At 46.5% G+C, this 51,952-nt stretch overlaps 3 protein-coding genes across 5 annotated transcripts in view; 2 read left to right on the top strand and 1 right to left on the bottom strand.

Moving 5' to 3' along the window:
• Window positions 1-9,990: 9,990 nt before the first annotated feature.
• On the top strand, window positions 9,991-21,185 carry Tmt1b (thiol methyltransferase 1B). Its single transcript, XM_046466669.2, has 3 exons — window positions 9,991-10,126; window positions 18,680-19,671; window positions 20,736-21,185. The coding sequence occupies exons 2-3, from the start codon at window positions 19,174-19,176 to the stop codon at window positions 20,970-20,972; spliced, it is 735 nt and encodes a 244-aa protein (XP_046322625.1). The 5' UTR covers window positions 9,991-10,126; window positions 18,680-19,173; the 3' UTR covers window positions 20,973-21,185.
• A 280-nt stretch (window positions 21,186-21,465) lies between these two features.
• On the bottom strand, window positions 21,466-41,298 carry Itga7 (integrin subunit alpha 7). 3 transcript variants are annotated; one of them, XM_046466665.2, is made up of 26 exons: window positions 40,941-41,298; window positions 36,121-36,248; window positions 35,962-36,041; window positions 34,495-34,750; window positions 33,852-33,983; window positions 33,452-33,571; window positions 32,357-32,564; window positions 32,034-32,227; window positions 31,599-31,687; window positions 31,354-31,481; window positions 31,110-31,205; window positions 30,894-30,955; window positions 30,581-30,750; window positions 29,937-30,086; window positions 29,179-29,294; window positions 28,433-28,625; window positions 28,270-28,350; window positions 28,092-28,171; window positions 27,905-27,979; window positions 27,646-27,748; window positions 27,033-27,209; window positions 26,754-26,885; window positions 24,745-24,858; window positions 24,423-24,521; window positions 24,207-24,332; window positions 21,466-22,150 (listed from the first exon to the last, which is right to left on the bottom strand). In XM_046466665.2, exons 1-26 carry the CDS (start codon window positions 41,144-41,146, stop codon window positions 21,920-21,922), a joined length of 3,546 nt encoding a protein of 1,181 aa, XP_046322621.1. In that variant the 5' UTR covers window positions 41,147-41,298; the 3' UTR covers window positions 21,466-21,919. The 3 variants fall into 3 exon arrangements, with proteins under 3 accessions (XP_046322621.1, XP_046322622.1, XP_046322623.1); XM_046466666.2 differs by lacking the exon at window positions 33,452-33,571 and having other exon boundaries at window positions 40,941-41,297; XM_046466667.2 differs by lacking the exon at window positions 33,852-33,983 and having other exon boundaries at window positions 40,941-41,297.
• A 6,790-nt stretch (window positions 41,299-48,088) lies between these two features.
• Window positions 48,089-51,952, top strand: part of Bloc1s1 (biogenesis of lysosomal organelles complex 1 subunit 1) — a 4,283-nt gene continuing 419 nt past the window's right edge. The window contains exons 1-3 of the mRNA XM_046466735.1: window positions 48,089-48,255; window positions 48,981-49,053; window positions 51,021-51,153. Of these exons, the coding sequence (XP_046322691.1) occupies window positions 48,195-48,255; window positions 48,981-49,053; window positions 51,021-51,153 (267 nt within the window). The 5' untranslated portion in view covers window positions 48,089-48,194. The remainder of the gene's footprint in view (window positions 48,256-48,980; window positions 49,054-51,020; window positions 51,154-51,952) is intronic.

Here is a 51,952-nt window from a genome sequence, read left to right as displayed (position 1 = left end):
TTACATTTTAGTTTTCGGCAGACACAACATCTTTGTTTGTATGTGGTGCTGAGGATCGAACCCGGGCCGCACGCATGCCAGGCGAGCACGCTACCTCTTGAGCCACATCCCCAGCCCCTATAATGGAGATTTACACTGTTCCTTTCCTGTCTGGGTAAGGAATTATTACAGAATAGTTCAGAATAAGACAGTGTGACTTTATCTAAATACTTTATTCCAAGCAATATGGAGATTGCTCAAAAAAATAGGAATAAAACCACCATAGCCTACCTATCCCACTCATCAGTATATATCAAAAGATCTAAAATCAGTATACTATAGGGATGGAGCCACATCAATGTTTATAGCAGTACAATGCACAATAGCCAAGTTTTATGGAACCCCACCTAGGTGCTCAACAACAGACGAATGATAAAAAAAAATGTGGTATATATACTTGGCCACAAAGAAGAATGAAATGATAGCACTTTTCAGCAACTGGATGGAACTGGAGACCATTATGCTAAGTGAAATAAGCCAGACCCAGAAAGTCAAAGGTCGAATGTTTTCTCTGATATGCGAAGTTAGACCAAAATAGAAAAGATTTAAAAAAAAAGTAAGAGGAGGTGGGGAATTCCATGAAAATAGAAGAAAGATCAGTGAGTAGAGGAAGGGGACTGAAGGGGAGGAAGGAAGGACGGGAAATGGAAAGAACAGTGAAATGAATCTCACCAAACTTTCCTACATATATAGGAATGAATCTTACCTTTATGTATAACCACAAGGCACTAATTTTTTAAAAATCTATAAATAAATAGAAGAAAGATCAATAGAAAAAAAAAGATTGATAGACATAATAAAAGAAACAGAGGGAGGAAATGAGAAGTATTGGGGACTGAATTAGAGCAAATTTTATCTATGCCTGTATAATTATATCATAACGAATGCTAATGTTATATATAAGTAAAATGAACTAATAAAAATAAGTTTAATAAACTATTAATAAATAAATAACAGGCACTTGCTAAAAAAATAATTAGTAAATAGCTTATTCCCATCAGCACATAAACAAAAAAAACTCATAGACCTAGGTTTTAAGGGGAAAGCGAGTTTCTTATAGATATTTTCTCTCTCTCAATCTATGTTTAAGCTTCAGATTTGAGCCAAATGATAACAGAAATTTTCTCTAGCCAGATCTCCCCAAATCTTAAATTGGGTAGGAGCTATCTTGGTTCCAGGAATGAAGTAGACATTTCCTGATGTGTCAAATTACCCAAAAAGCAAGCCCACTAGAGCTGGGAATACAGCTCAGTGATACAGCACTTGTCCAGCTCTACAAGGCTTCCAGGTTAATCCCCAGCACCACAAAAAAAAAGAAAGAAAAAGAGAAAAAAAAATACCAAAAACAAGCACACCTCATCATTAGTAAGAATCAGTCCCAGATCAATAAAATCTGGTTTTTGTATTAAGAAATCATATATAGTAATGAGATCCTGTCTCAAAATTTAAAAATAAGTAAATAAAAAGGGCTAGGGATGTAGCCCAGTGGTAGAGTGCCCCTGGGTTCAATCCCTGTACTGCAAAGAGAGAGAGAGAGAGAGAGAGCACATATATTATCCCTAATGCTAAGATTTTCACCCTCTTCCTTGCAAAATGATAAATCTCAGATGACCACAACTAAGGAATCCTTGATTTCATCCTAGCCTGCATTAGCTCTATTAGGTCACTCAACCCCCCCAAGGATTGAGATTCTGATCTAAAACACTCCCAAGGACAGAAAAATAAATAAATAAGAGGTCTTAATTTCCAAACACATACCATAGTTTACATTGTAATTCATATCCGGTGGCTTCAATTATTTTTGCTGTGAAATATGAAAACATATTGGAACACAAGAGAGCAAACATGCAGCAAACAATAAATGTGTATTTTTTAAAAGTGCACGCTGGGGCCCTAGGTGGCACATGATCTTCTGCAGGTTTTCCTAATTCCCTTGGTTAATTGTCCCTATGACCAGAGGAGACCTAAAAGTCTGCTAACTGCAACATAAAGCAGGGCATTTTAAATTCCATTTCTTCAAAATGTGAAAGTATTGTTTTGGATTACAAGAATGGTGTTTGCACTAGACGTTCTAACTTTTACCCCAACACTGAACCTTGCCCCATTCCTGAAGCTCACCCAATCCCTGACCTTCTGAGTTTAGGGCCCAGCCCCAATCCCTGCCCCAACCCCAGAAATTGCCTCATCTAATGTTCTGTCCCTGACCTGTGCTCACTGACCAGGCCTCTTGCCCAACAATTCCATCTATGTCAACTTTCTGCCACACCTATTCTGCCTGATCCTGGCTGGACTCTATTTGGGCTTGTTTAGCCAAGCTCTATCCCAGAGACAGCTCCTATTTGACCCTGCCTGTGAGGTGCAGTCTCGGGCCCATTGGGCACACCCACTAGATTTGAGTGCTGAAGGTCAAGCTCCACCACCTGGTCAGCCAAGCCCACAAAGCTGGGCTTTCTGTGCCACAGAAAGGCACCAAGGATCCTGAGTTCACAGGTTCTTTCACCTTTCCCAGTCAATATTTCCAGAATAGTGCTTCTGAAACTGGAATGCACATATAAATGACCTGGAGGTCTTGTTAAAAACGCAGATTTAGGCTTAACAGATCTGGAATGGAGGCCAATAATCTATATTTCTACAAGTGAAACCAATATTGTTGGTCCAGGGAACATACTTTGAGTAACAAGCTTGTAGAATATTAATTACTGCAGTTTTGTTTTAAAAAGAAAAACAGTTTACAGTAACAACACTCTTAATTTCCACCAAGGGAAGAGGAGAATATATTCCCTCACAGCACACTTAGCCCATGAAACTTGGACTCTGTCCCATACATCTTTTGCACTAATCACATAAGGCATTACTTTGAATTTCACTTAATAATTTCCTATATATGTGCTTTGTTTACTACTCAAACATTTGGTCCATTTACAACATTCATTCATCCTGCAAGCATGATTGATCATTACTCTGTTGGAGCCACAGGAATATGTGAGACAGTCTCTGTGTTCAATAAGCCAATGGGCCATTAAAGGAGACATACATAAATCTTTTCAGACAAGACAGTAAGTACAATAATTGCATCTATATGTGATGTGGAGGGAAAAGAGGCCCATAACCCCTGCAGAATTAGGAAGTCACCAGGAAAGCCATTCTGGGGGGAAAAAGGAAACTGAGCAGAAATTAAGAAAAATATGGAGTGAGTCAAATGAAGAATAAGGAACCCCCAGGCAGAGGAGCAGGCTGGGTGGAAGGAGGGCTGCACAGTTGTGCACCAAGGGAGAAAGCCACCAAGGAGAAGCTACGTGTGGATCAGGGCTCGTCACAGAGCACCTTGTCTGCCATAGACAGGTGCTTGGATATTAATCTTTGTACAGAAAGGAAACCATTATGATTTTTAAATAAGGTCATGGCATGGTCATGTTTGGGTTTTAAGTATATTAAGCCTAATAAATGTACAGAAAATGGAAATGAAAGTGTCAAAGCTGATTTCATGATCCAAATACCAGATGGTGTGGTGGTGAGATAACAAAGAGGGGACACTTAGAAAATATTTGGAAATACATACATGCCAGAATTTAGTGATGGGTTGAATGGGGATGGAGACGAGACAATGGGAGGTTAAAGAATGACTCCCAGGTCCTTGTGACTCTCATGTCCTGTGACTCCCAGGTCCCTAGTTTGCAGACTTTGTCACATCCAACCAAATCAGAGAGGACAGGATGTGTTGCTGGTTTGGTATGAGACCAGATCCTATCTCTACTCTTCTGGGCCTCAAATATTTATCTGCAACTAAAACACTCTTTGAAGTTCCAGACTCCTATATCTAACTGCTCGGTGACATTTCTACCTCAAAGTCAGCATGCCAAAACCAAATTCACTATCTTTTTGGAGTTTTGGGGGTTTTGTTTGTTTTTGTTTTTCAGCACTAGAGATTGAACCTAGGGGTGCTCTATCACTCAGCTACATCCCCAGCCCCTTTTTATTTTATTTTAAAACTGGGTCTCACTAGTTTCCCAAGCAAAGCTCAAACTTCTGATCCTCCTGCCTCAGGCTCCAAGTACCTAGGATTACAGGTATGTACCATTGCACCTGGCTTAAATTCACCACCTTAAAAAATAAATAAATAAATAAATAAATAAATAAATAAATAAATAAACCTCCTTATTCTGGGAACTTGTATCCAGTGACCAGAGTCAGAATCCTCAGAATAATCTGCTAAGAATTATTATCAGTGTTTGATGGTGGCCAGGAACTGATATAAAATTACTGTTTGATGACACAAAGGTTCAGTTTGGGAAGATTAAAAGATTCTGGAGATGTATCATGATGGTTGCAAAACCGTGAATATGTACTTAATACCACTGAACTACTTACACTTAACAGAGTTCAAATGATAACTTGGTTTTGGGGGTCTTTTTGATTTTGTTTTTAGTTTGTTTTTGTTTTTGTTTTGGTGTCAGGGATTGAACCCAGTTTTATTACTAAGCTTTATATATACCCTAGCCCCTTAAATGGTAATTTTATCTTATTTTTTTTTAATTTTTTATTTGTTTTAAATAGTTATACGAGACAGTAGAATGCATTTATGCACTTTGATATATCATACATAGATGGGATATAATTTCTCATTTTTCTGAGTTTATATATTATAGAATCATATTGGTCATGCAGTCACATATATACATAAAGTAATAATGTCTGTTTCATTCTACTATCTTTCCTATCCCCACATCCCCTTCCCTGCCCTCCCATCACTTCTCTGTACCTAATCTAAGGTAACGCTATTCTTTCCTAGTGCCCCCCACCACCGCCTTATTGTGAATTAGCATCTGCATATTACAGAAAAAAATTGGCCTTTGGTTTTTGGGGATTGGCTTATTTTCACTTAGCATTATATTCTCCAACTCCATCCATTTACTGGCAAATTCCATAATTTCATTCTTCTTTAAACCTGAGTAATATTCCATTGAGTGTATATGCCACATTTTCTTTATCCATTCATCTATTGAAGGACAGCTAGGTTGGTTCCATAGTTTAGCTATTGTGAATTGAGCTGCTATAAACATCGACATGGTTGCATTACTGTAGTGTGCTGATTTTAAGTCCTTTGGGTTATGTATATTTTAATAAATTTTTTAAATGAAAAAAAATGCTATTTCTTAACCCATATATATGTATGTATGTATATATGTAACCTATGTATAGAGATACAGATATCTTCCTCTCTGTCCCCAGCACTATTGCTCCATTTTTCATTATCCCTTCCTTGGACCACTGCAAATTATCTCAAATGGTCTCCTAACCTCCAGTCTTTCTTTCCTAAACCAACCATCAGAGAAATGTTTCAAGCAGGCTCACTCTTTCCCAATTCCTGAAGTATAAGAGCCACATTCTTTAGATGGGCATGTTAGGGCCTCAATGATCTAGAAAGAACAGGCAGGGCAGGTGATATAGAAAAAGACTGTGATGTTAGGACAGCCAGGGTTAGAGAATGTTTCAAGAAAGTAGTCATAGCCAACTATTTCTGAAGCTGTTAAAGTGGTCAAATAAGAACAGGGACTATTTGCTGGAGCTGGAAATGTGGAAACCACTGTGATAACAACAGTTCATATTAGAGCCAAAGCTCAGGCCAAGTGCCTTCCCTCCTCCTCCCTCGCCATGACCTTGAAGGAGCCCAAAGCACACCATGCTGTTCACACTGAGCACAGAATCCAAGGAAAGAAGATGTTTGACTTGCTTAAAGCCCAGCAGGGAGAGGAGTCTGATGGAGATCAACCAGAGGTTTCTCTGTGACCAGAAGAAGAGGGATGAAGAGAACCTGCTGGAAAGGCTCACAGCCTTCAAAAACAAGTATGGCACTTGAATTGATATCTTTAAAGAGGATGATGGAGAGGCTTGGTCTTGGGGACCCACCTGGAGATAAAGAAGACCACCTCAAAGATGGCAGTTAGGGTCCGTGACACCATCTCCTACAAGACCTGTGAACATGACACTGGGGAAGCAGTCAGTTGTCCTCAGGTTAGTCATGATGTTAGAAGGAAAAGAAACCCGAGAGCAGCCCCAAGCCAGAGACATTGCCAGCCTCCCCTGAGGTGCTACCTGGACATCCCTGCTCCTACTCCTCCCTCCACGTCACTGCCTTTCTTGTCTCATTGTGACTCATCTTATTTGTTTGCTTGATCATCATGGGTTTTGTTCTTTTGTCTCATCCAGCTCTTTGTAAAGCATAAATTATTTGCCTTAAAGGGGCTCTCCTTTCCTCTTCTTCCCACCTTCCTCCCTTTCTGTACTGAAGAGCTAACATCAAACCAAAAACCAGAGAGGGCAGGGCCCCGGCAGGGAAGCTGGAAGCCTGTGTTCCCCACTCTTGGAGACAGTACTGTATGTGTCTAAGTGTCTGAGCTAAGCCCAGGCTCCCAGGCCTGGCCCTGGTGAGGACCCCAGGCCACCCTCAAAAGACCCTGGAGTAGGAACAATACTGCAGGGCTTCCTTAGGCTGTTCTTGGACATTGCATGTTCCCAGTGCTCCTGGCTGGTCCAGGATGTGGCCACTCAGTGCTCCATTGCCCCAAGTGATCCCCCCTTAGGCCACTTCTTCTCATCCTCAATGACATGACAGGTGAGAAGGAAAGGAGCTTGGTAATTTGAGCCCTTCAAGAAGGAGCCCTCTGGCATTACTCTCTGACCACAACTTTATGGGCAGCTCAGAGGGACAGTGCAACTTGTTAGGGCAGCAAAGAGCAAAGAGCACAGGTGAGACCAAAGGCTTAAGGTCAGCTCATCGCAATCCCACCTCTTAGGAAAGATCTGAGGGCACCAGGATAGGAGAATGAGGAGCAAAATACCCATGGCAAAAGTCAGCACAAGTGTTAAGCCAGGAGCCGAGAGATAGAAGGCTGTCTATTGCATATCCATCTGAAACCCAACTAGACTTCCTTGATTTGTCTTCCTACCCTATTCACAACATTCATTCATTCAATCATTTAATTGACATTTATTGAGCACCTCTTATAAGCTTTAGGTCCCCCACTTTGACCTGACATGTTCTGTGTCCCCTGTCCCTCTAACTCATCTCTCCCTTTCCAAGTTGCTCAAAACCATGGCCTTATGGGTTGGATTGAGGTCACCTATGTACTTTCTAATGAACTCACAGGATTTTAGAACCCCGATTTCCCCCGGTAAGGCAGCCAGGATGGTCCTGTCATTTGACTGTAGTGCCCATGGGATTAAATGCTTTGCCCAAGGTCATCTGGAGATGGAAGAGCCTGGAATGGAGCCCAGGGGGCCAGATACCTGCCTGTACCTCACTCTGGGCTGCCTTAGTCAACGTTGAAAACAGGGATGGGATGGGGCTGGGGTTGTGGCTCAGCGATTGAGCACTTGCCTCGCATGTGTGAGGCCCTGGGTTCAATCCTCAGGACCACATGAAAATAAATAAACAAAATAAAGGACTAGAGTTTGGAAAGGACTTGGGGGCTGGAAAGGACTGAGGGCTGTTAGAGCCATTATGGAATACCTGCGGTTCCGTATAGACCCACAGTCAAAGGGTGCTGTCCTCAAGCAGCTTGAGGGAGTAGATCAGATAGAGTCTACCTGGGGACATGGACAGGTCTGGACTCAACCAGTTCAGGAGCAAGACCATTTGGCTATGACTGGTTGATCTTCAGCCTAAGGAGGTGTTTCAAAGACAGGCCTAGTTGAAGTTTAAACTCCAGCAAACATTCCTGCCTGCAAATATAAAACCACACTCCCACTCACATGGTAGAAAAACTTTGCCAGTACTCTTCCAACAAAAAAGTCAATATCCTGAATATATAAAGAGTTCAAAAACCTTTTTTTTATCTTTTAGTTATAGTTGGATGCAATACTTTATTTTGTTTATTTATAATTATATGGTGCTGAAAATCAAATCCAGGGCCTTGCATATGCTAGGCAAGCACTCTACCACTGAGCCACAACCCCAGCATCGAGCTCAAAAATTTTAACACCAAAGAAACAAACAGCCCCATCAAAAGTGGGCAAATGAACTTCTCAAAAGAAAAAATACAAATGGCCAACAAAAATATGAAAAAATATTCAGCATCTTTAGCCCTCAGGGCAATGAAATCAAAACCACACTAAGAGTTCATTTCATTCCAGTTAGAATAACAATCACCTAGAATACAAATAATAAAAGCTGGGGGTTGGGGGAAAATAAACATATAAACACTGTTGGTGGGATTATAAATTAGATCAAGCACTATGGAGGTCCCCAAGAAGACAAAGAATGAAGCCATCATATAACCCGGTATCCCACTTCTTAGTATTTGTCAAAAAGAATTAAAATCAGCACAGTACAGTGATTCATTCAAACCCATGTTTGTAGCAATGCAATTCACAGTAGTCAAGTTAGAGAAACAGCCTACGTGCCCATCAACAGAAGAATGGATAAAAGAAAATGAGATATATATACTCGATGGAGTTGTATTCAATATAAAAAAACAAAATTATGTCATTTTCAGGAAAATGGTTGGAACTGGAGACTATCATGTTAAATGAAATAAGCCAAATTCAGAAAGTCAAGGGGCATTGTTTTCTCTCATATATGGAAGCTAGGGGGAAAAAAAAAGTGAAAAAGAGGAAGAAGAGATCATGAAAATAGAAGGGAGACCAGGAGAGTACAGAAGTAGAGGAAGGGGACCAGGGAAAGAAAGAGAAGGTACCGGGAAATTAAATTGTTTAAATTACAATATGTGCATGCATGAATATGCTACAATGAATCCCAATGTTACGCATATATATACTGAGCTATACCACAGCCCTTTTTGTTTTGCATTTTGAGACAGGGTCTTGCAAAGTTGTCCAGGCTTGCCTTGAATCTGGGATCCTCCTGCCTCAGCTTCCCAAGCAGCTGTGATTACAGACATGTGCCACCACCCCATCCCACCCCAAAATTATGTATAATTATAATGTACCAATAAAAATGAATTTTAAAAGATTGGTCTCTGAAAAGTGGTGTCTGCATGCATCTCAGGTTATAGCGATTGACTCAAGGACTCTTACTTCTCTGGCTAAGGGCCCAGCCTTTTGGGACTTCTGAAATAAACCACGTCTAATGAATATAACCAGCAATGTGAGGACTGCTAAGGATGGCTTTGTTCCTGTGATGCAAAAGGAACTAAGGTAAATGAAGTCATGTGTGTGCATGTGCATGTAAGTTATTGTGGTGTGGGATATCATCTCTAAAGATGCGAAATAAATCAGCAGACAAACTTTTAAAAAATACAGTGATGGATTGGAGGGGGAAAGGGAGTGAATGGGAGGGAATCAAGATAACATGAACAGAGGACTTGAGAAGCATGACTTTGAAATAGATCTATGTGGGGGGCGGTAGTTACAGTGAGGTGTGGAGTCAAGAGAAGGTCAATTTTATAACCTAAAATACATTTGAGCATATTAATAGGCTGAAAGACTTACAAAGAGTCAGAGATTAATGATTCAGGAGAAAGAACAGATAAAACTAAGAATTCACAGCAGCGTTATTCATAATACCCAAAAAGTAGAAACAACTCAAGAGGTGAATGGGTTGATTTAGTAAGGCATAGCTACACAATGGAACTTAACTTGAGAATAAAAGGATTAAAAGAAAGAGTACTGATACAGGCTGCAACACAGGTGAACCTTGGGAGCACTGTGTGGAATGAAAGAAGCTGGTCACAAAGGCCACATATATTGTGATTCCAATTATGTGAAATATGTAGGATAAGTAAATAAGGGCAGAGACACAAAGTAGCCTGGAAGTTGGTGGGGGTGCTAAAAGGAAAGCAGAGTGACTGCTCTTTTAGGGGCAATAAAAAAATGGTCTAAAATTGATTATAGTAATGATTGCACAACTCTGTGAACATCTGAAAACCACTGAATTGCACAATTTAAATGGGTGGATTTTATTGTAGATGATTTATACCTCAATAAAGCTCTTCAGTAAGATAAAATTTTTTAAATGACAGTAAGGAAACTTAAGGTAACGGGCGATAAAATAGACAAAAACAGATTAACAACAACAGACCCTCTATTGTCACAAGAGGGGATAGGAGAAAATGAAAATAATTTATAGGTAAGTCTTTTTTATTTACTTTTTTATTTGTTCTTTTTAGATATACATAAGAGTAGAATGTATTGTTGACCTACTATACATACATGGAATATAACTTATTCTAATAAGGATTCCATTCTTGTGGTTGTATATGATGTGAAATTTCACTGATAGTGTATTCATATATGAGCATAGGAAAGTTATGTCCAATTCATTCCTCTGTCTTTCCAAATCCCATCCCACCTTCCCTTTATTCTCCTTTGTATAATCCAATGAATTTTTATTCTTCCCCCTCCCTTTTTGTGGGTTAGCACCCACATATAAGAGAGAACATTCGGCTTTTGGTTTTGGGGGATTGGCTTACTTCACTTAGCATGATATTCTCCGACTCCATCCATTTACCTACAAATGCCATAATTTTATTCTCTTTTAATTCTGAGTAATAGTCCATTGTGTATATATACCACATTTCTTTATCCATTCATCTGTTGAAGGGCACCTAGGTTGGTTCCAAAGCTTAGCTATTGTGATATGGCTGCATCACTGTAGTATGCTGTTTTTAAGTCCTTTGGATATAGACCAAGAAGAGGGATGGCTGGGTCAAATGGTGGTTCCATTCCAAGTTTTCTAAGGAATCTCCATACTGCTTTCCAGAGTGGCTGCACCAATTTGCAGTCCCACCAGCAATGGATTTTCCCCCACATACTCACCAACATTTATCATTACTTGTATTCTTGATGATTGCCATTCTGACTGAAGTGAGATGGAATCTCAGTGGAGTTTTAATTTGCTTTTTTTTTAAGTGCTAGGGATGTTGAACATTTTTTCATATATTTGTTGACCATTTGTATTTTTTCTTCTATGAAGTGCCTGTTCAGTTCCGTTGCCCATTTATTGAAGGGTTATCTGTATTTGAGGTTTCTTTTGGTTTGGGAGGGTTTTGGTGGAGTGTAGTTTTCTGTTTGTTTTTGGTTTTGGTGTTAAGGTTTTTGGGTTCTTTGTATATCCTGGAGCTTAATGCTCTATCTGAAGTGCAGGTGGCAAAGATTTTCTCCCATTCTGTAGGCTCTCTATTCACATTCTTAATTGTTTCCTTTGCTGTGAAGAAACACTTTAGTTTGATACCATCCCATTTACTGACTCTTGATTTTACTTCTTGTACTTTAGGAGTCTTGTTGAGGAAGTCAATTCCTAAGCTGATGTGATAGAGGGTTGGGCCTACTTTTCTTCTAGTAGGCCCAGGGTCTCTGGTCTAATGCCTAGATCCTTAATTCACTTTGAGTTGAGTTTTGTGCAGAATGAGAGATAGGGATTCAATTTCATTCTACTACATATGAATTTCAATTTTTCCCAGTACCATTTGTTGAAGAGGCTATCTTTTCTCCAATGTATGTTTTTGGCACCTTTGTCTAGTATGAGATAACTGTATTTATTTGGATCTGTCTCTGTGTCTTCTATTCTGTTCCATTGATCTTCATGTCTGGTTTTGTGCCAATACCACACTGTTTTTGTTATAGTTCTGTAGTGTTATTTAAAGTCTGGCATTGTGATGCCTCCTGTATCACTTTTCTTGCTAAGAATTGCTTTGGCTATTCTGGGCCTTTTATTTTTCCAAATGAATTTCATGACTGCTTTTTCTATTTCTATGAAAAACATCATTGAAATTTTAATAGGAATTGTATTAAATCCATATAGCACTTTTGGTAGTATGGACATTTTGACAATATTAACTCTGTCTGTCCTAGAACATGGGAGATCTTTCCACCGTCTAAGGTCTTCTTCAGTTTTGTTCTTTAGTGTTCTTCAGTTTTCATTATAGAGGTCTTTCACCTCTTTTATTAGATTGATTCCCAAGTATTTTGATTTTTTTGAGGCTGTTGTGAATGGGATAGTTTTCCTCATGTCTATTTCAGTTGATTCATCAGTAATATTTAGGAATGCATTTGATTTATGCGTCTTAATTTTTATCCTGCTACATTGCTGAATTCATTTATGAGTTCTAGAAGCTTTCTGGTGAAGTATTTTGGGTCTTCTAAATATAATATCATGTCATCAGCAAATAGGGATATTTTGTATCTTATTTGTATCCCTTTAATGTCTTTCTTTTATCTAATCACTCTGGCTAGGGTTTCAAGGACTATGTTGAATAGAAGTGCTGATAGAGGGCATCCCTGTCTTCTTCCAGTTTTCAAAGGGAATGCTTCAATTTTTCTCCTTTTAGAATGAATTTGGCATTGGGTTTATCACAAATAGCTTTTACAATGTTGAGGTAAGTTCCTACTATCCCTAGCTTTTCTAGTGTTTTGAGCATGAATGGTTGCTGAGTTTTGTCAAAGGTTTTTTCTACATCTATTAAAATAACCATGTGATTCTTGTCTTTAAGTCTATTTTGATATGATGAATTACTTTATTGATTTCCATATGTTGAACCAATCTTGCATCCCTGAAATGAACCCCACTTGATCATGGTGCACTATCTTTTTAATATATTTTTGAATGCAATTTGCCAGTATTTTATTAAGAATTTTTGCATCTGTTCATCAGGGATATTGGTCTGAAGTTTTCCTTCCTTGATGTGTCTTTTTCTGGTTTTGGTATCAGTGATACTAGCTTTATAGAATGAGTTTGAAAGGGTTCTCTCCTTTTCTATTTCATGGAATAATTTAAGATGTATTGATATAAGTTCTTCTTTGAAGTCTGATAAAACTCAGCTAAGAATCCATCTGGTCCTGGGCTGTTCTTTGTTGGTTGGCTTTTGATGTTATCTTCAATGTCACTGCTTGAAATTGATCTATTTAAATTTTTATGTCCTCCTGATTCAATTTGTGTAGGTCATGTGTCTCTAGAAATTTGCGGATGTCTTCATGATTTTCTGTTTCATTGGAGTATAGATTATCATCTGTATTTCAATAGTGTCTATCATAGTATTTCCTTTTTCATCATGAATTTTAGTAATTTGAGTTCTCTCTTTCTCTTTCTTTACTAGCTTGGCTAAGTGTTTATAAATTTTGTTTATTCTTTCAGGAACCAACTTTTTGTTCCATTGATTTTTTTTAATTTTTTGTTTTAATTTCATTAATTTCAGCCTGATTTTTAATTATTTCCTGTCTCTACTGCTTTGGGTGTTGATTTGTTCTTCTTTTTCTATGAATTTAAGATGTAAAGTTAGTTATTTATTTGGTGACTTTCTATTCTTTTAATAAATGAGCTCTGTGCAATGAACTTAGAACCACCTTCCTAGTGTCCCAGGGACTTTGATATGTTGTGTCACTATTCTCATTTATATTTCATTCAATAGCATACTATTTAGTCTCCAAATGTTAGAGACTATTTTTTATTTTTTAATTGCTTTCTAATTTCATTCTATTATAATCTTATAAAATAAAAGGTATTATCTCTATTTTTTTCTGTATTTGCTAAGAGATGGTCTATTGTAGCCTAAGATATGGTCTATTTTAGAGAAGGATCCATGTGCTCCTTAGAAGTAAGTACATTCAGTCATTGGAGGGAGACAGATAATAACAACAATCAAAGCAAATTATTTACAATATTAAAACAAACAATTCTTGCTATGAAATCTACAATGTTGATTGTCACAATAATGAGAAATGATATGGTCAGTTATTGCCCACAGTAAAAACAGTAAGTTTATAAAAAGGGTTTACAATTTCAGCAGTGAATAGGGTTAGAAGAGATGTGATGTAGGATGTGATGATTATGAGGGAAGAGGAGAGAAAAGAGAAGTAAAAAAATTAAAGGAAAAGTGAGAGATCAGTAGATATTGGCTGTTAGAAGAAGAAAAGAGAGAAAGAGAGTTGAGGAAAACATATAAGTGAGAAAAAATGTACAAGATAAAAATTTATAAAAATAAATAAAATAACACAAGAACAAAATTGTTATATACTAATCAAACATCTTAGTCCTCAAAATACTTATCCATAAAAAATAACTGTCTTTAAAAAAGTGCTAGATGTGAGAAATAATAAACAGATATGAATCTGTATAAATATCCAGTTAAAGATAGAGTTCATTAAGAGGAAAGAAGAGATGGGGGCAGAAAAGGGTTTTTAAATTCAAGAGATGAACAAGGCAAATGCAGAAGCTATGTAGTTGTGTTTATAAGGGGGGAGAATAAAAAGAAGAATAGAAGTAAAAGAATTAACAGAAGAATGAAAAAAAACAGTTTGGCTGTTAGTAAAAAAAGAGAGAGAGAGAAACAGAAACAGAGGGAAATGGAGTTGTGAAACAAACAATAGAAAAATCAATCCAAAACAAAAACCCTAACCCTCAAAAAATAGAGCACAGAACAATTACTACCCTCAAAGAAACGCTAAAAGTGAAAAAGCAGAAACAGTGGCTGGGGCTGGGGCTCAGTGGTAGAGCATTCGCCTAACATGTGTGAGGCTCTCAGTGGTAGAGTGCTCACCTAACATGGGTTCGATCCTCCCCACCACATAAAAATAAATAAACAAAACAAAGGTATTGTGTCCATCTACAACTAAAAAATTTAAAGAAAAAGCAGAAACAAATATGTATGTATACAAATGTATAAACATCCATTATGTATCAATCAGTACACATTCAAAAACAAAACAAAAACAAAATAACAGAATAGTCAATGAGAGTATTTGCCAGCTGTCTGTGCTAAACTGCCTTTCCATCTCTCATCCTCCCTTTTCAGCAGAATGGTGTGAGGACCTATGGAAGGTACTTTTGGATCACTTCCAGGATATTGTTACTGCTGGGTTCTGTGAGATGAGTTCCTGCAAGTGAAGCTCCCAGGGCAGAGCTTAGGTCTGGTATTGCCCCAGGTGTTTTACTGCATGGGCATTAATAAATCAATATCCCACTACTCTCCCCAGGCCACCACTCATGGGACGGGGGAGTGGGTTCTTCCCCAGTTCTGGTCTTTGGAGATACTGTTCTTTTGGGCCTCTCCAGGACTGGTTTCCAAGCACTGATCTCAGTCACTCCGACACATTCAAATTCTCCCTTCGGCTGGTTCTGCCCGATGCCAGATTCAAGGGAGCCGGACGGAGGGCAGGCTTTCTCTGGCCTTTCTGATCTGTATTGCCGCCAGCCAAAATGGTTTCCGTGCCAGAAATTCTGCATGCCAGAAATTCTCCTGATTTTCTAGGCTTAGTTTAGATCTTGCAGTTGGCATCTGCTTGATTCATGTATTGGACCCAGCCTCAAACTCATGAACCTAAGTTCCCAGTCTGAATTAGAACCACTGCCACAAGGATGTACCAAAATATCTCTTGCTTGGGCTCCCTGTGCACATATGGCAGACCTAACTTTGGTGTACCCAGTTTAATGAGCCAAATAGCCTCTGGGTCGGCCCACAGCAGGCTGCCCCTTCCATCCTAGGACTCCCCACACCAAGACTTTTCCAGCACTTTAGGAACATTTTCAAACTTGTGTATCAATTTTACCCACTTCCACCAAGAGACTTAGCCTTATCTGATGTACCCAAAATTTCCTAGTCTTCGAGGCTCTCTGTCCAATACTGAGTATCAGTAGAGTGCTTTTTTTTTTTCACTTACCTCACAGAGAAGTAGTTTTCTTACTGTTTGAGTACTAAGTCACAGAGTTGTGAGAAAAGCCACTTCCTGCTAATCCGCCATCATCTCTCCCCACTCCCATTTTTTTTAGTTGTAGATGACCACGATACCTTTATTTTTTATTTATTTTTATGTGGAGATGAAAATCGAACTGTCTTGCACGTGCTAGGCAAGTGCTCTACCACTGAGCCTCAACCCTACCCACTATAGATAAGTCTTAGAAAATAAAAAAGTTTAAATCTGACAGCTCCTATCATGATGAGGGAGATATAGAAGGGCTTAGGCAATAAGGGCTAGATAGTGAGGAAGTCAGGGGCAGGGCCAGAACAAAGGAGCATGGAGAGGGTCTTCTGATGAGGCCAACTTCCTGCTTGACAAAAGTGCTCATGCACACAAGTGGAGGACCCAATCAGACAGACACTTCTGTACTCATGCTCCTAAGCGGGGGATTCAATAGAAAAACTAAGATGTGTGGACAGAGGGGGCACCAATCAATAATAGTGAGAAGAGTATGGATGGGAAGGAGATAAGGAAAGGAGGAGATTCCAGAGACCATAAAAAGAACAGACCAAAACTCCCCCACCGAATTCCCAGCTCTGGGACCTCTTTACTTCGGAGAGTTTCTCTCTGTATCTCTATCACCTTTGCAATAAACCTACTTCTTGCTTGCTATCTCTGTGTCCTGTTCTTCAAATTTCTTTTTTAAACAGAGACAATGAACCCAGCACCCCTAGATGGGAACAAATAAAGGATGAGACAAATTCACTTATTGAGAGTAAAGGTGGAAGAAGAGTTTTAAGAGGTTTGAACACAGGCAATCTGATATGAAACATTCATGTCAATACTAACTTAACACAATTTAAATATTCTTATCTCAACTCCAAAGGCTACATCTGTTTTGTTTTGTTTTATTTTGTTTTTGGAGTTGGTGTTTGGTTTGGTTTGGTTTGGTTTTGGTGTGTGTTTGTGGGTTTTGGAGGTGTTAGGGGGTATCTTTTGTTGTTGTTTTGTTTTGCAGTACTGGGGATTGACCCTGGGTAACTCTACCACTGAGTTATATCCCCAGTCCTTTTAATTTTGAGACAAGGTCTTTCTAAGTCACTGAGGCTGACCTCCAACTTGTGAACCTCCTGCCTCAGCTTCCTGGAGTTGCTGTGATTACAGACATGCAACACCACACCTGGCTTACATCATTATTAATGGGCATACTAGTCAAGGTCCAATCACCCAGAGACCACTCTTATGGCTTCAAACATAAGAAATATAATGTAGCGGGCTGGGGATATGGCTCAAGCGGTAGCGCGCTCGCCTGGCATGCGTGCGGCCCGGGTTTGATCCTCAGCACCACATACAAACAAAGATGTTGTGTCCGCCGAAAACAAACTAAAAAATAAATATTAAAAAATTCTCTCTCTCTCTCTCTCTCTTTAAAAAAGAAAAGAAATATAATGTAGCCAGACATAGTGATGCACACCCGTAATTTCAGGTACTTGGAAACCTAAAAATAGTGAGAATCACAAGTCAGAGGCCACCTTGGGTAACTTAATGTGACTCTGTTGCAAAATAAAATGAAAAGGGGTGAGGGTGTAGTCCAGTGGTAGAGTGCTCACCTAGCATGCATGGGGTGCTGGGTTCGATCCTCAGCACCACATAAATGTAAAATAAAGATACTGTGTCCACCTAAAACTAAAAAGTAAATAAATTTTTAAAAAGTTGGGTAAGAGGCTTGAAAAATACAGATAAACGACTACCTGTGAGAAATTATTAGAGACATTCCCATTAATTTCAGGAAGAAAAGGAATTTAGTGTCCATCTCACTATTTGATATTGTTGACCTTAAGCAAGAGAAAAACAAAATTGAAAAGAATTAAATTATCATTGTTTCCACATATCATTTTGTACCTGGGAATCCCAAAAAATGAAGAAGAGTCCCTCATTTATAATAATAAAAAGGTAAAATAACTAAGAATACACTTTCAGATTGTTCGATAGCTACATGAACCTAACTTAACAATGCTTCTTTGGGGCCAGATCAGTGGCACACACCTGTAATCCTAAGCTACTCAGAAGACTAAGGCAGGAGGATTGCCAGGACAACTTAGTGACACTCTATTTCAAAATTTAAAATAAAAAAGTCTGGGGATGTAGCTTAATCCCCAGTTCAATCCCCAGTACAAAAACAAAAAATACCTTCCTTTGGTCACTATGCAGGTGGTGTGCAGCCTTCAATACACAATGGAGAGCTGCTCCCAAGATGCTGAGGAGGCTTCATCCAAAAGAGAACCATTGGGGCTGGGGTTGTGGCTCAGCGGTAGAGCGCTCACCTAGCATGCACAAGGCCCTGGGTTTAAACCTCAACACCATATAAAAATAAATAAACAAAATAAACGTGTACAACTAAAATAAAAAAAATATTTTTAAAAACCTATTTTAAAAAAAGAGAGAGAACCATTAATAACCCGGGACCTGGGGACTTTGTACTGAGACACCTGTGACCCAAACACCTTTTGTCTGCCACTTCCCTTCTTCCACAGCAATCTCTGGCCTGGTCCTGAAGCCATGAGGGGTTACCGTCCGAGGCTGTGATCCAGGTCCCCAGGGAGCTGTGAGGACACCCAGGGTCACCTGCTTCCTGCTGTCACCCCACTCTTCTTAGATCACACAAATGTGTGATGCATGGGGACACTTTGAAAATTGTATAGGCCCTCTAGCCTCTCCTTATACTCCCTATTTTATACAAATTCTCTTTATAAGAAATTGAAACACAGAAAGTAAAAACACTTGCCCAAGGGGACACAGGCCAAAGTGGCAGAACTAAGACTTTTTTGAACCCAGGTCTCCGAATCTGCTTTTCCCTCCCCTTCTTTTCTCCTAATTCTGGAGCCTGGAGGCCTTGGATAATAACAAACACCAGTAAACTCAGTAAATGCCTTTCTTTTGACCAGTAACTACCCTCCTTCTTAAGACCAATCAGACCTAATCCTGAACATTCTGTTTGGCCTCCATCTAGGGCAAAGGCCTGCTACAGTTTATCAAACCCTGAGGGTGTGCTCCGGAAACCCAACCAGAATTTCCAGCTTGCACAACCAATTGAAGCAGACCTGGGATCAGAATGAGACTAAGACATCCCCCCATGACTCAGCTCTTCCCTGATATTTGGCTCCCATGAAGCAGTAATCTGAGATATAAACCCTGGTCCCCCTTAACATCTCTCTCTAAGGTGAGTCAGCACATGCCTCCCTCCTCAGCTGGGCAGCGCTCCCCAGAACACAGGCACCACCTGTCCCTTGGCCCCACATAAAGCTTTTGGAGAGCCCATAGGACTGTGAGGACTTTGCCTTCTGGAGGAATGCCACACACCCTCTCCACCCTGTAAGGAAGGTTGCCAATCTGGACACAAGGAGAAAAGTCCTAAAACAGGAGGAGGGGAGACTGGTTTCTGCAGAGGCTGGGCAGAGAAAGAAAGCCAGTGCCCCAACAGAAGCACCACCTGAAGCTGGTGCCATGGATGTCCTGGTCCAACTCCTGCAGCTGCTCATGCTGCTCCTGACGCTGCCCCTGCACCTGATGGCTCTGCTGGGCTTCTGGCAGCCCCTGTGCAAAAGCTACTTCCCCTACCTGATGGCCGCACTGGCTGACAAAACCAACCGCAAGATGGAGAACAAGAAACGGGAGCTCTTCAGTGAGATAAAGGGGCTGATGGGAACCTCAGGGAAGGTGGCCCTGCTGGAGCTGGGCTGTGGCACTGGTGCCAACTTCCAGTTCTATCCTGCTGGCTGCAGGATCACCTGCCTGGACCCAAATCCCCACTTTGAGAAGTTCCTGAAAAGGAGCATGGCTGAGAACAGGCACCTCCAATATGAGCGGTTTGTGGTGGCCCCTGGAGAGGACATGAAACAAGTGGCTGATGGCTCCATGGACGTGGTGGTCTGCACTCTGGTGCTCTGCTCTGTGCAGAGCCCAAAGAGGGTCCTGCAGGAAGTCCACAGAGTGCTGAGACCGGTGAGCAGAGTGGGAAGGACGGGGGCCTGGGGCAGGCAAACAGCATTGGCCACCCCAGAGTTCAGGGGCCCCAGGAGGGGGAACTGAGGTATTAGTACATTAGATACCCCACTACCGCCACCTGCTGCTGAATAAGAGATGTGACCATGGTGGACCCAATAGGGTGCTGTTGGGGCAGACAGGAGAGTCACCTAACAGGAAGTGGAGGGAGGTGGAGAAGTCACCTAAGGAAGTGAAGTTTAAATTGAGATCAGAAGAATTAAACAGGACAGGGAGGGTGGGGAAATAAGTGTGCCAGTCGAGATATTAGGGGGAGTAGAATCCACACACTTTTTAAATCCATAATATTACAAGCGGGGCATAGAGAGAGGGGAGTTTAGGATAGTTTCCAAGTTTCTGGTGTGAGCAACTGAAGGGATAATGGGTGCTAGACCATTTGCTGGAATGGAGGAACACTGTTTGGGACTTGTTAGGTCCCAGGAGCTGCTGAGACAGCCAAGCAAGAAACCATGTGGGCTGTTAGAGGGCTAGAACTGGAGGCAGGAAAAGATGCAGTGTGGAGATAGAGAGTTGGACATCACCAGCTTGTAGCTGCTAATTAAGAGCACGGGGGTGAGTGAATCACTAGGGGAGGGTAGTGGGAAGAGAAGAGCTGGAGAAACCCCCTGTGGTTATCGGGCAGGGTCTGAGGCTTCCCTGGGATGTTGGAGGAGATGTCAGGAACAGCTATGGCACGCACCTGAGTCTTGGTAGAGAGGCCTGGTGCATCTGTATATACTGAGCCATCTGCCCTTGTTTCTTAGTCACCCTCTGTCTGCCCTCTGGACCTTCTTTAAAGATCTCTCAGCAGTCATTTCCCCCTCAGTTACAAGAGGTTCTTCACAGGCCCCTTGAGGGAGGGTAGGAGCAGGGGTTGTAGAAAATGTCAGAGCAGCAGTTTGCTCCAAAAAGTCTCAGACCAGCTGCTCCCACTTCACTAAGAGATTTGGCCAGGCTTGATCAGAGGGAAGGAGGAAGGAGCAGGATGGAGCAGCTAGTGACACTGACCCTCTCCTCCCTCCCAGGGAGGAGTGCTGTTCTTCTGGGAGCACGTGGCTTATCCGCGAGGAAGCCAGGCCTTCATGTGGCAGCAAGTTTTTGAGCCCACCTGGAAGCACATTGGGGATGGCTGCTACCTTACCAGAGAGACCTGGAAGGACCTGGAGAATGCCCAGTTCTCTGAGATCCAAATGGAACGACAGCCCCCTCCCTTCAAATGGTTACCTGTTGGGCCCCACATCATGGGGAAGGCTGTGAAATAAACTTCCATGGGGGGGTCATTTGCTGCCTCTCCTGTCCCCAGTCAGAAAAAGCCATCCACAGGCAAATCTGTCTTCTGCTGAGAGGGATCTAATCAAGAATGAGAGAAGCTTCCCCTACCACCATCATCCCCTAGTTCCTCCCTCCCTCTGCCTGAGGGGAATCTCTAGCTCTAATAAAAAAATCCTACCCTGACTAGAGGGAGGAAAACATTATGCTCTGTCATTCCTTAACTAAAAATTCCCAGACTTCACCCACCCGCTTCCTAGGACAGCTCCCATCCCTTCCCTTATCCCCATGGGAAAGGTCCCCCTGCCCTCCTTAGGTTACTCCTATGTGCCCCTGAGACTAGCTTCAGAAGCCACGGTACTGCAACCCTGCCTGGCCACCCGAGTGTCCCTCCCCACTACCACCTTTATCCAGAGCTGTGGGGGTACCAGAGAGAAGGGGAGACCCTGGGGAGGAGGGAGCAGCACTTAGCAAAGAAGCCAGAGATTTTGTCTTCAAATGTTTTTTAATAAATAGACAAAATCCACTAGACTGATGCAGCAAACTAAGGTCAGAGGAGAAGGGAAACTGAGGAGGGAGAAGCCCCTGAGTCAGCAACACAATCTCCTCCCTGACTGTCCGGCTAAGGCACTTTGGGGGAGACAGGTTACACAGCGGGAGTGGCAGAAGGAGGGATTCTGATCCCCACCATATAGCAGGACATCCCTGCCCTTCTTGCCCTGCCCCACAGCCCCATCCCTGGTTGACACCCTCTTGTCTCCCAGCATTCCAAGGGGAAGATCGGGGTGGTTCTCATGGGTGGGTGAGGTCTGTGCTCCTGAGAAAGCAGATCCTGCCAAATCTTGAGGCAGTGTCAGCAACCAATTCTACTCTCTTCATCCAGAGGAGCCACTCAGGAAGAGGTGGAAGGGACCCTTGGGCTAGGATGAGACCAAGGAAGCTAGGCAGTGCCTGGCACAGGGTGCACCTCAGGGCCCAGCTCAGGGTGTCCATCAGCAGCCAGGATGGGGTGTGCGTCAGGACTTTCCCGTCGGGGACTGCCCCAGTTGTTCCTCAAGATGGTCCCTGTCTTCTCTTCCTTGAACTGTTGCCGGTCTTCACGAGGGATCTTCACTGCATGGTACTGGGGCACTGTGGCCTCAGGGTGCTTTGCCCGCTTGAAGAATCCCATCTATAAGGACGCCAAGCCAGACTATGAGGAGCTGCAGGGCTGAGGCCCTGGGGATATACACCCACAGCACAGAACCTTGCCCCCACCACCCCTGGGAGAGAAACAACCAGCTGAAGCAGAACAGAGACAGGCCAGCCAGCACCCAGCACCATGGGCAGTACCCAGGGTACCACCAGTGCCAGGGCCCCAGGTTCTCATTCACAGCAAGAGGAAGATCAAGAGGGGGCCCGAGGAGCAGGAAAGGAAATCTCCTTGAGCCTCTGAAAGGGAGGCTTGGAGGTGGGACATCAGGACCTCTAACTCCCAAGATTTCTATCCACCCAAGCTTCTTAAGAGGCCAACAGCATCCCCCAAGATCTGAGGAGGAAATGGCTTCCTCAACCCCTGCATATCTGGCCCCTTCGCGCCTTACACACCCCCTGTGTGCTTGTACACTGGGTAGCACCTCCCTTAGGCAGGGACCTCTCCTCCCTGAATACAGTACTCCATCCCCTCCTTACATCATGACCATGCTGGTCCTGCACACCAAGATGGCCATGTGGCCTTTCCATACTCATACTCAGAGCTTCCCAAGACTCCCCAAGCTCAGGCTGCACAGCATCTCCTTGCACATCCATCTCTGCACACTCATGCCTACAGAAGAGACGTGCAGGGAGCCTCCCCACACTCCTACATGCTCAGCCATGAGCCCACCCAGCTCTTAGTGCATGCCCCCAGCTGTATACACACACCCTTATAACCTCAGCCTCCTAATGATTTCTCGCCTCCGTCACTAGGACTCACATCACCCTTATGCAAACACATTCCTTATTCCTGATCCCTGAATGCTAGAACTCTATTCATTCTCACATACATACATACATACACACGCACACACACACACACACACACACACACACACATAGTTGCAGACACACTCATGCACACATACAAGTTACCCCACAGTCCCTGGACCCCCAACTTCCATGGCCGACGGCTGTACAGCCAGATGGGCTCTGTGATAGTTGGTGGGGAAAGATGAGCTCTGACTGCTCCGATGGAAGAAGCCGCACTGGGAAGTTGAGGGAGGAGGGGAGCAAAAGAGGCAGAGGATGGAAAGACTGAAGACGAGGGGGCCTTATCTCTGCTGTTTCTGGGGTGCAGGGGGAAAGCATCCTGGGGCCAGTTTCATGAAGACATCAATCTCCCTTAAGACTGGGCAGGTTCCCCACTGCTTAGATGCCACTCCAGAGCCTGGTCCACTTGCCAAAAGGTGTGCTCACTCTGTGATCGGTCCCAGGGGACAGGTGGGAAGTAGGGCAGTGCCCCGCAGAGCCCAAGGACATGCACGGTTCTGCACCCATCCCCAGATGTGGTGTGTGGCTCAGAGACGATGAGCCCTGGTGATGTATGTGACTGCCTGTACTGATATGTGGGTGGGTGTGTTTTTACGTTGCACTCCAGATATCAATGGGATTCTGTTACAGCTGGGTGTGTTCAAGAATGGTTCCATGTGGACCTGGTATGTGGAAGCTCAAAGTCCAGCTTTGCAGGCAGCTTCCTGGAACTAGTTCTCCACACTTGGTGGCCTTTTGGGCCACAGCTTTCTTTCCAGCCTTCACTGCCACACTCATTAAATCAGACCATACTTCCCCAGCTCCATGTCTTTGCCTACCAGGGGCCTTCTGGAAGGCTCAGGCCCCACCCACCCCATCTCCCCATATCCAGATTCTATCAACTCACCTTCCTTTAAGACCCAGCTCCACAGCCCTCTGCTCTTGAGTCTCCCTTCCTCTGAACTCCCCCTTTCTCAACTCAACCCCTTCTGCCTTGTCTTTGACTGTGAGGCTCAATAACCCCACTACGCTACAAAATTCCTGAGAATAAGATCTGCATCAGACTTATCTTTGAAACACTCAGGGCTGGATAGAGTCCCTGGTGCATGCAGGGTCAGCGCTTAATGTAGATTTGTTGAATACATCCGTGTGAAGGTGAGTGAGAGAGCCACAGTTCAAATGTCTGCCTGCCCAACCAGGAAGTCTAGCCTCCAGCAGGTGCCCCCCTCCCCAAGCCTCACCTTCCACAGGAGCAGCACCAGCAGCGCTAGCACCAGCAGTCCGGCCAGCACAGCCAGGAGGATGACCCACCAGGGGACTCCTTCTGCCACCACAGCCATGGGGTCTAAGTATACCATCACTGGAATCTGAGGAATAAGGAGTTAATGGAGTGAGAGCTGGAGGGAGAAGGAAAGAAGAGAGTCTCCCCACCCAGCCAGCCCAGCCCTGCAACTCACCACAGTGGAGGCATCTCTGAGCAGCAAGTTCTTGATGGAGGACTTCACTGTGATGTTGGCTCGGACAATCACTTCCAGGGACTTCACAGCTGAGTACTCCTAAGAGAGTGGAGAAAGGGACCCTCCTCCTAAATGCCCCACGTTCCCCTCACTTTCCCCCAGCTCCTGAAATTATAAATGGAATGGTGCCCAATGCCAAGGTTGATTCTGTCTGTCTTGGTTCAGGAATATGCTGCATTTAGATAAGAACAAGGTAGCGATGAATCCCAGTGGGGCCTCTGCAGAAGAAGAAACCCAGCCTGAAGCCCAGCAGAGCCCTCACCTCCAGAAAGGTGCTATTCCACAGGCGGCCCCAGACGTGCAGCACAGCCGCACGGTCAAAGCTATAGAGTGGACAGCTGAACACCACACAGTTGGCAGTACCCCGGGCGCAGTCCTAAGGACAAGAACAGGCAGGGTTCAGAGCTGCTCAGCCCCACCCCATTAAGCCTACCATCTCTTTTATTTTATTTTCAGGACCTCTAACTTCCCTCCTCCAGGAAGTCTTCCCAAACTAACCCTATTGTCCAAAACAGCTGCCTACCCCAAATCTGAGCTATTTGGCTTTGAAATGCATGAGGGGCACACAGGGGATCTCTTAACAGGAAAAGGCAAAGTAGCTTCTCCAACTGATTCTTATTGCTACCTTGTGATGGTTTCATTTTTGAGCACCTACTATCTGCCAGCAATTACCCCACTTAAGTATCCTGCACAGTGCATATTATTAACTTTTTTTTTTTTTTTTTTGCAGTACTAGGAATTGAACCCAGAGGTGTTCTACCACTGAGATACACCTCTAGTCTTTTGTATTTTTTTTATGTTGAGACAGGGTCTCACTAAGTTGCCCAGGGTGGCCTCCCTCCTGCTTCAGCCTTCTGAATTGCTAGGATTGCAGACATGTACCACCAAGCCCAGCATTACTAACATTTTTCAAAGGAGGAAACTGAGGACCAGGGAGGCCAGGTGACCACCTAGCAAAACTATTAAGTTGTGGAGCTGGTATTGCAAGTCAGGTCCACATTAGACAAAACCACAGGCCTGCACTAAGCTCAAACTCACTGAAGGAGGAGGAGAGTGACACAGGATCTGCTGGAAGGACAGGAACTCAGTCTGTTCCTTCCAAGACTGACCTAATCCATTTGACCAAGTTGTCACTAATAACCTATTTGTATAAAAGTTATGTTATATTCATCATGCCACAGTCCATTTACAGAAGAATGGCTCTGAGAGTGCTTGAAGTTACTTTGAGTCGTCCTTTAGTTTGCAACTTTTGAGCAATTCAAGAGTCCTTAGTCAATTTGTTTTAAAAGCAAGACTATCTGCCTTAACTTTGTGTATGTTATTTTCATATGTTATGTTAAGTGAAACAAGCCAGGCATGGAAAGACAAATACTACCTGATCTCACCCATAGGTGGAATCTAAAAGAGGTGAACTCAGAAGTAGAGAGTTAGCATGCTTACCAGGGGCTGGATGGGCGGGAGTGAATAGGAAATGTTGGTCAAAGGATACAGTTTCAGTTAGGCAGGAATAATAAATTCAAGAGCTCTATTACTACTGTACATTGGGATGACCATAACTAATAACAATATATTGCATTCTTGAAAATCATCAAGAGCTGGGTGCAGTGGCACATGCCTGTAATCCCAGGGCTCAGAAGGCTGAGACCGGAAAATCATAAAAGAATTCAAAGCCAGCCTCAGCAACAGTGAGGTGCTAAGCAACTCAGTGAGACCCTGACTCTAAATAAAATATAAAGTAGGGCTGGGGATGTGGTTCAGTAGTTCAGTAGTCAAGTGCCCCTGAATTCAATCCCCGGTACCGCACCCACCCCCTAAAAAAAAAACAATTAGATTAAAAAAAAAAAAAAAAGAACAAGGTTGTAGCTCAGTGTTAGAGCACCTGCCTAGGATACATAAGGCCCTGGATTCAATCCCTAGCACTACAAAAAAAAAAAAAAAAAACAAAAACGGATCTCAGAGACCTATTCTATCCTGTATAGATATTTTATATAAATCTAAGGCAAATGGATTGCTAGCTAACTGACTGACTGGTCAAGGGTTCTGCTTGGAGTGAGCGCTTGGAGTTGGGGAGTCTGTGGGGTCAGCAGTTGCCTCATAGGCACCCGCTCCCTCCAGCTGTGCTGCAAACTGTCTTGTCAACTTGTCCTTGCCCAGGTGTATGACCACCACGTCTTGACAGGCCACTCTCCCTGAATGTCCACCACCTGAAGCTCTGGACCCCAACAGCATTCCTATCATGTTATGCCCCAATTGTGTTCACCCTTCCCTCACCAAGGTAATGTTTTTCTTCTTCTCAGCAAAGGACACTGGCCACCAGGACGTGGTGGGTGCCAGCTGCTCACGAGGCTCCTGCTGCTCCGGCTGCTCCAGCTCTCGTCGCCTCCTATCCCTACTGTCCACATCCTGCATATACAGAAAGGGAAGGACCAGTGACATTCCTCCAAATGCAGGGATCCTGAGATCACATATCCTCCACACAACTTACACATGCTCCCCAGGCCCATAACATCCCTCCCAAGTCCTACCCTGCCTACCCTGCCTAAACCTCACCAGGCGGAGGATGTTGGGCCTGGGGGAACAGAGCCCTTTCTGCCCAGGCCCCTGACCGCCCTCCAGCTCCACTCGCATGGGATACAACAGCCACTTCCCATTGGCAATCTCATGGGGCCACATGATGTTGAGGAAGGCGGAGCCCAGGGTGTTGAGCGACTGGCCTTGGTTGGAGACCTGTGGGAACAGAAGGAAGGGCGCTCAGTTTCTGAGCAGACACCTAAACCCACAGAGACAAGGGGACAAGGCTGAGGGGATGGCATCAAGAAGCACAGTTTCAGCAAAGACTTGGGAACAAGACCAGATGAGGCACCATTCTCTCTCTGGAGGCATCCTGAGCAGGCATGCGGGAGGCTCCAGCCAAGCGAGGACAGAATTCTAAAGACAGACATCAACTCTTCCCCAAGGTCCCATCCCTCAGACCAAAAGGAAATAAAATGGCCAGTCAAAAAGAACAGGAAATGGTTAGCTGAGGACCCAGCACCAACATATGCCCACAGCCAAGGTCCAGGTGTAAGGCAGAGGCCCAAAAATCACTGGACCATGCAGCCCCTTATCCTCTGGGCCAAGAAGGGAGAAGGGCCATGAAGGGCCCATATATCAGGACACTTACCGTCACCTCATACTTGACCTTGCTGCCCACATCCCGCTCAGACCGCATAGCACTCTCACCCCTCACCACACCGGAGAAGAAGAGTTGCTGTGGTACAGCCACCCTGATATGAAGGGGTCAAAACAGGGGCTGAGAAAGCCTGGGGTCTGGCTGAATGGAGAGCCAGAAGTGAAAGGGAAGGCAAGACAGAGCCCAGGCCAGGGTTTAGGAGGGGATACCCCCACCCTCCAGCAGAGTACCCCACTTGGGCAAGGCTTACCCTGCGATGGACAGAGGCAGCTCAATGAAGACACGGGCTCGAGCAGACACTGGATGCAGCTCCTGCTCACTGATCCTAGCATGTAGATAAGGGCAGGGGTGGGCAGCAGGCATGGGCACCCCCTTGGGGTCAACGAGGACAGTCCAACTGCTATCATGCTGCCACCATCCTGCCCCACCAGGCTTACGTGGCCAACAGCAGCTCTACTTCCAGTTCTGTGGTCTCAATGGTGATCCCAGAGGTGCTGAGGATGAGGTAGAAGGTGACCTAGGCCAGAGTGGAATGAGAGTCATGGGGGGGGGGGGGGGGGCAGTAGGAGATTAAGGAGCAGCCACTCAGACAGAACTAAGGGCAGATGTACACACCTGGGCACCTCTCTTCATAGGGTTCCCCAGCTCACACTCGACATGGGAGGCATTCTCATTGGACAGGCAGAGCGGCTTTTCCTGGAATGGGGTAGGAAGGAAAGGTGAGATTGGGCTACTGGAGCCCTTCAAGACCCCACCCAACCCTGCCCAGGCCCCTCACCGCAGGATCCAGGGCCCGGACTCCTGAATAGTGCAATGAGGCAGGGAGGGTGACCAGGAGCTGGGCTTCATGAGCATCGTCCCCATCAGCCTGGGGCTGGGCAGGGTTGGAGGGCAGGTTGGTGACCATCAGCTCAAGGCCAATGACTGGCTGCCCACTCAGTGCAAACAGGGCCGTTGTTCCATCCACATCCCTGGAGGATCAGATCTCACTCACTCTAAGGTCAGAACACCCTCTCTGCCTCTCCACTCCTGCCTCCCCGACACTCACCCAGTGCATACCACCGCCTCAGCATCCCCGGCCTCTCCCCCCACCCCAGGTCTCCTGGATCATACACCAACCCAAGTCAGGTCTTTCTGTGCATCAATGAGAGCCAGGGGATCACTGTCCTCATCCCAGTCCACTACTTCTTCCTTTGGGCAAATAACCTTAACCTTTCTAGGCCTCAGTTCTCCATCTGTAAAATGGGACTGATAACTCCTACCTCACATCTGTGAAGACTAAACAATGAGATGGAAACTGTATGTTATGGTGTTGTGAAGGGTTGTTACTTATACCAGGCTCCTCTGGTGCCCCAGCCCCATCACTGACTCGATTCCCAGTCTTCTGGATGGTCATCTGCTCCTCTCTGGCCTTCTCTCTACAGGGTCAGACCCTCCCTCTGCCTGGTCTTCCTGAGGGCACTCCTCCCATTCCTTGAGCTCTTGCCATCCCTCCCCCTTCCATGTGCTCCCCACTCCTCTCACATGGGCAGAGGCTGGAACTCTGTGTCGCTGACCCGGGCACAGAAACGGGCATGCACCAGCTGCAGATTGCTCTGACAAATCTTGTCTTCACCACAGCCTTGCTTCAAAAAGTGGATCTGGAAAGCGATTTGAGGAGAGGGTCATTCCTAAGGGGCAAGGCATGGGTTAAATGTGTCACAAGGCATATAGTGGGTTGGAGTATTACATGATTAAACAACCCAGATCTGCTGTTTACTGGCTGTGTGGTACTGGGATGGTCACTTAGCCACTCTGAGCTGTAATGTGATGGGTGTATTGCCATGCTGTGGTAAAGACAAGCAGATCATTCCATAGCTACACCACATTTCCCCAGCTATGACTGCAGGTACTGAATTCCACATCAAGAATGAAAAGACTGGTAAAGGGTACCACTCCCAGGCTGCCTGTAAGAACTGTGCCAGGAGATTCATATTTCTCCATTCTGGCTGAAAAGCAGAAAGGACCTTGGAGGCCACATTTGATGGTGTGACCACTTTTGATGACAGACCCCCATCAGCCTGGGACCCTAAAGGATTACAGAGATTGGAGGAACACCATCCCCGGACTGGAACATGTGGTTTTTTGGGCCATTTAACATTTGGGGGGTCTACTTATTACAGCACCTAGAAACATGAAGAACTACCAGGGTGATGTATAGAAGAGATTTGCAAGCAATGAGTGGGTGTCACTGGTGAAGGACCAGGATAACTGCCCCTCCCAGCACCTCTTCCCATGCTCACCTCTGCCCGCTGGGTGCTGGGCTGGTGGGCATTGAGGATGGGGGCCACTGGGGGCAGTCCCTGGCCAAGAGCCTGTCGTCGGAGCCGAGGGGTCTGGAGACTATAGGACAAGGTCACCACAATGGCCCGAAGTTTGTCTTTGACATTGTCCTGAGAAGGGGAAAGATTATTGCTCACTGGAACACCCCTGCCCCTATCCACATGCTAGGATCAGTGAGCAGGAGCTTCATCTATTGTACACCTTGAATACATCATTTTTAATCCCCTAAATGACTCCCCAACCCTGCCCAAGACCCCAGCCAGACACAGGACACATTCTGAAACTTAGAGAAGTTTAGAAAGATTAAGGACAAAGATGGAGAACTGAGCAAGGAAGAAGGAGGACAGACTGCATTAGGGAAGGAAGGTGACCCAGGATTTAGGGCACTGAGGACTAGATGTGAAAATGGAACCTGCCATCCCCACCTCCAGAGACTACAGGAGATACAAGAAAGCAGTCATGAGGAGAAGGTGAAGCCATAAGGGAGGTTTCTTGGAGTGATTCAGATCTCAGAAAGAGGTGTGAGCGTGTCAGAAGCAGCTAAGAGGAATAAAGGAGAAGACATGCGGTGAGAAGGACCCCCAGGCCAGGAATTGGTGTCCACCTGAAGCTGGAACATGGTGTCTCCACAGACTTGGTCATGCTGGTGCTTCAGCCACACAGTGCCTGAGGCCTGGTGCTTAGGGTCATCTGGGCTACGGCTCAGGAAGGTCACACGCGGAACCTGGCCCCGGAGCCTCCTATCTGTGTCCCCATCTAATACATAATCCAGGGCTGTGGTGTGTGGGGAGAAGAGAGGGGCCGTGAGTTGGGAACATCTCCCCCTGACTCTGTCCCCAAGGTTCCCTCCTCTCCATTCAGGAGTGACCCTCCCGGGAAACCCAATGAGATGACCAGAGGGAGAGGACCTCACTCACCCACAATAGGGCTGTAGCTGCTGGGGACTGCAATATAGCTGAAACAGATCCTTAGGTCCACACTGTGGGGGCAAAGGGTGGCTTCTGAGCCAAACAAGGCTGATGTTCCAAGGTCCCAGGCCCACCCTTCCCATTCCTCCAGCTGGGAAACTGGAGAGAGACAGGGACAGGAAAACTAGACCTTGCTTGCTCTGACCTCCTCGGACCCCGACTCACCAGACTGAGTGGCCACCAGCACAGTTGGGCTGTTCTAAGTCGATGGCTCGGGGAACAATGAAGACCTCGTGGGAAACATGGAGAACAGGCCTGGCCCTGGGGGAACAGGGAGTTCAGGGTACAAGAAACATGAAGACAGAAGGCTGGACACTCATTAGCTTCAGACTTGAAGTGGAAATCAGAGTTACAGGGAGGAGATGATGGCCTCAAGGAGGGAGAAGGCAGCCAAGAGGGAGGGGCTTACCTGAAGAGTGCAACAGTGTCCGCCAGGGAGCCCACCAGCAGGTCAGGGTAATGGTTCCCATCCACATCCAGGCCACCCGACAGAGAGTAGCCAAAGCTCTTGATGCCCACAGCCTCGCCCTCCAGCACCTGGGGACCAGCTGTCAGCCTCCTTCGCTGAACCCCGTCTCCCCCATCTGCCTCCCCTGCCCTCTGCAGCCCTTATTCCACCCACACCCATTCCCTCATCACAATGAGTCTCCTCACCTGTGAAGGTTTGATGACCACCCCCAGGCTGCTCCCATGGTAGATAAAGACCTTCCCATCCCCATCAAAGGGAGCTCCCACAGCGATATCTGAGGGTCATGGGGAAAAGGCATCACACTGGGGAAGGGGTAGACAAGGGTAGGCCCCAATTTCCCTCAGGCATTTGGTCTATATAATAAGTTTGTTTTTTTTTTTTGTATTGGGAAACTACAAAGTCCCAGGCACCTGGAATACATCATTTTTAATCCCCTAAATGACTCCCTTCAGTTATTATTAGCTCAAAAAGGTCACAAAGCATAGTAAAGTTCATATGTGAACCCAGAATCCTCTCTCTAAGCCCTCAGAAGACCACCCACCCCCCTGACCTCTGAGGGGCTTCCCCATTCCTCCCCTGACCCCATCCCTCCACTGAATCTTTTCTGTTTCCAATCACACCTGGGAAGCCATCTTGGTTGAGGTCCCCCAGAACAGCCAGGCTGATCCCGAACATGGAGTCAGGGGAACCACAGAGCCGGAGTGGGGAGACCCCTGTCCAGTGACCACCCTGGTTCATGTACACATACACAGCTCCCCCCAGCTCTTCTTGGCGCTCAAAGAAGTAAGGGGCACCCACTATCAGGTCTGGCCAGCTATGGAGAAAGGGAGACAGTCAGTGTGGGGTCCTCCTAGGCCAACGGAGTCAAGAGAAGATGCCCAAGGTCACTTATACCTCCTGGACCCAGCGCCCCCTAGACCCCACTCCCCTTGCCTACTCTCACCCATCATTATTCAGATCTGCCACAGCCAGCGAGTAGCCAAAGCCAGAGGTCAGACGCTCTCCAGAGAGCATCACTTCGGGTACTAGGCGACTGGCACTGTCTTTGCGCAGAATGACCACAGCACCCTTGTGGTTGGCACGGGGGGCCCCTGCCACAAAGCTCAGCTCTTCTGCTCGCACCAGACCCTTCCCAGAGTCAATGGAGAATCCTAGGAATGAGGGATGACTTACCAGTTAGTGTTTCCCTAAGACTCAGAAGCCGGGTGCACCCCAGCTACCCCCACCCTGCCTGAGTCCAATAGGTCTGGAGCCAGAAGGTAAAGGTGCCCCCAAGTCATCACCACCACAGCTGGACTGCTCTTCCTCCCCCTCCAGTGGTCTGGCAGCCCTCCCACACTCTCCTGACCCAGAGTTTGTCACAAGAATTGTGATGAGGTCAGCCTCAGGGACTAAAAGGGAGGTGAAAAAAGTAATGACAGAGAAGCCCAGATGACCAGCGGTGGGAGGGGCACAGTGGCAGGAGCTGGGCTGAGGTAATACCCGTATCTACACACCCTAGGAGGCCCGAGTTCCAGCTGCCAGCACCCACCCAGTGCACCTTCTTTGGCCCCACTCCCACCACCCTGACAGGAGAAGACTTCACGTGGATGGGAGGGAGACACAGACAAGCAAGGAAGAGCCTGCTTCACCCAAATGTCTCTCAGGCCTCTCCTTCTCCTCCTTAGCAGAGGGATGTAGATGAGACAATGGGGGGACTTACCAACAAGCTAGACCATTCTCCAGCCTGAGCCCACCATCAACCCCTCAGAGAAAGGCCCCCCAGAGGTCAGCACTGTCCTTCCCAGGACAGTCTCAGCCCTTTCCCTGTCACTTCATCAGGATCTTCCTCCATGAAAACCCCCTCACTCACAGCCCCCAAGGCCGTCACCCTTGGAGCCTCCTCTTCTTGGGTCTAGTGACTAGGCGCTCAAAGGTCTTCTCTGTAATTTGGGCCCTGGGTGCGTATTGGTGGGGCAAGGCAGGAAAAGAACGTTCCCTGGGGAGAGGGGAGGCCAGGGCCAAGCCCCCAGGGCCCAGGAAATGGGAGCTTACAAACCTAAGTAGCTATTCAAGGCCAAGTCTCCGGCTGGTCCTGGAAGCCGGTCAGCAGGATCCAAAGTTTTATACACCAGCTGGTCAGGGTCTGAGCTATCAATGTTGGTCACAAAAAGCAACCCTGTGGGGGTGAGGGGGAGGTGGGGAAGAGACACCAGGGAAGGGACATCCAGGGGAAGGACCACAGAGCAAGGAGAGAGAGCCAGACAGAAAGGCCAGAAGAAGATGGAAGAGGAAGAGGTGGAGGAAGAAAATGAGAGACATGAAGAGAACAGAGAGATAAGAGAGACAGGGTGAGAGACGGACAGAGACAGAGACAGAAGGTTGGGAGCATGGAGGGTGGGGAGGATGAGAGAGGAGCAGAGGGTTAGAGCCGTTGTGGGCCAGGGAAGGGTCCCTACCAAAGTAGCTGTTGGCAGGGACTGGGATGAGGCGGGGGTCCTGCTCCTTCTCACCCCCCGCCTCGTAGGGCCCGTCGTCCAGGTGTGCCAGGTCCGCTGAGCCCTGCACACAGAGCTCCACCCTGGCTGTGCCTGCAAGGACAGTCCTGTTAGTGCCTGAAGCAGGGAGCAAAGAGCACCCCGCAGGTGGGACACTGAGTTAGGCACATGAGGACACCCGTCCTCTCCTTTCCAGCCCCATCTTCACCCCCCTCCCTAACCCAAGCATGCTGGGGTCCCCTGGACTTGGCATCACACACTCACCGAGTGTCAGCTCAGCCAACAGCAGCGTGCGGAGGCAGGAATGGCAGTGATGAGGGCTGGGCTGCATGTCGGAGCAAGCAGGCCCTGGCTGGGTGGGCAGACCCAGCTGTGCATATGGGGGCTCATGCCAGCATGTGGAGGAACATTTGGCCATGCAAGGAGAGAAGATACCCCGTTCATGTGTGTGGTGGCATGATGGGGGTGGAAGGCATGGCAGTGCCCCAGGGCAACATGCCAGTGAAAGCATGGTCATGCTTGGCCACCTGCTGCCTGCAACCCCATCTCTGGGGTAAGAGGAGGTTTTGGTCCCCTTCTCCCCACTCTCTAAGGAGTGACTCACCCTTCCAATTATAAGTTCCTGGAGCCCCAAAGAGGAGGTAGTGGCTGTCGGGGGAGAAGGCAGCAGCTGTGCCCTGCTGGCAGAAACCAAATTGTTCGTGGCCCTGGGGGCGCCCCTCACAGAATTTCCACTCCCCACCATCCAGCTCATCACGGATGGCCAAGTCCTGGCTTAGCACAAAGCAGCGACCGATCACATCTCTCGTCTCCAGGATCTGGTCTACTCGCTGCCTCGACTCATATCGATGTGCACAGGTCTGTGAGAAGTAGGCAAGAAAAGTCATTTATTTCCTGTGTGGACCCGGGATCTTCATGCTACCCACACGCAGACATTTGGCAGACATATCACACACACATGCACACACCCAGATGCCACATCACTGGAGCACACCGCCCAGCCAGTGTTAAGCAAGTCCTTGCATTACCCAGCATCCCATCTGCATCTACTTCCTTGCCCTCTCAGAACGTCACACTTATTCCACATTCTGCGTAGGCACCCACAGACACAGGATATGTCCCTCCCTGGTCACAATCCTGCAATACGCTGAGCATGGTCCTGTCCTTGGACCTTTTAAGGCCACCACTTCATTTACAAAGAACCTCCTTCTCTTTTCATTCCCCAGGCCTGACCTATTCTTGAAAGTCCAGGTCAAATCACTACACTACCAGAGTCCTCCCTACTCCTTCTGTACTTATATGCTGGGGACTGGACCTCTCACTTAATGTTAACCATATTCAGCCCTGTGGCGACTTGTATTGAAAATTGTGTGCCTATGCATGTTAGGAAAGGCCCAAAGAGACATATAAAAGAGAGGATGAGGGTGGGGGTTGTAACTCAGTGGTAGAGCGCTTGCCTCACACGCATGAGGCCCTGGGTTCGATCCTCAGCACCACATAAAAAATAAATAAATAAAAATAAAGATATTGTGTCTGAGGCTGGGGATGTGGCTCAGTGGCAGAGCACTTGCCTAGCACGTGTGAGGCACTGGGTTCGATTCTCAGCACCACATAAAAATAAATAAATAAAATAAAGGTATTGTGTCCATCTACAACTAAAATTTTTTTAATTAAAAAAAGATAATGTGTCCATCTATAACTAATATTTATATATATATATATATATATTTAAAAAGGGAAAATGAGAATCCCCATGACTATTTGGCAGGAACCAGGCCTTCCACTGTCCTTATATTTCCTCTCTCACTAACTAACACAGTTTCTTATGCTTAAAAGGTTCTCAATAACAGTTGGTAAACAGATGAGTGAAAGAACGGATGGTTAGATGTTTTTAGATTTCTAAGGAACAGGGACCGTGTCTTATACTTATTTATAATTGCCCTGGGAATCATATTATGTGTCCATCCTGTGCTCCGTAAGCACATCTGGGCATATGCACACAGATTACACAATCATCATCATAGTATCATCATCATCATCCTTGCATTCAGCCACAAGACGCAGTACTCACGACAATCTTGCCCCCAGGTCCCTGGCTCCGAACACTGACTCCCAACCACTGGTTCTCCTTGCTTTCCTTTTGCACATCAGCTAGAGGCAAAACACTGGGAATTACGGACAAGAAAAGGAAGCCAAGTCCTCTTCCCCACTCCACCCAGCAGGGCCGCACCTCCTCGGTCAATGTCCACTCTGTAGCAGTCAGTCTCCTCCAGGCTCAGAGGGCAAGCGAAGAGGCCTCCAGTGCGATTTGCCTGCTGCCCAGGAAGAGCTAGGGCCTGGGGAGCACCCACCAGCAGCCTGCATGATGGGGCAGAGGCCAGAGTTAGAGGTCAGTGTTCTCCAACCTCCCGTGAGCTGCCCAGGCCCAGGGGCCAAGCAGTGTTTAAGAACTAAAGAGAGGGAGAAAAAGGGATTTTTCTCAAATTCTGGTGAGAATAGACTAATACCCTTGGCCATACAAACATCATGTTACATACTCTCTGGATGAAGGACCAACACACACAGCCTGGCCAGCACTGCTTGTTTGAAAGAACCGCCTGTTCCCAGCACCTGTTCCTGTCTAGGCCTTCCCTACCGACTGCTTGGCCCCATCCCCAGGCTCTACTCTCCTCCCAACCCTCATTCAGTTGAAACCCTGCCAGAAATGCCAAGAATGCTGGGAGCAAAAGCAACAGGGGCCCAGAGTGACACCACAGTGTCACTCTGAAGCAGGCTTCTGAACCAGCTTCTGAAGCAAGACAAGAAGCTATATATGGGCCTTCCTCTCCCTCATCAGGGGCCCAGCAAATATACCCCCACCGCGACCCCCAGCAACTCTACCAGCCCAGGATTCTATCAGCCACACTGGCTATCATGGAAGAAGGGACAAGTTTCTCATTCTGTGGCCAATCCTACCCCCATTTTCCTCCTCCCAACCTGAATCTCCTTCCCCATTCTTCCTTCTCCTCCCACATCCATGGTCCTCTCCTCTCCTCCCACCCCCTGCCCTCACCCAGTCTTCTCTCCACCTCCCCTTCATCCTCTTTCCCAGCCACGGCTTTCTTGGCAGGACAATTTTCCATGATCACAGCCAAGGCATCTTCCCCAGGGGAGGACTGTACTGGGAATGGAAGCTTCCTGGGTCCCCCAGGGCTGAACCCCCAGGCCAGGAGTGAAAGAGGGAGGAGGTGAGCCAGCAACCCCCAGCTGGCCACATGGGTCCTCTCTTTGCAGAAGGAAGCACTCAAAAGTGGCCATAGGGGCTGGGGATGTGGCTCAAGTGGTAGCGCGCTCGCCTGGCATGCACGGGGCACTGGGTTCAATCCTCAGCACCACATAAAAATAAAGATGTTGTGTCCACTGAAAAACTAAAAAATAAATTTTTTTTTAAAAGTGGCAGTAGGACAAACCTTAAGGCTTCTCACCCACACTCTTATTCCACCCCCCTTCCTGGGGGGCAAGGCCCAAAACTGCAGGGCAATATTACAGACAGTCATCTGTGGGGCACCATGCCAGTTCTGATGGGGTTGGGGGAAGGCACAGAGCCATTCTCCCTTCCCACAACTCCTCCTCATCTCTTAGCAGCTGTCATCCCATGTCAGAGCCAGTGTCATCAGAGAAAAGGGGGATGGGGAGCAATAGGGAAGGGAACATACATTCAACATTCATTTAACAATTATTTATTGAGACCCTATGTCAGGCACTAGTGAGACAAGGAAGTAGTATTATCCAGCACCTACTACAGGTTATAACCTAAGCTAGACACAAGGAATGTGAGGAAATAATGTTTATCATTCTCCAAATAAGTGTCAGGCATTGGGCAAAGCAAGTCACATTCATTATCCCATTTATCCTCACAACAATCTTATGAGATAAGGATTCTTTTCTTGTCTTCCAGATTAGGAAACTCTATTCAAAGATATTAAAAAGTCTTGCTGGAATTCAAATCTACATCTGCTTAACTCCATTACTTAAGGTCACTTCACCAAATGACTGGCCTGTCTTCAGTACACTTAGACAACTGTAGGAAAGGAAAAGGAGGAAAGGGAAAGGAAGGTATCTTGCACACAAAAGAATCTAGATGACAGGACCCTGTGCAAAAAAAAATGTCAGCCTTCAGACTATTCAGCAGTGCCCCCAACCTCCAAACATAGGAAGCTGAGGCTGTCTTATTCATCTTTGTGCTTACCTCATAGGAAGTGTCAAGATGAGCTGGGGATGTAGCTCAGTGGTAGAGTGTTTGCCTGGCATACCCAAAGCCCTGGGTTCAATCCCTAGTACCACAAAGTGGACTCACAGACACACACAGTACCTCAGCTGGTCGGGACATAGCTAAGCACACAGAGAAGCTGAAGTGTTTCATGCTTACATTTCCCCTAGAAGATAGGAGTAGGGAGGAAGGGAGGGGCCTATATGGAGAAAGGAAAGTAAGTGCATAGACAAGCCTAACCCTGCTCTTGATAGAGAAGAAATCAGCCAATTCTTTCTGGAACAAGAGCACGCACAAATGGCCTCCTCATCCCCTCCACCTCTGCCCCAGCCACACCTTCCTGGCTCCATCCCATGAGTCCCAGCATCCCAGGCCCCCAGACAGAACAATAGTCACAGCTGCACCCACCACAGAGAGGATAAAAGGTTGGCAGCTGGAAGTAGAGAGACCCTTGGGGGCCCAGCTAAGTGCAAAAGAAGGAGTAGCCCAGAGCTGGGGTTGTGGCTCAGCAGTAGTGCTCGCCTAGCATGCGTGAGGCACTGGGTTCGATCCTCAGCACTACATAAAGTAAAAGAAAGACATTGTGTCCACCTATAATTAAAAATAAATAAATATTTTTTAAAAAAAGAAGAGTAGCCCAATACCCCTGAACTTCTCAATTCTCCACAAATGTCAGGGCTCCAGCCTAAGTCTGGCCCCTTTCTGACCCCTTTCAACCTGGGGGGCCCACTGGGAAGGCTACTTTACCCAGCAGGCTGGTTCAGCCTTGGGGGGCCTCAAAGCCTTTGGATTCAGGATCTCTGTAAGGCACTAAAACTAGCCTCTGTGGATCACAGTACAAAAATAGCCAAACTACGAACACTTTCATAGTACCCGCTATAGGCTGTGAACTATTCTAAGCATTTTATATATATTAAGAACTCTTAGGGCTGGGGCTTTAGCTCAGTGGTAGAGTGCTTGCCTAGCATGGGTGAAGCACTGGGCTCGATTCTCAGCACTGCATATAAATAAATGAATAAAATAAAGGTCCATCAACATGTAAAAAATATTTTAATACTCAAATTGTATATATATATAATCTTAGAATATATATAATATTACTCCTCAAACAATCCTATGATGTGGTAGTACAAATTGTTTATCTCTGTTTTATAGTTGATGGAAATTACCATGGAGCAAAATAAGAAGGTTAGACCTCAAAGTCTCATCCAAAGCCTTTCCATCAGTGAATGCTAAGGATAGCCTTTGAAACTAAAAGCTAGGGACTGAGTAAGGTACCTGGCCTCTTAGGGCCACCAAGCAGCAGAGCGCCCCCTGCCGGAAAAAAGGACAAGGTTAGGCAGTCAGACCCCTCTGCAAATGCCCCCAAGCTTGGCTCTGGGAGACAGAATCAGGAGCCACATTCAAAGAGAAGGGGAAAATGACAAGAGACCAAGCCATTAAAAATAACCTAGAATTTGCCTGGAAATAGCTCAGAGAGTTCAGCATGTCCTAAAAAGGCCTCCAGTCCTGGAACTCTGGCAGATGGGGGAAAGAGAAGGAGGGGTGGGGGAGGAATGAGACAGAGATGAGGGAGGAAGGGATGGCAGCCTGAAGAAAAGGTGAAGTCAGTTCCTTTTTACATCCTAAAGTTTTAAGGGCTGTTGACCCTGCTCCCCGATGACTGTGATAATGGAACAAGGAAGATTAGAGCTAGCCCCCACTTTCTGTGACTAAAGAGAAATAAGCTCTTATCTCTGCCCTCTGCCCCCAGGGCAATAATGGGAATGGGGCAGTCCCAGTGGACAGCATTGATCCCCGTAATGGACATTTAATGTGTCTTAGGCACTGGCTTAAGAGAGAGAAGCCCCCCTGGCAGGATGGGAGTGGGAAGTTTTGTTCCCCTTCTGGTCTCTCGTTTTAGCAAGAGCCAAGAGTACAGGAAGCATGACCAGTTGCAAGCTCCACCTAACTGTGTCCATCTCCCAGGGGTCCTGAACTGATGAGAAGAGAACTAGAATTGTCCTCTGCCCCTCACTCCTCCTCTGCTGAAATTTTTGGAGTTGGAAATTTCCTAAGGGGGAGGAGAGGGAGCAGCCTGGCCAGCATCCTTCCTGGATCTCTCTCACTGCTGCTGGTGCTGCTGTTGCTGCTGCTGCTGCAGCAGCCACCGCTGCCACCACCACTACTTTGGAGACTGTTTTCTGCCACTCTATCACCAAACCACCAATGCAAGTTGCCAGGCCCTCCAGTCTCTCAATCTTCCTGCTGCCTTGAGCCTCAGAAGTGGCAGCTGCGCTCTCCTGGCCTTCCAGTGTCCTGTAGCCCTCACTCCATCCCACAGCAATGCTCTGGCAGAAAGTTATTTCTGGAGTCTTACCTTCCACCTTCCATCCCTCCCATGACACCCTCATCCTCTCTGTCCTTTCCCTTTCCTTCTGCCCTAGGTAGAAACAGAATGATCAGTCTTCCTTCCTGGGGGAATTTAGCCCTCTAAAGGAGAGGAGCCAGAGACCCTGGAGCTGGAACAAAGATGCAAATTAAGGGAAAAGGCAGAAGGAGATGGTTCCCTGCCAAGGCAAGAGCCTTGCTCTCCAACTCATCCTCAAAGCAGAATTCTGGGTCTAGGACCTGGGTGGGGGTGGGCTCTAAACCCAAGACACATGAGATAAGTCTCCAGGTTGGGATATGGGATGTCTCTGGGCAGCGTAGGAGTTGGTAAGAGTTTGAAAATAGAGAGAAGAAGAGGTGACTGGTGAGACGGGGGTGGGGAGTGATCTGTGGCTTGGGCCTGGGGACTCTGGGCGGGGGCGGTGACTCACCAGCTCTGGGGTCGGGGCTGCAACTGCCGATGCAGGGCCACAGAGAAGCCGAAGAGGCTGCCTGGCTCTCCTTCCTTGCGCAGAGCGCCCATCACATCCAGATTGAAGGCGACAGCCCGTGGAAAAAGCAGTCCGGCGAACAAGGAACCAAGAAGATAGCAAATCCCAGGGGGCCCCCAAGAATCGCAGCTCCGAGCCCCGGCCATGGGACGAATCCCGTGAGTGCTCCCCAACAGTGAAACAACAGTGCAAAAAAAAAAAAAATCAGGTCTCCCCGGGCGTGTCTCCAGTTTCCGAAGTCTAGCTGGTCTTTCAGGGGGTCTTCCAATCTTTCGCCCGGACACCCCGCCCTCGCCCGCCCCTCCGCAGCACCAGCATCGGCTAGGACAACTACAGCAGCCGGAGCTTGGGAGTCCACTAGGCTCCCGCCGCCTCTCCTGGGGTGCCGCCCAAGTCCCGCCCTCGGCCCCGCCCCCTCTTTCCCGCGGCAGGTGGAGACTACAGCATGTTTTCAAAAGACGCCCAGACCCTCAGTAGGAATTGGCCTTGTTCCCCCTGCACCCCCAGCCCAACACCAGCTCCGCCCCACCCCAATGCTGCCTTCTCCTCCCCATTCTCCCGCACCCCTATCCTAAAGAGGCGGAGATGGCGCCTAGAAATGGGGAGGGAGCAAAGAAGTACAAATAGGAGGAGCAGAAGAGAGAGTAAGTGAGAAGTAGGATGAGACCGAAAGACAACCTGGGAAGAGAGCTATACAGACAAAAGCAGAGGAGAGGAAGGGGAGAAATTCTGGGGGTATGGTCCCTTAGCATCCCGCCTCCCCACCATCGCACAGAGCATCCCTCAGGCTGCTGGAAAACCACTTCCCACGCCCCAGAGACTGGCAATGGTAGAGGCAATGCTAGTCACATTGTCAGCATTTTTTCTTTTCTTTTCTTTTGGTACCGGGGATTGAACCCAAGGGCGCTTAATCACTGAGCCACATCCCCAGACCTTTTTTATTTTTATTTTGAGACAGGCTCTCGCTAAGTTGTTCAGTGCCTCGCTGATATGCTGAGGCTGGCTTTCAACTTGTGATCCTCCTGCCTCAGCCTCCTGAGTTGTTGGGATTACAGGCCTGCGCCACCACACTCAGCACATTACCAGCATTCAAAGAACAGAGAAAAAGGCCGAGGCAAAGAGCACAGAGCACTCCGGAAGTATAGGGAGGGTAACAAATAAAGAAATGGAGAAAGAAAAAAAATAGAGAAGGAGAAAGAAGTGCAATAGTTCCATCAACAAAGACTAGAATGAAGGAGGGGAGGACAAGAAAAGCCTGAGTGTTATATATGAAGAGCAAATTAGCTGGTAGGAGGAGATAGGTGGTGTCAAAGAATGGCAGGGGTGAAAGAGACAAGATCCAAGAGACTGAAGGATGGAAAGGGTGTCTCAGTTACCAGACTTCCCAGGACTGTACACTTCCCATGCATCAAAAGGGAAGGAGACTGGAAGACCAGAGTCCTGGGCTGGCACAGGCAGGAGCTGGGTGGGGCAGAAGAGGGATCTCCACAGGGACCTAACAGCCTGTCCCTCTTTCTCTCCCTTCCCCCCAAGGCTGGGACAGAAGCAAAGGGAGGGGACATTTTCCAACCCTCTGCTATTTATAACTCCAATCCAGAAATGGAGCCAGGAGAAGAGATAGAAAATAATTTGGCAAAACCGGTACTTTGCAGGCTCCTACTTTCCCTTCCCACTCTCCTTTCTTACTCGATATTGGTCATATGTATATTCAACTGTCCATCTTTCCCTTCTCTGTCTGTTTTTTGTCTATCACAAATTCTATGTTTGCCCCTCCTTCTCTCTGTCACATTTGGAATCTTTCTCAGATTATTTCTCAATATCACTAATGTCTCTGCCTGTCAATAGCTCTCATATTCTTATGATTCTCTCCTTTCCTCAAAGCTCTAATACATAACCTACCTACCACTTCTTCCCATGTTCCCTTTATCTCATTTGCTTCTTTGTTCAGAATCATACTTTTTTGTAGGAAAAAAAAAAAAAAAAAAGCAGGTGGGCTCTCAGTCTGCCGTCCCTGAACAATCCTTGCTCCAGGTAAGTTAAAATATGTTTGATGATTTGACCTTCTGTTTTTGTAATACTTCACCTGTAGACATCCTCTATAGGAAAGTAGTTTCACCTCTAAACAAGTGCTATGAAGGAAATACATGTGCTGACCAGTATTCTACTTTCATTATTCCCCAGATATGCCCTCTCCATCTGTTTTCTCAGAGCCCCTGACAGTAGAGAGGAGCTGGTAAGAGAATGCAGAATAGCAAAATCAGGATAGAACCCAGGACTTCTAACTCCCTCCAACTCAGGCCATAAAACCTTTAGTGTCCCAGCCACCTTCCTCCCTGCACCTGCTGCTTCTGCCTGCCTCCGTTTCCACTTCCCTGGCTTCTGATAAATCTAAGGGTGAAATCAAATGCCAAGAATCTGCATCTGACCTCCTCTGCCCAAATATTTGAGAAGTCACCTCACATGCCACAGAAGGAAAAAGTAGAACAGAGATTGGCCACCCAAAATTAGCCTGTCTATAAATAGTGGGGCAAGGGAGTGCTGGTAACTCACAAGAACACTGGACCAGACTAGTAAATTTAGACAAGTAGATTTTCCCTAAAGCAGAATTGAGACCATAATGTTGAAATGGAGCATAATCAAGATACAGAACTCAATTCCATAAAGGAGATCCCTTATGTTCTCCTGCTATCCCTTTATAATGGACCCATCCTTCCATCTTTGTGACCTGGAAACTACTAATATGTTCTTCATCTATACAGTTTTGTCACTTGAAAATGTTATATGAGTGGAATTATGCAGGAATAATGCAGCATCAGTACTTTGGAGGGTTGTTTTTTGTTGGTTTGGAGGGTTGGGGATTGAACCCAGGGTCTTACATCTTGTGCACAATAGACAGGTGCTCTATCACTGAGCTATTTAATTCAATTCTCAATACAATATTATGCTCCACTCCAACATTCTGGTCTCAATACTGCTTTAGGGGAATTCTATTCATCTACTTGGGGTTGAGCTGATTCTATACATGCGATAAAACTGCATAGTGCCACATACACACAAATGAATGCATGTGTGAATGGTGAAAATTGAATAAGGCTGTGGGCTACTTAACAATTCTGTACCAATGTCAAATTCCTGGTTTTAATATTGCACTACCAGTTATATATGATGTCACCATTGGGGGAAACTGAATAAAGGGACCTCATGCACTATTTTTTGCAACTTCCTCTGAGTTTAAAATTATTTCAAAATAATTTCAAAATTCTTTAAAAAATTAAGAAATGTCCAGACCCAGCAAAGACTTTGGCCTTTGTCTGAGTGAGGAAAATAAAGATTTCTCCATTCCCTTCCCCCTTCCTTTGTTCCCCTCCATCTGGGATCCCTATATTTCAGCTCCCCAGACCACAATTTTCCAGTTTGTCTCTAGCTTACAAACAAACACTTCCAGAACACACACTCCAGAGTTAACTTCTCCCTCCTTCTCATTTGGCAACAAAGACTTGAAGCATAGGTCCCAGGGTCAGGCTTTCCCTCCTCAAAATACACAGCATGAAGACTTTCTCACCCCACCCACCTCTCCAGCACTGGAATCCTCCTGCCTGCCTCTAAATGCTGGCTGTAGCCAAAGCTTGAACTCTGGGAGTGGTTGTAAGAGAAAGAACATAAATGTGATTGAGGGGAGTCTATGGGGAAATGGCTTGACCGTTCTGGTCTTTGAGGGTCTAAGAAATACTCTTGCATCTTGGGTAGAGGACTGGAAGGTCACTTCCCACAGGGAGCCATTTAGACCATCTTGAGGGCCCCTTTTCTTTGAGCCCTGGCTTCAAGCCAACATTTGGAACTTGGCCACACCACCAACAGCCCCCTCACTTGAAGCCCAGCCAGATTTCCCAGTATGCAAAGTCTTCTCCACTTCCTCCAGGGCCTCTCTCAGTCCTCACCTAACCCCTAACAACTCAGCAACTTCCAGCCCTAGTGCTTTCCCAGTCAATCAGTTTGGAGCTTGCTAATTAAAACTAATTCTAAGCCGGATGCAGTGGAAAACACCTGTAATTCCAGCAGCACCAGAGGCTGAGGCAGGAGGCTCGCAAGTTCAAAGCCAGCCTCTGCAACTTAATGAGGCCCTAAGCAACTCAGTGGACCCTGTGTCTAAATAAATTACAAAAAGGGGTGGCAATGTGGCTCAGTGGTTGAGTGCTCCTGAGTTTAATTCTTGGTACAAAAAAAAAAAAAAACCTAATTCTAAGAGTTATCTCCAAGGAATAGGGAAATTAGTGGAAACATGACCATGGAGTTGCATTCATTCCATCTAAGGGAAAAGAATCTGGGTACGAGGTTGTAGGGAGAGGTAAGCAGAAAGGAGACTTCAAATTTCAAGATTCAGTCTCTGGATATACATGCAACTTGTTTTCATCTCTACCACAGGAAGGTGGATCAGAGCTTCACCCACAACAGAAACTGATGTTAGACAGTGAACAACAAGGACCTGAGAAAAGAAAAGATGGAGGATTACCCTGGAGAGATCAGACGGGGTCACCAGATAAAGGTACCCCATGTCCATCGTCCAACTCTAGGGCAAAGGAACAGCCAGTGTACCATAGGAGAGGTAGCCAGGGCTAATGACTGCAGAATCTATGCTGTCTCTACCCTAATTGTGAAAATGTTGGGAGGTATGCCAAGAGGGGTGAGGGTAAGAGAAGATGAGCCTGACACTCTCCCTGAGTCAGCCTAATCTTTTCGCACTTATCCCTGAAGCCCCCAGCACTAACCCCCTTCACCTTGTGTTTCACTTGTACCATGTCACCATCTCTGGTACCCCTGCCAACCCATGTCCTTCCCTCCCAAGTCCCCCAACTTGGAATGAAACACCAGGCACCTTCCAACCTGCCTCTATTTTGCTTGCTCACTGCAGTTGGAAGCAGGAGCCAGAGAGGGGGGAGGACTGGGCCACGCTGCCCTGTGATGCTCTCACTCTTCCCGCTTCTATTGATCAGCCCTTCTCTGGAGAAGAGCCTCTTCCCAAAAGCTCCACCCTTGCCAGGATTCCCTCCAGCTCATGCCCAGCAAGCTAGAGGGGCATGATGACCAGACGGGGAGCTTCCTTGAGAAATGCATCTGGGCCTCTCCTCCTGGGATTTCTCCCATTAATATGCTATATAGAGTGGTCACACTCAGGCTGTGGAGTCAGAGCCTGAAGGGTATCCTAGCCCTACACTGATAGCTTCATTACTTAGATACTCCATACCTCAGATTTTCCCTTCACAAACTACAGATGATAATGATACTTCACAGGTTTGTTCCAGGGATTAAATAAATTAAAACATGTAAAGTGTTTAATCTCTTGTAAATACTCAGGAAATGTTGGGGAAATGTTCCTAGTATATAGATGAGCACACAGACACTTACATACAAAGTATCCAACACTTTTACTTAGATCTTTTTTGAGGGGGGTGGGCAGTAGTGCTGGAGATGGAACCCAGGGCCTCCCACATTCCAGGCAAACTCTACCATTGAGCTACACCCCAACTGCTATTTAAAATTTGTATTTTGTCACTTAATGTTCTGCGTTATGTGGCCACTTAACCATTTCATATGCTTCTCCTCACTTATAATTTGATGGTTGCACATCTTTCAGGATTTAGGGTATTATTCTGGATATAGCTGAATTGACCAAACAATCAGTAATTTTTAACTCTTATTCAGAAAATTCATAAGAATGTTTTATTCTAACTCAACCAGTACTCATTTATCCTCCCCTGATAGTAGATATAATGAAATAAGTTTAATTATGCCACTGAATCATAAAATGTGTTCATGTCAAAGTTGGAAAGTCTTAGATGTGGTTTAGCCCAGTGATTCTAAACACTGAGTGCACATTAGAATCACACATCCTATAAAATACTAATGTCTTGGCTTCACCTCTTGAGAATCTATTTAATAAACTTGAGATCAAGGAATTTTTTAAAGCTCCCACATGGACCTCCATAGTAGTACACATCTATAACCCCATTTACTCTGAAGGCTGGAACAGAAGAATCACCAAGTTTGAGGACAGCCTCAGCAACTTAGCGAGACCCTTTTTTTTCTTTTCTTTTCTTTCTTTCTTTCTTTTTTTTTTTTTTCTTTTTAAGAAGCTGGGATGTGGTGGAGAGTCCCTGGGTTCAATACCCAGTATCCAAAAATAAATAATTGAAAGCTCTCCCATGTGATTCTAGTGTTTAGTCAGGGTTGAGAATCAAAATCCAGAGTGGGTAAGCAAACTGCCCAAAGTCACTCAGCATGTTAAGATCCACCAAGAGCTGGATGCCAGTATTTAGGAGACTGAGGCAGTAGAATGGCGAATTCGAGACTAGCCTGGGCAACAAAGCGAGACCCCCTCATCTCTAAACAAAGTTTCTTTTATTAAAGAAAGGAAAAGAAGAAGAAGATATACCAATAGTCATTGTAGCGACAGCAATATATTGATGATGTTTATAATTTTTCTTGTTGGCGTTAATCCTGGAAACATTCTTCTACAGTTCAGAGAGGCGTTGTATAATTTACCTTTTACTTTGGCCACAGCACTTCGCATTCCCTGACCACAAAAGGACAGAGATGGAATTGCACATTCACCACACAGAGTCCGCCAAGTTAGCAAACCTCCTTAGAAGGCCTCTTGAAGGGCATAAAATGCTTCTCTATATTGAAAATTGAGGGACCTCGGCAGCGTGGTGAGAAGAGAAAGGGCTGGAAAAGACGAAAGCGTTCTCTTCTAGAGAGAGGGAGTTGGGAATCAACTGAGAACTGTTCAGTACTGCCAGGAGGTAGGGCGAGGGAACGAAAAGAATTTCAATGAGCCGAGGGAGCCTCGGCCGCCCCAACAACCGAACCGTGATGGACAGCCTGGCAACGCCTGAGAGCCAGGGAGATGTTAAAAACTGGCTCTGCAATATGGGCACTAAAGAAAACTCCTTCCAACACTCACCAGAGTGAGCACCCAATAAAGAAAAGGGCTCACCGGCTGTGCCAATCCTCTAGGGTTGGAATCGTTAAAATCCTCTTTCCTAACCAACCATCCCACATCTCTAAAAGAGGGCGGGTCCCGACCTCACGTGACGTTGCGGTCACGTGACCCCGGTCCCGCGGGAACCGAGGTGCATTCCAGCTCCGGCAGCAGGAGGGGGGCGGGCGTGCCCAACCCCCAGCCCCGTCACGACCATGCTGTCCCGCCTGCTCAAAGAACACCAGGCCAAGCAGAATGAGCGCAAGGAGCTGCAGGGTGAGCCGAATCTCCTGTCGGCCTTTTCCTCCCCGGCCGCGGCCTAGCTTCTACCGGAGGCCTAGACCTCAAGTAACAGCCCAGATCCAGGGAAGGGCTAGGGCTGACGGGCAGCGGGGGTGGAGGAGAGAGAATAGGGGGCGGCTTTTTCGGAATTTCGTTCCGGGACCCACAGTCTCCGGTCCTTTTGGCAACTCTCCAGTCCCCTCGGCAACGCCCCCAATCCCGCCTTGGCGTCATCCTAACCCCGCCCCTTGCTCAGGGGCGCCTTGCCATTGGTCCGGGGGAGCCTCTCATACTGGAAGTGGGAAGGGACTGTCCTGAGAGAGGAGTGTGTCAGGGACCTCCCAGAGACTGGATTCTAGGAGGCCCAAAACCACCCAGGAGGAGATGAGGCACTGCTTTTCCTGAATCTAGTCTGGGAATCCCAGAGTTACAGATCCTTTAGCCAAATCAGTGGAGAAAGGAGGCCTGGGAGTCAGGAGTCCTGGGCGCTGGAACTGACTGGTTGGCATCCCTGAGCGCTTCCCTTCCCCTCTCAGGGTATTTTCTCATCTCCAAAATTAAATGAGATTGCTTTATGTTTTGCAAGATCCTTTTCGGCTAGGGCATTCCCAGATTAGTTGGATGTTTGGGGAACTAGCAGAATAGTAATGGGTGGGTGAGGAACTCTTTGGCACCACCCTCAAAAACCATGTTTCCAATCCCTTTTCCCCCACACCCAGAGAAGAGGAGGCGCGAGGCTATCACTGCAGCGACCTGCCTGACAGAAGCTTTGGTGGATCACCTCAATGTGGGGTATGAACCTCTTCCTATGAACACCGGCTCCCTCCCCCACCCTCCCCCAAGTCAGACACTAACAAGGTGTCTGACCCTTAGGCTGTTTTAAAGGGTTGGGATGTTCCATTTGTTCCCCTATCCTACCCTGACCTCCCAGTTCAACTTTGTGGAGAGAGGTCGGAGTCAGCTCTGACGGCTAACACGGTGCGACGGAGGAGCAGCTGCCGTGGTTGGAGAAGCAGCCAGATTTCCCCCTCCTCACATTAACTTGCCTGGCACTTAACAACGTGATGCCATCTGCCCACATCCCTTTGCCCTTCCAAGTCCAGCTGTCACTTCTGTGGGAGAGAGAACACCCTCCTTCACCACAGCTTACCACCCTCTCCTTCTTCACCTCCCACCCTCTGGCAAGCCTGAGCAACAGCTGGCAGGAAAGGGATGGCACAGCTGGTGGGGGTGAAGGTGGAACCTATGCCAGGAGCTAGGGCAGAGCCAGGCTGTCTCTTAGCCTCCTTCTGAGTCTCCAGAGATGACCCCCTACCCCAGCCTTAAATGAGAATGCCAGTAATCGCCAAAGACTTGGGAAGGAACAAAAAACATTGTCTCCTGACCCTGAGTGACCCAGAAGAGTTCAGAGGTTTTGATTTGATCCTCTGTTAGAAGAAAGGAGGCAGTGTGGTGCCTTCCACCCTAGGGCAAGTGAAAGAGCTTGGTTGTGAATCCAGAGACTGAGTCATCCTAGGGAGTCATGCAGGGGCTGGGGTCGTCTTCATTACTCATCTGGGGGGAGATGAGGGAAAAGGAAGGCTGTGGCTGTGGTTGGGACCTCTAATTTCCCTTCCCTCCAGGCAGCTCTCTTCACTCAGTGCTGTTTCCCAAAGAGGAGGGGCAGGTTTTTGTCTCTTCTCCCTCCCACATTGGCGCCTCCTGGGCTGTGCTGTGCCACCATTTGTGCAGTTGGCCCAGGCTTTTTTCTCTTCTCTTTTCTAGAAGCCACCCCACTTTCAGCTTGGAGGGCAGCTAAGCCAAAGCCAGATTAGAAAGGGTTTTGTGTTGCTGCCCACGGCTCCTCTTATTCCCCAGAAAGAAAAACAAAGACTCAGTTTATCTCAGCCCTTGTCAGGTGTCCTGCCCACTCTCGTGACCCCCCCCCATCCCTTGTCTCCTTCAGCCCCCACACATTCCAGTGGGTGGGGGCACCGGATGTGGATTCTCCTGGCTGACCTAGAGCTTTGGGGTAGGGGGGTGAAAGATTAATTGGCCAATAAGGAAGGGCGAATAATCATTGCAGGGGAGGGGGAAGCAAAAAAAACATTGTTAGAGGATTGGGGACACCAACCCAGTAATAGCAATGGTAACTGCAGCCAGTTAACCTTGGTTAAAGAGAAGAGAAAATGATTGCCTGGAGAAGAAGAGAGGCAGTGTGTGTGTTTTCTTTCATCTGTGTGGGCGAAAGAAGAGTTAGAGGAGAGATCCAAGAAGAAACCCCTTGATATTCTCTCCTGACCCAGGGTTTCTGGGGAGAGGGGGTTGCTCTCCCACCCCACCCCAGATTCAGAGAGGGGCCCAATTCTCTTCCCAACTTCTTGCACAGATCCCTGGACTTCCAGTCATTGCCAGATGTGTCCCTGCTGCAAGATTTTCCCAGCATCACCATACCCTCATTTCCCTCAGGGATGTCCCACCAGGTTAACCCTCCCTTCCCCCCACCCAGCTGCAGGAACTCCTTTGGGGAATAGGAGATGGTATGTTTCTAGTCAGCTCCCAAAACTTGGCTCTCCTGGGAATCCTGGGAGTGGAGTAAAGAGCTGGCTTCATTTGCATGTACTGGTAGTCATTTGCATCACATATATGAAGAGCCAAAATCTTAAGATTTTCCCAGCCCTAACTCCTAACTGGCCTCCCAACTACAGTGGAATATTAGTTCTGGAGACCACCCCCCCACAAGTTGGATGAGCTAATCGCCTCCCTCCTCCAACCCTTAGTGTGGCCCAGGCCTACATGAACCAAAGAAAGCTGGACCATGAGGTGAAGACCCTTCAGGTCCAGGCTGCCCAATTTGCCAAGCAGACAGGCCAGTGGATCGGGATGGTGGAGAACTTCAACCAAGCACTAAAGGTGGGCCACACTCCCCATGTCACAACCCTATCAGAACCCTCAATAGCTGCCTCCAGTCTGATTACCTCAGGCCTTGGATTAAGGAGGAAGTGGGTATTGTCCCAGGTACTTCATCTATGATTACAGTGTCAGAGAAGCTAAAGAAAGAAATAAAAGCAGAGGCTGGGTGGTAGAAGTAGCTCATTAGTAGAGGGCCAATCCCTAAACTAACAAAAAAGAAAGAAAGAAAAAGTGCTCAGCGGGGCACAGTGGCACATGCCTATAATCCCAGCAGCTCTGAGGCAGGAGGATGGAGAGTTCAAAGACAACTTCAGCAACTTAGTGAGGCCCTAAGCAACTCAGCAAGACCCTGTCTCTCTAACTAATATATAAAAATGGGGTTCAAACCTTGGTACCAAAAAGAAAAAGTACTCAGAACATCCCCAGTTCTGTGAAGTACACCTATAGTCCCAGCTACTCAAAAGGGTTGAGGCAGGAAGACCTTTTGGGTTAGCAGAGGGTGGGAAGGCCAATCTGGACAAAAAAGAAAGAAAAGAGAGGCTGGGGATGTGGCTCAAGCGGTAGCGCGCTGGCCTGGCATGCATGCGGCCCAGGTTCGATCCTCATCACCACATACAAACAAAGATGTTGTTTCTGCCGAAAACTAAAAAATAAATATTATTTAAAAAAAAAAGAAAAGAGCTAGGTGCAGTGACAGACTCCTGTAATCCCAGCAACATGGGAGGCTGAGGCAAAAGGATCATAAGTTCTAGGCCAGCCTCAACAACTTAGTGAGACCCTGTCTCAAGATTTAAAGTTC

The sequence above is a fragment of the Marmota monax genome, unplaced genomic scaffold (genome assembly GCF_021218885.2).
Source record: "Marmota monax isolate L192 unplaced genomic scaffold, Marmota_monax_Labrador192_F-V1.1 WCK01_AAM20220418_F8-fsc00151, whole genome shotgun sequence".
NCBI lineage: Eukaryota > Metazoa > Chordata > Mammalia > Rodentia > Sciuridae > Marmota > Marmota monax.
Note: the sequence above shows the minus strand (reverse complement) of the source record. Positions and strands in the feature narration are given on the sequence as shown.

What these genes read in the sequence shown, in the direction of transcription:
- Itga7 (XM_046466665.2), bottom strand. Translation starts at nt 41,146, where the DNA reads ATGGCCGGGGCTCGGAGCTGCGATTCTTGGGGGCCCCCTGGGATTTGC. An exon ending in GGCCCAACATCCTCCGCCTG is followed by an intron (nt 26,886 to 27,032) that starts GTGAGGTTTAGG and finishes CTGTATATGCAG; the next exon opens with GATGTGGACAGTAGGGATAG. An exon ending in TCAGAGATGCCTCCACTGTG is followed by an intron (nt 24,333 to 24,422) that starts GTGAGTTGCAGG and finishes CTTATTCCTCAG; the next exon opens with ATTCCAGTGATGGTATACTT.
- Tmt1b (XM_046466669.2), top strand. Translation starts at nt 19,174, where the DNA reads ATGGATGTCCTGGTCCAACTCCTGCAGCTGCTCATGCTGCTCCTGACG. An exon ending in TCCACAGAGTGCTGAGACCG is followed by an intron (nt 19,672 to 20,735) that starts GTGAGCAGAGTG and finishes CCTCCCTCCCAG; the next exon opens with GGAGGAGTGCTGTTCTTCTG.